The sequence below is a fragment of the Salvelinus namaycush genome, chromosome 19, assembly GCF_016432855.1.
Source record: "Salvelinus namaycush isolate Seneca chromosome 19, SaNama_1.0, whole genome shotgun sequence".
NCBI classification, from domain to species: domain Eukaryota; kingdom Metazoa; phylum Chordata; class Actinopteri; order Salmoniformes; family Salmonidae; genus Salvelinus; species Salvelinus namaycush.
This window is the reverse complement of record NC_052325.1, coordinates 34,747,658-34,819,746: the sequence shown is the minus strand read 5'-3', so window position 1 is coordinate 34,819,746 and position 72,089 is coordinate 34,747,658. Positions and strand designations below refer to the sequence as shown.

At 42.4% G+C, this 72,089-nt stretch overlaps 1 protein-coding gene across 1 annotated transcript; it reads right to left on the bottom strand.

Annotated features, from left to right (window-relative positions):
• Nucleotides 1–23,808: 23,808 nt before the first annotated feature.
• Nucleotides 23,809–50,544, bottom strand: LOC120063812 (rho GTPase-activating protein 6-like). Its single transcript, XM_039014122.1, has 10 exons — nt 50,394–50,544; nt 48,129–48,200; nt 46,686–46,954; nt 43,618–43,813; nt 43,371–43,426; nt 43,091–43,241; nt 40,471–40,619; nt 39,291–39,470; nt 36,046–36,143; nt 23,809–25,750 (listed from the first exon to the last, which is right to left on the bottom strand). The coding sequence occupies exons 1-10, from the start codon at nt 50,530–50,532 to the stop codon at nt 25,450–25,452; spliced, it is 1,611 nt and encodes a 536-aa protein (XP_038870050.1). The 5' UTR covers nt 50,533–50,544; the 3' UTR covers nt 23,809–25,449.
• Between the last annotated feature and the right edge of the window lie 21,545 nt (nt 50,545–72,089).

The window sequence follows — 72,089 nt, the reverse complement described above, 5'->3', positions numbered from 1 at the left end:
CACAATGCCACAGATGTCTCAAGTTTTGAGGGAACATGCAATTGGCATGCTGACTGCAGGAATGTCCACCAGAGCTGTTGTCAAAGAATTGAATGTTAAATTCTCTACCATAAGCCACCCCCAATGTGGTTTTAGAGAGTTTAGCACTGCGTCCAACCAGCCTCACAACTGCAGACCACGTGTAACCACACCAGCCCAGGATCTCCACATCCCACTTCTTCACCTGCAGGATCATCTGAGACCAGCCACCCGGACAGCTGATGAAACTGAGGACTATTTCTGTCTGTAATAAATCCCTTTTGTGGGGAAAAACGCATTCTGATTGGCTGGGCCTGGCTCCCCAGTGGGTGGGCTCCTGTCACGCCCTGACCTTAGAGAGCCGTTTTATTTCTCTATTTGGTTAGGTCAGGGTGTGATTTGGGGTGGGCATTCTATGTTGTCTATTTCTTTGTTTTTGGCCGAGTATGGATCCCAATCAGAGGCAGCTGTCTATCGTTGTCTCTGATTGGGAATCATACTTAGGCAGCCCTTTTTCCCACTTTCTGTTGTGGGATTGTGTCTTTGTTTGTTGCATGTCTTGCACGCCGAAGCTTTATGTTCGTTGTGTTGTTTATAATTTTTTTGGTGGAACATTTAATAAAGAAAATGTACGCCTACAACGCTGCACCTTGGTCTGGTCATTCTACCACTAACGACGGACGTAACAGCTCCCCAGCTCCAGAAAGAGTCTTGGTGGTTTTAAACTTCTTCAATTTAACCCTTGTGTTGTCTTCAGGGTAAGAAATGACCCGCCACTATGTTTAACAGCCGAGAAAACCCCCTAAATGAAATGTTTTCTACTTGAAATTTTATGACTTTGTCTTAGGGTCATTTTTGACCCGAAAGTTATAAAATAATTTACACACGCACACCTAATGAGAACTTGAGATTGTGTGCTACTTATTGCACTTGTCCAGCAGCTCCTGAAGAGGAAGATCACCATGGTTGGCACAGTTAGAAAGAACAAGACTAAGCTCCCCCTGCACTCCTCGCAACAAGGGGGAGAGACCCTTCTCATCAAAGTTTGATCATGAGTGATCATGAGGAAAGGAAGCCAGCCATCATCCTGGACTACAACCACAACAAAGGAGGCGTGGAACTCGAACTTACAGCTGCAGGAAGATGACTGCCCACTGGCCCCTGGTCATCTTCCATAACATCATTGACGTGTCCTCATACAATGCCTTCATGAAATCGAACAAGATCAACCCTACCTGGATGCCTGATAAGCAGAACAAGAGGAGGGCATTCCTGGAGCAGCTGGGAAAGGCACTTGTAACCCCACACATTCAAAGAAGGGAGCGCCTCCTCTGCACAGCAGCCTCTGCAGCGCTTGTGAAAGATGTTCAGGGGGCTGAATCTTGTCCTGATCAACCTGAGGCTGCAGCTGGGTCAGGCAAGAGGAGGAGATGCCAATTCTGCACCCCAAAGAAGGACTGTAAAACAAATACTATGTGCTGCAGATGTGAGAAATACATCTGCAAAGTCCATGCACACACACTTGCATATTGTCCTGCATGTGCTACTTAGAGTTGATTGATTTATGTTCTTCACGTTTTTGTTTTGTATCTATTATCTTATTATTATTTATTGTTGTTGTTTATACACCTTATGGGTAGGGGCAATGGTTCAACAAATGGGAGAAGACCAGTTTTTTGTAGTTGAATTCCTCATTGCACAGTATATAAGAATATATCACTATGTTGCCAAACAAATGTAATCTTTTATTGTTTCCCTTTAAAAAAATGCATTCAAAACTACTCTATGCACCTTTCTGCTGCTTTCTTAGGCTATACAAGTGCTATCTCTTGCAAAAAATGTATGTTTACACCTATGCAGTATCTTTAGCAATAATAATAATAATAAACCTCTACTTTAGTAAGGAAAACAATTATGACAGGTGTCTTGTGATAAAAATGAGTGGTGTCCCCTGATTAAATGCAGTCTTTCTTCATTGTGAAGAGGGAAAATCCAGATATTCACAAAGTTTGTGATGAATGACAGGTTGTTTCTTCATGCCAAATAGATTTGGGGTTTAACATTTAATTAAGCTGCTTTATTTTAGGGGTTTAGTGAAGGCAGGTCATTTTTGACCCTTAGGACAAGGGGAGTATACAGAATGTTAAGACTACACAAGGGTTAAGAATGATGGGGCCACTGTGTTCTTGGGGACCTTCAATGCTGCAGAAAGGTTTTGGTACTCTTCCCCATATCTGTGCCTCGACAGAATTCTGTCTCGGAGCTCAAACAATTCCTTCAACTTCATGGCTTTGTTTTTGCTCTAACATGCACAGTCAACTGCCGGACCTTATATAGACAGGTGTGTGTCTTTCCAAATTATGTAAAATCAACTGAATTTACCACAAGTGGACATCAGTCAAGTTGTAGAAACATCTCAAGGATGATCAATGTAAACAGGATGCGCCTGAGCTAAGTTTCGAGTCTCATAGCAAAGGGTCTGAATACTTAGGTAAATAAGGTGTTTCTGTTGTACATTTTTAATACATTTGCAAACATTTTGAAAAACCTGTTTTTGCTTTTATTCAGGTTTGATCAATTATATTCTTCATACTATAAAATAATATAAAATAATGCCATGGAATTCTAAGCAAAAGCGTGTCTTCTAAATGAACTAGTGTAGTCCACAGCCATATGGCATAACCAGATCAGGAGCTAACATAAGGACAACTCAGAGTATGCTATTCTGTTCTTCTGAAATAGATTACATTTTCTTCATATTGTGCTTCTTTAGACCTGTCTAAATAAATAATGGATTTATTAGACTTTTAAAAATGTAGATGTTCCAAAGGTCTGCATCAGTGGCTTGTGTGGAAGCCAGTAGATGCAATATGTGTTTATGTTAATTACCGGTCAATTACTGTGAGACTGACAATCCCCGGCTGACGTAATTTCGTGTCCGCCAAAGCCCTAACTGTAACTCAGTAAAATTGATAAAATTGTTGCATGTTGCATTGATATTTTTGTTCAGTGTGTTACGCACGCCTCTATGAAGAGGGAACGCAACACCCTGCTGCAAATCAACTCCCCGTGAAGCAAAAGAGGTATGAACTGTAGGTGCGAGAAAGGACGACAAAGGCAGAATTTACCGTTTACTAGGATTTATTTCCTACACGGTAATATGGGGAAAAGGGGCTGGACGGAACCAAAGGAAAGAAAGTAAATATCAAAGCTCCCCCTCTCCTATCTAACCTGCCTACCCACTTAACTTACCTAACTTAGCACCACCTGGTGCCCTAACCAAAATACAGGGGGTGGTCCGCCCAGGTCTTACCTAGTGTGCCTAGACATTGAATATACTACGGGTATATGTATGCCCGCGGGCCTCTTGCCTAAACACTCCCAAAGTGCCTTCTCCTTCCCCCCTGGGAACAAATGAAACAGAACAACAAACAATTTCAATAATCAAAACAGTGCGTCCTATAACACATAACAGACATAACCAATCAGCTCCCTCAGCAACAACTTACATAGTACATACTAAATCTCTTTGAGAAACAACCAACACTTTATCACAATCAAATTCTCCAGAAAAAATCTCTCTCTCTCTAATCTCTCCAAAATATTCAATCTTCTCTCCTCCTGAACAGAACACTGGCTTTTATATAGCTTCAGGAGTCTAATTGGATACAGCTGTATCTTGACGAGGGGGCGGGGTCAGCTCTCTAATCATCCATTAGCCATTGAGTCGACCAATCAGCTGGTTGGGGAGGCTTCCAGGAAGCCATCTCCTGAAACACACACACTCAAATACAACACAGAAACTGGGGAACGTAACACGCCCACCACAAAATTTGCAAACATAGTTTGTAATAACAAAACCCAACGCTTCCCCAGTTAGTAAACCCGTGATAGAGCGTCAGCAACCACATTCGCTGAGCCCTTCACATAGGCTATCTGTACATTATATCTAGTAAGAACTTGTTACCTGACCTGGTTTTCGGCAATGGACCTACACAATCAACTATCACTCTTTCAAACGGTTCCCCAACCACAGGAATCGGGCAGAGTGGTGCTCGAGGAACTGTTTGATTCGCTTTCCCAGTGAGTTGACATATGTGACATGTTTTACAAAATTGGACCACTTCAGACTTCAAACCTGGTCAAAAGAAATGTCGAAGGACTTGGTTATAGGTCTTTGTGATCCCCAAATGTCCAGACCACGCCTGGTCATGGGCGAGTGACAGCACCTGCTGTCGGAACGGTGTAGGAACAACCACTTGACACACTTCACTCCAGTCATTAACAGTGTCATGAGCTGCCCATTTACGCATCAAAACTCCTGCTTCCATAAAGTAGGCAGTCTCTCTAGTTTTAGCTTCCTCAATGGAAATTACCGAAGCAAAACACTTGCGAAGACTGGTGTCTCCTTTTTGACATTCAATCACCTTCTCAGGGGTGACAGACAAAAGAATGTCATGTAATTGGGGCGCGATTTCGCAGTCCCCTGCCTTAGTTTTTACTCCTGTAAAAACTGTCGGACTTGCAGAAGGAATACTCGATGCATTGTCTTCTACTTCAACATTCTCAAAAATGGAACTAGCCAAATCCACCACGTCGCCAAGCTTGCGAGATTGTGCCCTCGTTAACACACAAGCAGGAAAAACATGGGGAAATGCTTGAACCAATTTCTCATCTGTAGTTCTGATTTCTGGGTTGTCTACTACCTCTAACACAGGAGTAACGTTACCACCAGCAATATCATTCCCTAGTAGCAATGTGACTCCTTTTACTGGCAGTGTAGACACTACACCAACACGGAAACGTCCTGATACCAAGTCTGACACTAAGTGGACCCAGTGTAATGGTATGGTGTCTCTATGCCCTGTAATATAACATGTGAGCCACAATATGTTTCAGGAGACCAGGGTAAAGCATCAGTAATGATTACTGACTGTGCCGCCCCAGTGTCTCGTAAGATTTTAATGTGCTTTTGATCAGCTTGTTCTCCAGTTAAGGAAACACAACCGGTAGAGATAAACGGAGCATAAACAGGATCCGGTTTCTCAAATGCTGAATCAATACCTCGGACCAACGGACGAGCCAAAGACTTAACTAAACCCAAACTTTTTCTTTTTGGGGACGGTGACTGGGACTGTTTCGGTTTATTTTTCAAAACTGGGCAGTCCGCAATCACGTGACCCTTTTGGTGACAGTAAAAACATTCACGGATCTCATGAAAAGGCTTGTCAGAGGAAAAGCGACCTGAACGAGGCACTGATGACGTAATCAGTCTACCGTCAAAACGAGGTGCACCAAAGACAGTCTTGTGTGTCAAAGCGTACTCATCTGCCAACACTGCTGCCTGGGCCAATGTCACCACTTTCTGTTCATTTAAATGAACTACAATTCTATCAGGGAGGTTGCTTTTAAAATCCTCCAACAGCATCAACTCCCGAATATCAGCAAAGGTGTTAGCTTTGCTGGCTGAACACCATCGATTAAACAGAGACTCTTTGTCCCTAGCAAACTCAACAAAAGTACGGTGAGAGGGTTTCTTGTGGTTCCTGAAGCCCTGTCTATAAGCTTCAGGCACCAACTCATAAGCCCGCAACACGGTAGTTTTAACTGTTTCGTAGTGTAAACTGTCTTCCAGGGAGAGAGCAGCTACTACTTCCTGGGCTTTCCCAGACAATTTACATTGTAACAGGAGCGGCCAAACCTCGAGTGGCCAATGTAGCGCAGCGGCCACACGCTCAAACGCAGAGAAATAGGAATCAACTTCCGACTCTCGGAATGGAGGGACTAAAGCTATATTTTTACTCACATCGAAGTGGGCTTGATGATGAGCAGCTTGTGGAGTCGCACTGGAGCCAGCATCTAGCTCCAGTTGTCGGATCCTCACCTCCTTGTCGGCTTCTATTTTCCTAATTTCAAGATCAAAATGCATTTGTCTCTCCTTATCTTGTTGCTCCATTTTTAACCGGGCCAGCCTCACCTTCAGCCTAGCGGTCCCGTCTGAACGACCTGAAGCAGAAGATAAAGGATCGAATCGAGGCAATGCAAAGGGGGTACGAGCAACCCCTTCCTTCGCCCTGTCCTCCGACTTGGCATCGGAAGGTCTACCCGTCTCCTCTCCTTGCAATGAGAGAATTCTTTCTCTTATTAATCCCTCCCTGACTAGCACCAAAAGCTCAGCCTTTAGGACAAATCCATAATGGTCAGCTATAGCTATAAGGTCTACTTTCCGAAACCCCAACAAACAATCAATAGAGGGCGCTTCAATGAACTTGGAGATGGCTGAGGCAGCCATCTTGTACACAACAATATACTGAACACACAAACTAAACAAGTCATCCAAACTCACAACCTACCATCACACCTCAATCACTAACCACAGAGAGCTCAGTGCAGCAGGGTCCGGTGGGTTTAATGGGATCCCGGATGAGCCCCCATTATGTTACGCACGCCTCTATGAAGAGAGAATCTGAGAAACTGCAATGTTTCTAGTTATTTACTTTGAGATATTTTTCCCCCCTGGAATTTGTTAATCTTGAAATCCAAAAAAGTTACCGAAGGGGAACAAGCAAATTGTATACACTCAACTACTGTGATGATGCTTTCACTATGCAGTCTTACCTGTAACAACACAGATGTGTGGTCTGTAATATAAGTTGCAGTCAATACAATAAGTATTTCCCAACCCGACATCAATATTTTGTTGATGTCTCAAGAAACATTACAAAGCAAGTATAGTTATGGAGAACAAACAAGCACTGCTAAGCAATATTCCAGCTTCAATCTATTTTACAGTCACTTTTGAAAACCCACATAGTAATAAAAAATCTGTTTACAAGATCAGTCTTTTCAAATAGTTTGTCAACGAGACTGCTCTGGACTGCTCCAAATGTGATTATTTTACAGCCTAGTTCTAAAATGGATTATATATTTTTTCAATCTATAGACCATACCCCATAATGACAAAGCAAAAACTGTTTTTTAGAAGGGTCTGAATACTTATGTAAACGTCATATTTCCGGGTATTTTTTGTAATACAATTCGCAAATGCATTACAAAAAATACCCGGAAAAATCACATTTACATAAGTATTCAGATCCTTTACTCAGTACTTTGTTTAAGTGCCTTTGGCAGTGATTACAGCCTCAAGTCTTTTGGGTATGGCTCTACAAGCTTGTTACACCTGTATTTGGGGAGTTTCTCCCAAACTTCTCTGCAGATCCTCTCAAGCTCTGTCAGGTTGGAAGGGGAGCGTCACTGCAAAGATATTTTCAGCTCTCTCCAGAGATGTTTGATCGGGTTCAAGTCCGGGCTCTGGCTGGGCCACTCAAGGACCTTCAGAGACTTGTCCCGAAGCCACTCCAGCATTGTCTTGGCTGTGTGCTATGGGACATTGTTCTGTTGGAAGGTGAACCTTCGCCCCAGTCTGAGGACCTGAGCGCTCTGGAGCAGATTTTCATCAAGGATCTCTCTGTACTTTGCTCCATTCATCTTTCCCTCGATCCTGACTAGTCTCCCAGTCCATGCAGCTGAAAAACATCCCCACAGCATGATTCTGCCACCACCATGCTTCACCGTAGGGATGGTGCCATATTTCCTCCAGACGTGACGCTTGGCATTCAGGCAACAGAGTTCAATTGGTTTCATCAGACCAGAGAATCTTGTTGCTCATGGTCTGAGAGTCCTTTTGGTGCCTTTGGCAAACTCCAACCGAGCTGTCATATGCCTTTTATTGAGAAGTGGCTTCCATCTGGCCACTCTACCATAAAGGCCTGATTGGTTTCCGAATGCACTGTGTCTGTAGCTCTGAGAATTACTGCTCCTTGTTGAATTTGCACAATTCTCTGATTTTTAAGGAGTTGGATACTCTGTGTCTATATTGGGAAGTGGCTTTTGGTTACTATGATGAAGTAGAGTGCTAACACATTTTCTAAAACAACAATTGTTAAGAATCAGTTGGCCAGAATAAGGACATACTGAGGTTGACCCAAACTGATCTCCTGTCCCACCATGTCCAAAGCATCTGTATCCCCATTGTGTTTAAGTATAGTATGTCGACCCAAGAACAGATCATCTAAATAGGATCATCGAAAAATGACCTCTCTCCTAGAGGATACCAATATTTAAAATGTTTTTCAAGGCATTGTTCACACACATACGCTACATGCAGTGGTGTAAAGTACTTAAGTAAAAATACTTGAAAGTACTACCTAAGTAATTTTTTGGGGTATCTGCACTTTACTTTGCTATTTATATTTTTGGCAACTTTTACTTTTACTTCACTACATTCCTAAAGAAAATAATGTACTTTTTACAACATACATTTTCCCTGACAACCCAAAGTACTTATTACATTTTGAATGCTTAGCAGGACAGGAAAATGGTCCAAATCACATACTTATCAAGAGAACATCCCTGGTCATCTCTACTGCCTCTGGTCTGGCGGACTCACTAAGCACAAATGCATCTTTTGTAAATAATGTCTGAGTGTTGGAGTGTGCCCCTGGCTATCTGTAAATTTTTTAAACAAGAAAATGGTGCTTAATATTTGCTTAATATAAGGAATTTGAAATGATTTATTATTTTACATCTACTTTTGATACTTAAGTATATTTAAAACCAAATAATTTTTGACTTTTACTCAAGTTCTATTTTACTGTGTGACTTTCACTTTTACTTGAGTAACTTTCTATTAAGGTATCTATACTTTTACTCAAGTATGACAATCGGTACTTTTTCCACCACAAAAGTATGTGGACATAACTTTATATGAGTGGATTCGGCTATTTCAGCCACACCCTTTGCTGACAGGTGTATACAATCGAGCACACAGCCATGCAATCTCCATTGAGAAACATTGGCAGTAGAATGGCTTGTACTTAAGAGCTCAGTGACATTCAACGTTTCATAGGATGCCACCTTTCCAACAAGTCAGTTTGTCAATTTTCTGCCCTGCTAGAGCTGCCCCGGTCAACTATAAGTGCTGTTATTGTGAAGTGGAAACGTTTAGGAGCAACAATGGCTCTGCCGTGAAGTGGCAGGCCACAAATCTCACAGAACGGGAGTGCTGAAACGTGTAACGTGTAAAAATCGTCTGTCCTCGGTTGCAACACTCACTACCAAGATCCAAACTGCCTCTGGAGGAAACATCAGCCCTATTACTGTTTGTTGGGAGCTTCATGAAATGGATTTACAAGCAGCCTAAGATCACCATGTGCAATGCCAATCATCGGCTGGAGTGGTGTGAGGCTCACCACCATTGGACTCTGGAGCAGTGGAAGCTGGCAGTCCGATGGGCAAATCTTGTTTTGGCGGATGGCATGAGAATGCTACCTGCCCCATTGCATAGTGCCAATTGTAAAGTTTGGTGGAGGAGGAAAAATGGTCTGGGGCTGTTTTTCATGGTTCGGGCTAGGCCCCTTAGTTCCAGTGAAGGGAAGTCTTAATGCTACAGCATACAATTACATTTGAGATGATTATGTGCTTCCAACTTTGTGGCAACAGTTTGGGGAAAGCCCTTCCTGTTTCAGCATGACAATGCCACCTTGCACAAAGCAAGGTCCATAAAGAAATGGTTTGTCAAGATCCGTGTGGAAGAACTTGAATGGCCTGCACAGAGCCCTGAGCTCAACCCCACCAAACACCTTTGGGATGAATTGGAACACCGACTGCGAGCCAGGCATAATCGCCCAACATCATTGCCCGACCTTGTCTTGTGGCTGAATGGAAGCAAGCCCCTGCAGCAATGTTCCAACATCTAGTGGAAAGCCTTCCCAGAAGGGTGGAGGCTGTTATAGCAGCAAAGGAGAGGGACCTACTCATGATTTTGGAACGAGATGTTCGACGAGCACGTGTTCACATACTGTTGGCCATGTAGTGTATCTACAGTGCCTTCAGAAAGTATTCATACCCCGTGCCTTATTGCACATTTTGTTGTGTTACAGCCTGAATTTAAAATTGAAGATTTTTTTTCTCTCACCCATCTACACACAATACCCCACAATGACAAAGTGAAATCATGTTTTTAGACATTTTTGTGAAATGTATTGAAAATGAAATTCAGAAATATCTCAATTACATAAATATTCCCACCCCTGAATCAATACTTTGTAAGAAGCAGCTTTGGCGGCGATTACAGATGTGAGTCTTTTTGGGTAAGTCTCTAAGAGCTTTCCACATCTGGATTGTACAATATTATTCTTATTCTTTTTTAAATTCTTCAAACAACAAGCTGATTGTTGATGATTGCTAGACAGCCATTTTCAAGTTTTGGCATAAACTTTCAAGACGATTTAAGTAAAAACTGTAACTAGGCCACTCAGGAGCATTCAATGTCATCTTGGTAAGCAACTCCAGTGTAGATTTGGCCTTGTGTTTTAGGCTATTGTCCTGCTGAAAGGTTAATTCATCTCCCAGTGTCAAATCAAATCAAATGTATTTATATAGCCCTTCTTACATCAGCTGATGTCTCAAAGTGCTGTACAGAAACCCAGCCTAAAACCCCAAACAGCAAGCAATGCAGGTGTAGAAGCACAGTGGCTAGGAAAAACTCTCTAGAAAGTGTCTGTTGGAAAACAGACTGAACCAGGTTTCCCTCTAGGATTTTGTCTGTGCTTATGGATTCATTGCGATAATTTTTTCCTTAAAATCTCCCTAGTCCTTGCCGATGACAAGCATACCCATAACATAAATACACAAAGCGTGGTACTCAGTGATGTGTTGTGTTGTACTTGCCCCAAATATAACGCTTTGTATTCAGAACATTAATTTCTTAGCCAAATTTTTGGCAGTATTACTTAAGTGCCTTGTTACAAACAGGATGCATGTTTTGGAATATTTTAATTCTGTACAGGCTTCTTTCTTGACACTGTCATTTAGGTTAGTATTGTAGAGTAACTACAATGGTGTTGATCCATCCTCAGATTTCTCATATCACAACCATTAAACTCTAACTGTTTTAAAATCACCATTGGTCTCATGGTAAAATCCCTAAACAGTTTCCTTCCTCTTCGGCAACTGAGTTAAAAAAGACACCTGTATCTTTGTACTGACTGGGTGTATTGATACACCATCCAAAGTGCAATCAATAACTTCACCATGCTCAAAGGGATATTCAGCGTCTGATTATTTGTTTAATTTTAATTCTTCATATCTACCAATCGGTGCACTTCTTTGCAAGGCATTGACAAACCTCCCTGGTCTTTGAATCTGTGCTCACTACTCGATTGAGGGACCTTACAGATAATTGTATGTGTGAGCTACAGAGATTGGGTAGTCCAATTAAATCAGATCAAATTTTATTGGTCACATACACATGGTTAGCTGATGTTATTGCGAGTGTAGCGAAATCATGTTAACCACTGTTATTGAACACAGAATGAGTCCATGCAAATAATTATATGACTTGTTCCGCACATTTTTACTCCTGAACTTATTTAGGCTTGCCATAACAAAGGAGTTTAATACTTATTGATTTAAGATATTTCAGCATTTTATTAATTTCTCAAGTGTTCTACAAACAAAATTCCACTTTGACATTATGAGGCATTGGGTGTAAATCACTGACACAAAATCTCAATTTAATCAATTTTAAATTCACAACAAAATATTGAAAAGGTAAAGGTATGTGAATACTTTCTTAAGGCACTGTCTTTAAATGTCTTATTACACTGAAATAATATAGTGGGAATGAAATAAAGTGTGTTAGCTCAAATCCCAAAATACGCTCAATATATTTCCTTTTGGATCATCTCCTCACAGGTGTGATTACTACCTCTGAGGGTTTAGAGCTTGAGGTAGTCACCTCATACAAGTACTTGGGAGTGTGGCTAGACGGTACACTGTCTTTCTCTCAGCACATATCAAAGCTGCAGGCTAAAGCTAAGTCTAGACTTGGTTTCCTCTATCGTAATTGCTCCTATTTCACCCCAGCTGCCAGACTAACCATGATTCAGATGACCATCCTACCCATGCTAGATTACGGAGACGTAATTTATAGGTCGGCAGGTGAGGGTGCTCTCAAGCGGCTAGATGTTCTTCACCATTCGGCCATCAGATTTTCCACCAATGCTCCTTATAGGACACATCACTGCACTCTATACTCCTCTGTAAACTGGTCATCTCTGTATACCCATCGCAAGACCCACTGGTTGATGCTTATTTATGAAACCCTCCTAGGCCTCTCTCCCCCCTATCTGAGATATCTACTGCAGCCCTTATCCTCCACATACAACACCCGTTCTGCCAGTCATATTCTGTTGAAGGTCCCCAAAGTCGCTCGTCTTCTCAGTTCGCTGCAGCTAGCGACTGGAACAAGCTGCAACAAACACTCAAACTGGACAGTTTTTTCTCAATCTCTTCATTCAAAGACTCAATCATGGACACTTTTACTGACAGTTGTGGCTGCTTCGCGTGATGTATTGTTGTCTCTACCTTCTTGCCCTTTGTGCTGTTGTCTGTGCCCAATAATTCTGTACCATGTTTTGTGCTGCTACCATGTTGTGTTGCTACCATGTTGTCATGTTGTGTTGCTACCATGCTGTGTTGTCATGTGTTGCTGCCTTGCTATGTTGATGTCTTAGGGCTCTCTTTATGTACTAGCGTTGTGTTGTCTCTCTTGATGTGTGTTTTGTCCTATATTATTATTTTTAATTTATTTTTTTAACCCCCGTCCCTGCAGGAGGCATTTTGCCTTTTGGTAGGCCATCACTGTAAATAAGAATTTGTTCTTAAATGATTTGCCTAGTTAAATAAAGGTTAAATAAATAAAAAAAATGAACATGTTCTTTTGAATAACAGACATTCCTTCTGTTTTACATGGAGAGGTAGCTGAACAGAGGTCTAGAAGACTGAATATGAGGTTAAAACAAGCACCTCAAATGAAATGAAATACATTTTTATTTGTCACATGCACAGGATAGAACAGGTGTAGACCTTACCGTGAAATGCTTACTTACAAGCCCTTAACCAAGAAATAAGAAATAAACTAAAGTAAAAAATGAAATAAAAAGTAACACAATAAAATAACAATAATGAGGCTATATATAGGGGGTGCGGGGGGTACAGGTTAGTCGAGGTAATTTGTACATGCAGGTAATGTGCGGGGGGTACAGGTTAGTCGAGGTAATTTGTACATGCAGGTAGGGGTAAAGTGACTATGCATAGATAATAAACAGCGAGTAGCTGCAGTGTAAAAACAAAGGGGGGAGGGGGGTCAATGTAAATAGTCAGGGTGGCCATTTGATGAATTGTTCAGCAGTCTTATGGCTTGGTGGTAGAAGCTGTTAAGGAGCCTTTTGGATCTAGAGTTGGTGCTCAAGGTACCGCTTGCCGTGACCATTTTTTTGGGCCTTCCTCTGACACCACCTAGGATATAGGTCCTGGATGGCAGGAAGCTTGGCCCCAGTGATGTACTGGGCCGTACGCACTACCCTCTGTAGCGCCTTACGGTCGGACAGAGCTGCCAATTGAGAATGAAACAAAGCAGATCTGTCCAGTGGTCTGCCAGTCTTAGTGAGAGCAAGAATGTTTCACATTAAATTACTAACAGAAGGAAGGCTGAGAAGGAAGGCTGTAATTATATGTTCTGACTGAACACAGGATCAAGGAATACACTGAGCTAAATGTAGTAACGTATAAGTAGAAACATTACCAGACCAATGTTACTGTAGCATTTTCGTTTTATTTGTATGGGGACAAACACCTTGGCCAGGAAGAGCATGAGGAGGAGCAGATGGGTTGGTGCACCCACAGTGCTGGTGTCTCCGTTCTCACCAGGACCCTGGCAAAGACAAGGAGAAAACGTCTGTCAGGTTTGGCCAAGGTACTTTATGCAGATGACTTGATATGTGTCCTACTAATCTCAAGGATGACTTCAAATTAGTAATGTATGGTTTTTTTGGAGGGGGGAGTGCATTTGATTTAGGGCATTGCCTGTATATGCTATTTAAATAAGTTCACTTATCTCAGTGCTAATACCTGAATAAAATATAAAGTAAACCAGTTTCCTAGAATATATGTTGCCTTGCGCCTTTCAAATAAAAAGGTATTGCTCAGAATCAAAAGACTGACAACAAAGTGCACCCAATTACTTAAGCATGTCTTATCTTTAAAAGTAATGGTAATAATCTGAAGTCAAGTGAAAAAATGTGGGTCCTCTAAGAAGATTTTGAATTGGTCTAGGCTAAGAGGCTTAATGCAATCAGTGTTAATCCTTTAATCGGAAAGAACGTTTTCTCTAACATAAAGTGGTGTTCACTTCCTCAAATGGGTGTTTCTTATGACTGTTTAATTGGTAATGAGTGTTTTAGTAGAATACTAGTAGAAATAGCGAGTGATAGGCTCGATGCGTCAGAAGTTCTTCTAGTAGGGATAGCAGCTAATAATAGCAGTACTAAAGTAAAGCAGCATGAGACATTATGTTCGGGCTGTTCAATGTTTCCATTGATCACATTGTTAACAAAACATGTGACAGATCTACTGAGACTGGTTGTGGAGTGCAGACATATTCTCCTGCTCTTGAATAAGTTCTAATGGATGTTCTGTTGTTCCTGCATGTCCACCCACAGTCTCAGCTACAACCTTCCTTTGTCCTCTCTGCAGCTGCTGCTGCCAGTAAACAGGTAGGATGGACCCCCCTGTGAATGACTGAGACTCCTCTCCTCCCAGCCAGCGGATCAGCTTGCATTTGTCAGTTCAACCCTGATAAGAGGGGAAATCAAATATTTCAGATTTGTCAATTGGCTCTACAGTACATTGCACCCATCTCTTCAGAGCAATGTTGTTTCCTATGACGCTTTTCTATCCCAGACCTGGTCTGTTTCTTCTTAGAGAGGATGGATTTGCATGTGTGGTGGGGGTGGAGGAAGGCCTGTTTCACTCTGTACTGCAGATGGAAAGTGGAAGTGGAAGTAAACAGCAGTGTGGTTGGTTTGATTGTTTGGATTCCCTATAAAATGCATCCAGACATCCTGCTCTGTCTCTCTGGCCTGGTCAGAGAGTGTGACAAGCTCTTTGGTGGCCAGAGTGGAATAGCAAAGCCTTTAAACAGCTGTGAAGGCAGATATGGCCCACGTAGTTTAACCACATTTCTCAGTGCTGAGTAAATCCCCTGGCTTTGCCTAACAAGGAGTAGACTGCTTTTGACAACAGAAGCCAGATGTCCTATTTTGGCAATTGTTCCAACGAAGAGCAGTGTGACGACTGGACATTATATTCAGCAGCACATCTTTAACACACCCACTTGGAGATTTTGTTGAATAATGAACAAAGGCCTAGTGATACTTTACTTATACCAAGCTTAAAAAATGTATTACTCGCAACACTGCCTGCATCGAGAGACTGAACAGAGACTAGGGTTGCAAAGGTAGGGTATATTACTAACAATCTAACTACCAGAATTTTGTTATCTTTCAAGGATTTTATGTCATCTATCACAAGACATCTAGTGGCTCCTTTGGGTACTTTAGGTTATCACAGGTGTCTGTAATAGTCTCTGGACCTCTGTGACGCCTTATAAGATTATTTAAAAATAAAAGAATGACAAAGCTGTAAACTAAATATACACCATCAACTTAGTGAATACTATTGGTGTTTAAACCACCTAAGGTCGATGTCCGCTCCCCAGTGGGAATGTAATTAGCACAATATAAAAATCCACCAAAAAATCTGTCAGTTAAATCTAGAGATATCTGTTTTTTTTAATAATGGATCCGCCTATGTGGCACTTCCGAATCTGCTGTGAAAGGTGACAGAGCTAAAGCAGTGTTTGTTAGACAATGAGACAAACACTGAAAATCGGTCTTCTCACAAAATCATCTATAGCGTTCCGAACGGCTTACAGACTATTATGTTCCATGTAGTGAATCTGTTATTCTATGCGTTTGTATGGGCTAATAGCAGTAAGATCACTTTTTTTTGTACATCAAATAATATTTAAGGATTTTTTGCTGGATACTTCAACAGGTCTTAAAATTAAAAATCAAATAGCTAAATGATCCTTGTAATTGCCTTCTTAAAACAATTCCAAATAGCTTAGCAGAACACTCAATTCTCCAGCTTAGACAGGGCTTAGACTGTTTAGTGCCAAAAATAAGTGGATAAACACATGTAAAATAACAAATAACAAATGTTTCCTGATCTTTCTTATATCGCGCAGATATATGAGAGATACTTCAGAACAAACTTACTTTTGATATTTTTTGGGGACTATATGTTGTTCCATGTAATGAATATGGTATTCAATGCATTTGTAAGGGCTAATAGCAGTAAGATCAAAAAAACATTTTGATCAAATCATTTTTGTATTTACAGTACCAGTCAAAAGTTTGGATACACCTACTTATTCCAGGGTTTTTCTTTATTTTTAATATTTTCGACATTGTAGAATAATAGTTAAGACATCAAAACAATGAAATAACATATATGGAATCATGTAGTAACCAAAAACGTGCTAACCAAATCAAAATAGATGTTATATTAGAGATTCTTCAAAGTAGCCACCCTTTGCCTTGATGACAGCTTTGCACACTCTTGGCATTCTCTCAACCAGCTTCATGAGGTAGTCACCTGGAATGCATTTCAATTAACAGGCGTGCCTTGTTAAAAGTTTATATGTGGAATTTATTTCCTTCTTAATGCATTTGAGCCAATCAGTTGTGTTGTGACAAGGTAGTGGTGGTATACAGAAGATAGTCCTATTTGGTAAAAGACCAAGTCCATATTATGGCAAGAACAGCTCAAATAAGCAAACAAAATGACAGTCCATCATTACTTTTAAGACTTGATATTCAGTCAATCCGGAAAATGTCAAGAACTTTGAAAGTTTCTTCAAGTGCAGTTGCAAAAACCATCGAGCGCTATGATGAAACTGTCTCTCATGAAGACTGCCTGTAAGGGGGTGCAAGCTGGTGGCAGGGAAGTCAGGCACAGGAGATCGAACTTGGTAGAAACGGAGCAGTTTAATAAGTGCTCAAAAACTCAGAAAACCAAAATATACAAAATAATACAAGTGGGTACAAAACCCGTCGCACACCAGAACATAACTTGCACATAGCTTACAAACGAACAATCACCGACTAGACATGAGGGGGAACAGAGGGTTAAATTTACAATTTAATTGATGGGATTGGAACCAGGTGTGATACAAGACAAGAGAAGACAAAACCAAAGGAAAATGAAAAGAGGATCAGCGATGGCTAGAAAGTCGGTGACTTCGACCGCCGAACGCCGCCCGAACAAGGAGAGGGACCAACTTCGGCGGAAGTCGTGACACTGCCACAGGAAAGGAAGACCCAGAGTTACCTCTGCTGTAGAGGATAAGTTCATTAGAGCTACCAGCCTCAAAATTTGCAGCCCAAATAAATGCTTCACAGAGTTCAAGAAAAGACATATCTCAACATCAACTGTTCAGAGGAGACAGCATGAATCAGGCCTTCATGGTCAATTTGCTGCAAAGAAGCCACTACTAAAGGACACCAATAAGACTTGCTTGAGCCAAGAAACACGAGCAATGGACATTAGAATGATGGAAATCTGTCCATTGGTCTGATGAGTCCAAATTTGTGATTTTTGGTTCCAACCGCCGTGTCTTTGTGAGATGCAGAGAAGGTGAACAGATGATCTCTGCATGTGTGGTTCCCACTGTGAAGCATGGAAGGAGGTGTGATGGTGTTGGGGTGATTTTTTCGTGAAACTGTCTGTGATTTATTTAGAATTCAAGGCACACTTAACCAGCATGGCTACCACAGCATTCTGCAGCAATATGCCATCCCATCTGGTTTGCCCTTAGTGGGACTATCATTTGTTTTTCAACAGAACAATGACCAAACACACCCCCAGGCTGTGTAAGGGATATTTGACCAAGAAGGAGAGTGGTGGAGTGCTGCATCAGATGACCTGGCCCCCACAATCACCCGACCTCAACCAGATTGAGACGGTTTGGGATGAGTTGGACCGCAGTGAAGGAATAGCAGAAAAAAAAGGAAAAAACTCATTCCAGGTGAAGCTAGTTGAGAGAATGCCAAGTGTGTGCAAAGCTGTCATCAAGGTAAAGGGTGACTACTTTGAAGATTCTGAAATTACTACATGATTCCATATGTGTTATTTCATAGTTTTGATGTCCTCACTATTATTCTACAGTTTTGAAAATAGTACAAATAAAGAAAAACCCTTGAATGAATTGGTGTGTCCAAACTTTTGACTAGTACTGTATATTTTTTGATACTTCAAGTGGTCTTAAAATTCAAAATAAAATAGCTAAATTATCCAATTCCATTTAGCCTAGTAGAACCCCCTCCCCCGGCTTAGACTCGGCCCAGGCTCTGATGGGTTAATATGAGGGTTTCAGCATAAAATGTATTTTATATATATTTTTTACAAACTTTTATTTATTTACTATGTAAATATGCATTTGTTGTCAATGTTTTGGTCTCAAACTGGTGGCAGTTGTGGGGGAAAACAGTCAATAGTTGGAAGATTTGCAGCGTTAATTGAAAATAATATAATAATAATATAATAATAAAATAGATGCTTTTTTCATTAATTAGGCTATTTCCTCTTGAACCATATAGTTTAACTACTAGAAAGTCAATGACATTATGGACACAGATATAATAAATGAATCCTATATATTAATATAACGTGTACATTTTACAGTAATTTGTAACGTAACTCTAGTTCCTCCTCCTCCTCGGACGAGGAGAGGAGAGAGGGATCGGAAGACCAATTTGCAGCGAGGTATGATGACATAATGATCTTTATTAACAAGACGAAACTAAACACACGAAGAACACTTGATAATTTTACAAAACAACAAAACGACGTAGACAGACCTGAACGAGAGAACTTACATAAAACATGAAGAACGCACGAACAGGAACAGACTACAATTACTAATGACAACGAAACAGTCCCGTGTGGTGCGAACATACACTGACACGGAAAACAATCACCCACAAACAAACAGTGAGAACAACCTACCTTAATATGACTCTCAATCAGAGGAAACGTCAAACACCTGCCTCTAATTGAGAGCCATACCAGGCAACCCAAAACCAACATAGAAACAGAAAACATAGACTGCCCACCCAAAACTCACGCCCTGACCAATAAACACATACCAAACAACAGAAAACAGGTCAGGAACGTGACAGAACCCCCCCCTCAAGGTGCGAACTCCGGGCGCACCCCTACAACTCAAGGGGAGGGTCTGGGTGGGCATCTGTCCGCGGTGGCGGCTCCGGCGGTGGACGAGGACACCACTCCACCACTGTCTTTGTCCCCCTCCTTAGCGTCCTTTGAGTGGCGACCCTCGCCCCCGACCATGGTCCAGGAACCTTCACTAAGGCCCCTCCTACATAGAGGAGACAGCTCAGGACAGAGAGGTAGCTCAGGACAGAGAGGTAGCTCAGGACAGAGAGGTAGCTCAGGACAGAGAGGTAGCTCCGGACAGAGAGGTAGCTTAGGACAGAGGGACAACTCTGTACTAATGGCAGCTCCGGACTGGGTGGCAGCTCCGGACTGGGTGGCAGCTCCGGACTGAGTGGCAGCTCCGGACTGAGTGGCAGCTCCGGACTGAGTGGCAGCTCATGACTGAGTGGCAGCTCATGACTGAGTGGCAGCTCATGACTGTAGGGCAGCTCATGACTGGAGGGCAGCTCATGACTGGAGGGCAGCTCATGACTGGAGGGCAGCTCATGACTGGAGGGCAGCTCATGACTGGAGGGCAGCTCATGACTGAAGGGCAGCTCATGACTGAAGGGCAGCTCATGACTGTAGGGCAGCTCATGACTGTAGGGCAGCTCATGACTGGCTGGCGGTTCTGGCAGCTCCTGACTGGCTGGCGGATCTGGCAGCTCCTGACTGGCTGGCGGATCTGGCAGCTCCTGACTGGCTGGCGGATCTGGCGGCTCCTGACTGGCTGGCGGATCTGGCGGCTCCTGACTGGCTGGCGGATCTGGCGGCTCCTGACTGGCTGGCGGCTCTGGCGGCTCCTGACTGGCTGGCGGCTCCTGACTGGCTGGCGGCTCTGGCGGCTCCTGACTGGCTGGCGGCTCTGGCGGCTCCTGACTGGCTGGCGGCTCCTGACTGGCTGGCGGCTCTGGCGGCTCCTGACTGGCTGGCGGCTCTGGCGGCTCCTGACTGGCTGGCGGCTCTGGCGGCTCCTGACTAACGGACGGCTCTAGCGGCTCCTGACTGATGGACGGCTCTAATGGCTCGGGACAGACGGGCGGCTCTAATGGCTCGTGGCAGACGGATGGCTCAGAAGGCGCTGGGCAGACGGATGGCTCAGAAGGCGCTGGGCAGACGGATGGCTCAGAAGGCGCTGGGCAGACGGATGGCTCAGAAGGCGCTGGGCAGACGGATGGCTCAGAAGGCGCTGGGCAGACGGATGGCTCAGAAGGCGCTGGGCAGACGGATGGCTCAGACGGCGCTGGGCAGACGGATGGCTCAGACGGCGCTGGGCAGACGGATGGCTCAGACGGCGCTGGGCAGACAGATGGCTCAGACGGCGCTGGGCAGACAGATGGCTCAGACGGCGCTGGGCAGACAGATGGCTCAGATGGCACTGGGCAGACGGATGGCTCAGACGGAGCTGGGCAGACAGGCAGTGCAGAAGGCGTTGGGCAGACGGCCGACTCTGACCCGCTGAGGCGCACAGTAGGCCTGGTGCGTGGTACCGGAACTGGAGGTACCGGGCTGACGGCACACACCTCAGGGAGAGTGCGTGGAGGAGGAACAGTGCGTACAGGGCTCTGAGGACGCACATGAGGCTTGGTGCGTGGTGCAGGCACTGGTGGTACTGAGCTGGGGCGGGAAGGTGGCGCCGGATATACCGGACCGTGTAGGCGTACTGGCTCCCTTGAGCACTGAACCTGCCCAACCTTACCTGGTTGTATGCTCCCCGTCGCCTGACCAGTGCGGGGAGGTGGAATAACCCGCAGCGGGCTATGTAGGCGAACCGGGGACACCATGCGTAAGGCTGGTGCCATGTAAGCCGGACCAAGGAGACGTACTGGTGGCCAGATATGTAGAGCCGGCTTCATGGCACTTGGCTCAATGCTCAATCTAGCCCTACCAGTGCGGGGAGGTGGAATAACCCGCACCGGGCTATGCACACGTACAGGAGACACCGTGCGCTCTACTGCGTAACACGGTGTCTGCCCGTACTCCCGCTCTCCACGGTTAGCCTGGGAAGTGGGCGCAGGTCTCCTACCTGCCCTAGACCCACTACCTCTTAGCCCCCCCCCAAGAAATTTTTGGGTTGTACTTGCGGGCTTTTCGGGCTTCCGTGCTAGACGCGTCCCCTCATAACACCGGTTCCTCTCTCCGGTTTCCTCCGCTCTCCGAGCTGCCTCCAGCTGTTCCCATGGGCGGCGATTAACTCCAACTTTAGCCCATGGTCCTTTTCCTTCCATGATTTCCTCCCAAGACCAGAAATCCTGCTTCGTGCGCTGTCCGTTAACCCGCTGCTTGATCCGGGTTTGGTGGGTGATTCTGTAACGTAACTCTAGTTCCTCCTCCTCCTCGGACGAGGAGAGGAGAGAGGGATCGGAAGACCAATTTGCAGCGAGGTATGATGACATAATGATCTTTATTAACAAGACGAAACTAAACACACGAAGAACACTTGATAATTTTACAAAACAACAAAACGACGTAGACAGACCTGAACGAGAGAACTTACATAAAACATGAAGAACGCACGAACAGGAACAGACTACAATTACTAATGACAACGAAACAGTCCCGTGTGGTGCGAACATACACTGACACGGAAGACAATCACCCACAAACAAACAGTGAGAACAACCTACCTTAATATGACTCTCAATCAGAGGAAACGTCAAACACCTGCCTCTAATTGAGAGCCATACCAGGCAACCCAAAACCAACATAGAAACAGAAAACATAGACTGCCCACCCAAAACTCACGCCCTGACCAATAAACACATACCAAACAACAGAAAACAGGTCAGGAACGTGACATAATTTTACAGTATAAATTACCAAAGTTACAATAGATTGACATATAATTTTTGTTAATTACCAAAATTACTGGTAGCTTTGGTAAATTATAGATAACTTTGCAATCCTACAGTAGCTGAGAAACACGCTGTAAATAACCAAAACCTACAAAAAGGAAGATAAACAACCATTTATGGATATTCAGCAAAATAACACAGGTATTGCAACCATGGTGAAGATAGAATGTTATAATTTAGAAAAAGTTAAAATTTAGAAAAAAATCCTAAATTTCCCTATTATAATAACAAATTCAAAAGATATGCAATGCAGGAAAACACGGTCATCGAGAACAGGACATTCCGTTTGGTCATGGTTCCCTCTGGTGGCCGTTCAAAGAAATTATTTGATTCTAGGTCACAATAACATCAACAAACACTGTATTTTAATTTACAACATCTATATGCTCAAATATTTAGCGTAATCTCACAAAAATCATACTCCACCCGTAAGCAAACAGAGTTAAGTGGCGAAAGGACCATATAGGATTGGGCATGATAACTCACCCCACCCATAAAAAGATAAGCCAGTAATCAGGAAGCGAGTTTGCCTGTGTTCCAGTCTGGGGAGAGGAGAGGTGAACTCCCTATGGTTATGACTGGGACCCTCTGATCCACTTCCTGGTTTGTGAGAGGGGTTTCTCAGAGACCAGACAGCTCCGGCTCCGGCACTTCATTACAGTGTTGAAATTTGCCAGAATTAAATCTTTATGGAGTCTGCAGAGAAGCTGCAAAGAGAGACACCTTCCGCTCCAGTTCATTAGAGTGTGAACCACTCAAATTGTTCCTGACTTCCCTTTACACAGAATGGGCACATAAGAAGTAAGAGCGAGAATAAATCATTGTAGTAGTTGGAGCATACTGACAGAACTCTGTGAAGTAGAAATTAAAAGGCATTTTAAAGACAGTAAGAGGTTATAGCCACATAACCTTCTGCGTCATTTTTAGTTTCTATGTATAGTTTTACAGAGGATGATAACAAGATGATAAAATTACTAACATCACATCATGGAAGTCATAGGAAAATGAACATACAGTAAAACAATCAGGCGGAAGAAGGGTTCGAGTTGGCAATAATACTGTATTAAAGCAGCTTGATTAGATTAAAAACATGTTAATACTGATGTTGCACAAGGTACTAAAGCATGACTATTAGCATTAGCAACGTAATGTTAAGTCAAAGTGAACATGAACAAGTCTTACTAGCATGACTATTAGCATTAGCAACGTAATGTTAAGTCAAAGTGAACATGAACAAGTCTTACTAGCATGACTATTAGCATTAGCAACGTAATGTTAAGTCAAAGTGAACATGAACAAGTCTTACTAGCATGACTATTAGCATTAGCAACGTAATGTTAAGTCAAAGTGAACATGAACAAGTCTTACTAGCATGACTAGCCATCTCAGAGACAATACTGTAGTTGTTACTAAGGCATAACGTTTGGTCAGGACAAACAAACAATATTTCCCAGCAAATAACAACGAAAAAACTCAGTGAAAGTCATGACCATATTTATATCTTAGTACAGTACCTTCATTTCCCCTCAAAAGCTATAAAACAAATTATAGGGGAGAAGAATAAAACAAACAAACTTGGTACATTTCATGACAGTGGCATTCAAGCACAAACTGAGTGATGCTTTTCTCTTTTTCTGTACTCCGTATTGTGGAATTACATTCATAATGTTCTGTATCGTCCAGTTTCATTTTCCCTTCAAATAATCAAAACAGTTAGATGACAGTTACTGTTTTATTTGGATGCGTGAACAAGTCAATGAATTAATGACTATTACAATCAGTTGCAGAAGGCCACAAACATTAAAATGAGTTATAAAAAGCAAGTGACCTAAACAGTTAAGTTCAATATCACTATCAAAAAACACAAACAATCAATTTTCATTTGTTCGGCAATAGCTCCACCAAGATACAAATAACACAAAGACACTTACAGCATCGAACATAATTTGATGTCATGTTTCACTAAGAAAGTTGTATTTGATTTTGCTTATAACATATCTGCATTATATCTCACAGGGTGATATTACAATACAAAAACAAACATTACATGTAGGCTATTAGTACCAATACGTTTAGGATACATTCAGATTAATTCTCACATCATTGTTCTGAGTTGAAATAAAATTAAAAAACATAAAGGAAAGAAAATGTAGTATTTAGTTACTATGGGTAAACAATATTCAGATAGTCACATGTCAGTGATGCTAATTTGTGTCTCTGTTGAGGTACTGTCTTAGTGGCAAAATGTTGGAGTCAGACTTCTGAAATATGAAAACTGTAAGACACATCAAGAGTGAAATAACAACATTTACTCACAGACAATTGGCACATCTCAGTAAATTGAACCTACAATTTAGAGAAGGACAAAGTAGTTTGAGCGAGTGCGTATAAACATCACACCAGTGTCTCTGGTAGAGTGTATTGTCTGCTGATAGGAGCTGCCCTATCTGCCACATCTCCTTCTGCAACTCTGGGCTGCCTGACACCTTCCCTTCCAGAGGACCAGAGGAGGGGGTCGTAGGGGCCACAGTCTGGGGCCCAGGGCTGCTGCTGCCCTGGGGGGGGCAGTTGTGGATTCTGGGTGGGTCACACACCTAGGCTGGTGCGTGGAAGGGCAGAGGGAAGGTGTGGAGAAGTTCCTCTGAGCGGTCCAGAGTAGGAAGGGGGAGGCCTTCCATCCACCCTGCCGCCAGGCCTGCCTCTGAGGGAGGGACTGGCAGGCTGTCCCATTCCGCCCATTAGCGCAATGTCCTCTGGGCTGCAGCCCCCTGGTTGGCCCGGTGGTCGGTGAAGTAATAACAGGTCTGTACCCTCCAATCTCCGCCCTCTCTTCGTCAGAGGGCTACTGCTGCAGCAAGTCACTGGGGGGTGTGGCCTGCACTCAGGCATACCAATTGAGGTGTAAGATTATCTGACACGCTGTTTGCTGTTGTTACCTTGGTGACCGTCGAGTCCCTCCAATGAGCCACAAGAGCTGCATTCTGAAACGTCGCCATGGGAAACTGGGGGAAACCATGTACACATAATCAAAGTCTTATCTCCACCTAGTGAACATGTAATTTATTCTAGGTTGCAGGGTTTCAAAGAACAAAGAATGAGACATGCTATTCAAAGACAATGAACATACCAGTGATATGATGATCCATAAACCCTTTCCTTAGAGAGGAATGCCAGGCACCCCAGAAATGTTAGTCAGGTGTGTCTAATAGAAAAATCTGAAATATTCTTCATATTAAGCAGCAATATACAATACAGTGTATTAGTGGTATTTTCAGAGATGAAATGGCCAACAACTTGATCATTGGGCAGCTCCGCACCTCTCTGATTCAGAGGGGTTGGGTTAAATGTCGGAAGACACATTTCAGCTGAATGCATTCAGTTGTACAACTGACTAGGTATATCCCCCTTTCCCTTTCCTTTTCCCCTTTGCCTGTGGATGGTGAGTGGTACTGTAGCTGTCGCTGGGACAACCTTTGACGTGGCCCACCAGTGTGTACTGCTCGGAGACCTTGAAGAGCCTGTCAGAGAGGGGGCTGCTGTCCCCCTGGTCCTGGGAGAGCAAGCGCTCCGACAGCACTGGAGAGTTGATTTCATAGGGGGACACATCCGCACTGGAGGCCTTGTTGGAGTCACTGGAGCAGCGCCTCTCACTCAGAGAGAAGGGATCCTCAATCATCAGCAGGCCTGGACCACTATTGGAAAGAGGAGAGAGCCATTATGAAGAAGAATCTGCGCCCTAGTTACAAAGTATGCCATAATGTACAGATAAGTAGGGAACATTTGTAGTTCCACATAATAAAACAATTATAATTGATTAGTAAATCATGTATTCAATGTATTAATCATTACTCACACATTTGTACATGTTATTAACTTATTTAGTCAGACATTTATAAACAACTTTCAAAGTATTTAATAATGATTTATAAGATCATTCATAAGATGTTTAATATAGGCCTTTATAAAACAAATATTTGTGTGCGGTCTCATCTAAAGTGTGGGCTATTTATACTTTCAAAATACGTTATAAATGTTTGGAGTGACCAGTGTAATTTCTCACAAAAAGGAGCACATGGCATTGGTAGACATTCCAGCAGTACCTGATGCTCCTTAAGGTCTCAAATGGCATCTAGAACATACAGTATCAATGGATAAACAATAAGCACACAATACAGAGGATGTTTAAAACATTTTATTACAAAACAGTTACACTGTTGTAATAGGTTGATGTATAACTTCAGACACACTCTATGCTGAATACAAACTGTTTTTTTTGTCTGAAATGCTAACTTAAGCTTTCTCGTCAGTGACTTTTCTACCAAAATCAAAGTGTGGATTCCATTCACTCCTTAGAGCAGTGTAATCTTAGTTAACCCAAAACTAAAATCTTAATTTGGCATCATTTGATCAGCTGCATGACTAGGTTCTGGGTCCATACGTGTTAGAAATTGGGAGTTCCGAATTGCAAAGTCTCCAGTCTTGCAAAAGGAACAATACACACAAATCCCCAAAATAAAAATTAAGAAATATCAGAACAAGCAATGTCAGAATCTGGAATATAAATATACACTACCATTCAAAAGTTTGGGGTCACTTAGAAATGTCCTTGTTTAGGATTGAAAAGCACATGTTTTGTACATTAAAATAACATCAAATTGATCAGAAATACAGTGTAGACATTGTTAATGTTGTAAACGACTGGAAACATTGTGGCAGATTTTTTTTTTTTTTAAAGGAATATCTACATAGGCGTACAGAGGCCCATTATCAGCAACCATCACTCCTGTGTTCCAATGGCACATTGTGTTAGCTAATCCAAGTTTAGCATTTTGAAAGTGTCACGCCCTGACCTGAGATATCTCTGTTTTCTTTATATTTTGGTTAGGTCAGGGTGTGACGAGGGAGGGTACGTTAGTTTTTTTATTGTCTAGGGTTTTTTGTATGTCTAGGGTTTTTGTAGGTCTAGGTGATTTGTATGTCTATGGTGGCCTGATATGGTCCCCAATCAGAGGAAGCTGTTTATCGTTGTCTCTGATTGGGGATCATATTTAGGTAGCCATTTTCCCTTTGGTGTTTGTGGGTTCTTGTTCTATGTTTAGTTGCCTGTCTGCACTATTCATATTAGCTTCATGGTTCGTTTTGTTGTTTTGTTAGTTTATTCAGTGTTTATTCTTTTAATAAATATAGAATGTACGCATACAACGCTGCGCCTTGGTCCGATTCATACGACGAACGTGACAGAAGAACCCACCATAAAAGGACCAAGCAGCGTGTTCAGAAGGAGCAGACATCATGGACATGGGACGAGATTTTGGATGGTAAAGGATCCTGGACGTGGGAGGAAATATTGTCAGGAGAGGATCGCCTACCATGGAAGCAGGTGGAGATAGCGCAGGAGGAAAGGCGACGATACGAGGGGACACGGTTAGCACGGAAGCCCGAGAGGCAGCCTCAATAAAAAAGAAATTGGGGGGCACACGAGGAGATTGGCTGAGTCAGGTTGGAGACCTGAGCCAACTCCTCGTGCTTACCGTGGGGAGCGTGTAACTGGTCAGGCACCGTGTCATGCAGAGATGCGCACGGTGTCTCCAGTTCGCATTCATAGCCCGGTGCGCTCTATTCCAGCTCCTCGCATTTGCCGGGCTAGAATGGGTATCCAGCCAGGATGGATGGTGCCGGCTCAGCGCTCCTGGTCTCCAGTACACCTCCTTGGACCAGGATATCCTGCGTCGGCTCTGCATACTGTGTCTCCGGTGCGTCTGCACAGCCCAGTGCGTCCTGTGCTAGCGCCCCGCACTTGCCGGGCTCAAGTGAGCATCCAGCCAGGACGCATTGTGCCAGCTCTACGCTCCAGATCCCCAGTGCGCCTCCACAGTCCAGTACGTCCTGTGCCTCCTCTCCGCACTCGCCCTGAGGTGCGTGTCCCCAGCCCGGTACCACCAGTGCCGGCACCACGCATCAGATCTCCAGTGTGTCTCCACAGTCCAGTACGTCCTGTGCCTCTTCCCCGCACTCGCCCTGAGGTATGTGTCCTCAGCCCGGTACCACCAGTTCCGGCACCACGCATCAGGCTTCCAGTGCGCTTCCACAGTCCAGTGCGCTTCCGGCGACGGTCCCCAGTCCGGAGCTTCCGGCGACGGTCCCCAGTCCGGAGCTTCCGGCGACGGTCCCCAGTCCGGAGCTTCCGGCGACGGTCCCCAGTCCGGAGCTTCCGGCGACGGTCCCCAGTCCGGGGCCTCCGGCGACGGTCCCCAGTCCGGGGCCTCCGGCGACGGTCCCCAGTCCGGGGCCTCCGGCGACGGTCCCCAGTCCGGGGCCTCCGGCGACGGTCCCCAGTCCGGGGCCTCCGGCGACGGTCCCCAGTCCGGGGCCTCCGGCGACGGTCCCCAGTCCGGGGCCTCCGGCGATGATCCGCAGTCCTGATTCTCCGGCGATGATCCGCGGTCCGGTTACACAAAGGCAGAGGGATCAGCGTAAAGAGAGGGGGGGCTGCGTCCAGAACCGGAGCCGCCACTGAGGGTAGATGCCCACCCGGACCCTCCCCTATAGGTTCAGGTTTGCGTCCGGGAGTCCGCACCTTTGGGGGGGGGGGTACTGTCACGCCCTGACCTGAGATATCTTTGTTTTCTTTATATTTTGGTTAGGTCAGGGTGTGACTAGGGTTGGTACGTTAGTTTTTGTATTGTCTAGGGTTTTTTGTATGTCTAGGGTTTTTGTAGGTCTAGGTGATTTGTATGTCTATGGTGGCCTGATATGGTTCCCAATCAGAGGCAGCTGTTTATTGTTGTCTCTGATTGGGGATCATATTTAGGTAGCCATTTTCCCTTTGGTGTTCGTGGGTTCTTGTTCTATGTTCAGTTTCCTGTCTGCACTATTCATATTAGCCTCACGGTTCGTTTTGCTGTTTTGTTAGTTTGTTCAGTGTTTATTCTTTTAATAAATATAGAATGTACGCATACAACGCTGCGCCTTGGTCCGATTCATACGACAAACGTGACAGAAAGGCTAATTGATCATTAGAAAACCCAGCATCCCGGAGTTGCCTTTTCACTGTTGATGTTGAGAGTGGTGTTTTGCGGGTACTATTTAATGAAGCTGCCAGTTGAGAACTTGTGTGGCGTCTCTTTCTCAAACTAGACACTCTAATTGTCCTCTTGCTCAGTTGTGCACCGGGGCCTCCCACTCCTCTTTCTATTCTGGTTAGTGCCAGTTTGCGCTGTTCTGTGAAGGGAGTAGTACACAGCGTTGTATGAGATCTTCAGTTTCTTGGCAATTTCTCACATGGAATAGCCTTAATTTCTCAGAACAAGAATAGACTGACTAGTTTCAAAAGAAAGTTCTTTGTTTCTGGCCATTTTGAGCCTGTAATCGAACCCACAAATGATGATGCTCCAGATACTCAACTAGTCTATAGAAGGCCAGTTGTATTGCTACTTTAATCAGCACAACAGTTTCCAGCTGTGCTAACATAATTGCAAAAGGGTTTTCTAATGATCAATTAGCCTTTCAAAATGATAAACTTGGATTAGCTAACACAACGTGCCATTGGAACACAGGAGTGATGGTTGCTGATAATGGGCCTCTGTACGCCTATGTAGATATTCCATAAAAAATCTGTTGTTTCCATCTACAATAGTCATTTACAACATTAACAATGTCTACATTGTATTTATGATCAATTTGATGTTATTTTAATAGACAAAAATGTTGCTTTTCTTTCAAAAACAAGGACATTTCTAAGTGACCCCAAACTTTTGAACGGTAGTGTATATACATGTATATGTATAAAATGCTATTTATAGAAAATATGGATAGTATATGAATATCAAAGGTGTAGTTATACAGGATGAGTCTTGACTAGAATACAGTATATACGTATCAATTCTAGTCTTGAAGTGATGGTTATTATATCAATATTTGCACATTTTCCAACACCATTTCTTGCATTATAATTTGTTTTACCCCAATTTTGTGATATCCAATTGGTAGTTACAGTCTTGTCTCATCACTGCAACTCCTGTACGGACTCGGGAGAGGTGAAGGTCGAGAGCCATGCGTCCTCCGAAACACAATCCTCCGAAACACAACCCTGCCAAGCCGCACTGCTTCTTGACACACTGCTTGCTTAACCCGGAAGCCAGCCGCACCAAAGTGTCAGAGGAGACACCGCACAACTGGTGACTGAAGCCCGCCCGGAGGAGTCACTACAGCAAAATGGGACAAGGTAATCCCGGCCGGCCAAACCCTCCCCTAACCCAGACGACGCTGGGCCAATTGTGTGCCGACTCATGGGTCTCCCGATCACAGCCGGCTGTGACACAGCCTGGGATCGAACCCGGGGCTGTAGTGACGCCTCAAGCACTGCGATGCAGTGCCTTAGACCGCTGCGCCACTCAAGAGGCCTCGCTTAATATATTTTACCGACAGAAAAAAATCCCACAATGTAGAACAGACAAATTACCTGTCGCCATTTATAAAATTGTACTGAAACTTCCTTTTTACATTCCTGTGGATGAAAACATGGCTAATCTGAGCAACTGGGTGAAGACTAGGAGTCCCTCTACTATGAGTCACACTCACTGAAATACCACAACCTAACACAAATTCGGTGCCCTAGGATGCATAACGGCTTTCCCTAGCATTCTAGTACAACACAAACTTAGCACGTCATATCCTCCTTTCTATCTTCCCTGTAACAAAGACAACAATTTATTATTCCTCCAGTAAATTGAAGTTCACCTAGGCTCAACTAGACTGTGAGGGTGTGATTGTCCCTCAACCTTGTCTTCAGCCTCAGCAGCATGATGTCCAATCTCTCCAGCCACTGGCTGTCATTGATACCATGGGGACAGCTTCTATTGACTGTCTGGTGCACAGGTGACATGCCTACAGTGTCTGAGAATTGACAGTCCACCAGTGTCCTACAGACAGAGGGAGAGAGAGAGAGAGAGATTATTATAAAACAAATCCCAATTAAATTTGATTTGTCACATGCCTCATTAACAACAGCTGTAGACTAACAGTGAAATGCTTACTTATGGGTTCTTTTACAGAATTAAAGATAAAGGTCCTAAGCTTGGCGATGAGCTTGGAGGGGACTATGGTGTTGAATGTTGAGCTGTAGTCAATGAACAGCATTCTTACATAGGTATTCCTTTTGTCCAGGTAGGTGAGGGCAGTGTGGAGTGCAATAGAGATTGTGTCATCTGTGGATCTGTTGAGGCGGTATGCATATTGGAGTGGGTCCAATTGGACAATTTGTCTGTGTCTCTATTTATTTTTGAGCAAAAGTCGCCTATTACCGGTTAACGGAAACCCTGGTACATATGTATGGTCACTGTGGGGATGACATTGTCAACGCACTTATTAACGAAGCTGGTGACTGATGTGGTAAACTCCTTATTGTTATCTGACGAATCACGGAAAATATTCCAGTCTGTGCTAGCAAAACAGTCCTATAGCTTAGCATAAAAACTCTACTGGTAAATAGTATGTTATGCATCTTAGCATACAGTACTCTAACACAGGTGAGCAAAAACTAGAGATTTCCGTAACATTAGAGATCGGTCTTGACGATGAATAGAAGAACCAGGAAGATTTATATCTAGAGTTGAAGTGGGAAGTTTGCATACACATTAGCCAAATACATTTAAGCTCAGTTTTTCACAATTCCTGACATTTAATCCTAATAAAAATGCTCTGTCTTAGGTCAGTTAGGATCACCACTTTATTTTAAGAATGTGAAATGTCAGAATAATAGTGTGAATTATTTATTTCAGCTTTAATATTTTTCATCACATTCCCAGTGGGTCAGAAGTTAACATACACTCAATTAGTATTTGGTAGCATTGCCTTTAAATTGTTTAACTTGGGTCAAATGTTTCCGGTAGCCTTCCACAAGCTTCCCACAATAAGTTGGGTGAATTTTGGCCCATTCCTCCTGACAGAGCTGGTGTAACTGAGTCAGGTTTGTAGGTCTCCTTGCTCGCACACACTTTTTCAGTTCTTCCCACAAATTTTCTACAGGATTGAGGTCAGGGCTTTGTGATGGCCACTCCAATACCTTGACTTTGTTGTCCTTAAGCCATTTTGCCACAACTTTGGGAGTATGATTGGGGGTCAATGTCCATTTGGAAGACCCATTTGCGACCAAGGTTTAACCTCCTGACTGATGTCTTGAGATGTTGCTTCAATATATCCACATAATTTTCCTCCCTCATGATGCCATCTATTTTGTGAAGTGCACCAGTCCCTCCTGCAGCAAAGCAACCCCACAACATGATGCTGTCACCCCCGTGCTTCACGGTTGGGATGGTGTTCTTCGGCTTGCAAGCCTCCCCCTTTTTCCTCCAAACATAACGATGGTCAAACAGAACTTTTCGCACCAAAGTACGTTCATCTCTAGGAGACAGAATGCATCTCCTGCCTGAGCGGTATGACGGCTGTGTGGTCCCATGGTGTTTATATGTGTGTACGACTTGCCAAAACTATAGTTTGTTAACAAGAAATGTGTGGAGTGGTGGAGTTGTAATGACTCCAACCTCAGTGTATGTAAACTTCCGACTTGAACTGTATGTCCGCATTCAATCACGACTCTGAGAAACAATGAATATTATAGTTTTTTAGGTCCCGTTAATAGGATAGTCTCGAATGGAGCTAATCCAGTTTGTTCTTGCAGGTTCGCCAACAGACCAGAGGGCAATGGCGGTCTATTTGGTTGCTGATGTTGTTTCGTCAGGATGCCAGCTTGCCTGTCTCTCTTTCGCAGCCACTTCTTCTTTCGAGTCCAGGGGATTAGGGCCTGGTCCGGAGTAAGCAGAATGTCCAGAGCTGCCGACTTGTTAAAGTAGACATTTTCGTCCAAATCAACGTCAGTGATCGCAGTTCTGATGTCCAGAAGATGGTTTCAGTCATAGGAAATTATGGCACTACGTACATTAATTAAAAGTTACCAGCTAGACCAGGATGAATACCAGTCATAGATATTAGCTAACTATAATCATAAGGGTTAGGCTTCAGGCTTAGGTTACATTAATTCTTGCTTACTATTTTTAGGAATCATATCACATATAAACAGACACCTAATGAGATATCTAGCTATGTAGCTAGTTATCTAGCTAGCTAGCTAATAATTATATGGTTATCATACATTTTACTAGTAAAATAACAATCCTGCAGCAGCCGTCTCTTGGCTGTGGTAGACACAAACTGAATCAGACACTAGCCAGTTCATTTGAGCTCTTAGCTAATACCAATGACAAATGGTCTTTAAGCATTTTATTTTGTACAGTTACTGTATAAAATAAAATTTAAATAAAAAAGACAAGACAAGAGATGAGCTAAATCATGTAGGCTAGCTAGCTAGGTTGTCTCGTTTTTGGCTGACTGACTACTCGGCTTGTATCAGAAGTTCATTTCACAGATTAATTTCATCAATCGGAAAACATACTTGAAAATGTACAGATTATAATTACCCACATAAAAACAAATTGTAAACAGTTTCTTACCTTACTATTGTTATCCTGATCTCAATGACAAAGTTGTGAGAACTTTTAGGTCCAGTAGAGGCGAAGCGCCTCCCGGTGGCAGCATTCATTCACTTTCAGTCCCGCACTAAAACTCACAATTTGCTCAAGCCTGCCAATGGCACACTGGCGTCAGTCATTAATAGGGGCAATTCAAGAGCTCTACACATACCTCTAATAAACTTTTTTTTAAATAAAAATCCCCAAAATAGAGATGTTTCTATGTTAAATGCACATGTTTAGTATTAGTGGATGAAATACATTTCTTTGCTTAGCTTTACTTCCTAAAGTGTTTCCATTCCCCTTTAAGGGTTGCCCTATTGCCCGGGGCAAGTGAACTGAGCAGACGGCCAAGTTGAGCCGGCTCTAAAGTTGCTCCAAGTGTTTGTTTTTTTACTGAAAACAACAAAGTTGTAAGGAATTCCAATAGGTGTAGTCTAAAACGTCTCTTTGGGGTTCATTCCCATTGTTCAAGTGAAATATTATATGGCAATTATGGAGTTGGGCAAGTTGAGCATGCTCTGTGGCTGTCCCATTATGCAGGGTATTTTTAAACTGAAATCAACCAAACTGAAAATAATTTGAGATGGGGTGTCTCAAAACAAGTTCATAGTTTTACCTGCTACACTGGAAGTGTAACTTTTGGTCTGGGCGAGCTGAGCGCGAGCCACTTTATCCTTTTACTCCAGACTGAGATACTCTATATAGCGGTAACTGTACAGGCCACGCTAGCTTTACCCTCATGTGGGTGCTAAAAAGCTAGCAGGCATGCTAAGTAGTGCTACGTATCAACAGCCAATGTAAACCAATCCAGTAGGGATTGGAAGCTACAGTATGTTTGTCAACCAATCTAGTAGGGGTTGGAAACTACAGTATGTTGAGCTTCGATTGGTTCCTCGCACCACGATATCGCAGAAGATTTGCATTAAGTTAAGCTTTGCCCAACTTTAGTGCGGCCCTGTTCAGCTCCCTCGCCCATGCTCGCATCGCCCAACGGTCCCACCCACACTGCTCTCCCCTGCTTTCCTTCTATTGAAAATGAATAGGAACCCATTGTTTCACCACGCACAGCCTTCTCTAGTGTATATGCCTGAGTTGCGTGTCGAAATCTTGAAAATAGAACCAGAGCGTAATTTCACACTCGAGCAGCAGAAGCCCAGATTTTGTGGAAATTAATATGAGCGTCTCACGCTTGGCAAAAGTAACATGTCCGATGTAGCAGACCATTTATTTCTGATAAGAGAAAATGTGAATGTGATCAAATTTGGTTTAAATTCAAACTCCGGTCGGCTAGGCTACCGATGCCTTTTTTAATCCAAAATTATTGACTGGAATTATTCAAATCAACAAATAGTGATGACATACTGTAGGCTAGACTGTGTTAATACACCTGTAGCTTTTTAATTACAGATGTATGTGCCTGCACAGGGATGCAACATAAGGTGGGAAAATAAAATGTGAAAATAGCTGTTTACACGCAGAAGGTGGTAAATGGTCGGTCTCTTAATTAAACAACGGGGAGGAAGTAAAAAAAATAGTTAGACTATAAATACATAGTGTTACCACTTTGTTTTCACTAGCCAGATGGGACAGGACTATAGACATTAAAATAAGTAGATAGTGATAGCGCTGACATCATTCACGTATTCCTATGGAAAACTCCCGATGGCGCATGAAGCTGGAAGAATTTGAAGCTCGCCATATTGCTGAATGGGGCTGAATGGCAACAAGAATCATGGGGAAAGACGCCGTAACTAGCAATGGATCATGGTCGATGTAGTCGTTTTTATGCTGCCTGAGAGAGTCAACTGGGAGCGTCCTCGCAGCCTGCTGGCCCGTGTTTGGTCTGTTTCAGCACGTGGTCCTGTGTGACGACAACTGTCAGAATGGATCACTATTTCATTAGATATCTCAATTTGTTTAGTGAAATTCAAAAGAATTCACAGTGGGGATCGAACTTGATCATAATAAACCAATTTTAGAGCCAAAACGGCTGTTGAAATGTTTTTCTGACGATTGCAATTTACATAGGCTTTCTAGGGTAGACCGGGGCTTTTGGCACGCTAGGTTATTACACAATAGCTGACCAGCAGAGCTCATGACGTCGCGCACTGGTTTCTATAGACATGTGCTGTGCCCTACCTGCAATTTTCCTGAATCGGATTGGTCAAGACACACACTCACACTCACACACAAACACAGCACTCTGTTCAGAAGGCCATAGTGCGAGAATTGATGAAGAGGCAAGGCAAGTCAGTCTAAAAAACTGTTGGTCTACTTTGTCTCTGTTTTCAACACTTTTTGTCCCCCCAAAATATTAAAACAAATCAAAAGTGGTAGGGCACTGCCCCGTCACCCCCCAAATTGAAAAGTGCAGGGGCAAATGCCTGCTCGCCACACGTTTGCTGGTGGCCCTGCAGCAGCAAGTCCATATCTAAGCACACAGAAGGCCACACACTCACGAGTACTGAGAAGCCTTCCTCCGCAGTAGGTAATCCACCACATCAGGATCCGTCTCCAGCAGACTCATTAGAACCTCATTCTGCAGGTCAGGAGGCACCTGGGAGGGCCAGAAATACAACATCTTTAACTGGACGTCTGAATTTAACTGAGTTGGTACATCCATCTCATTCTGTGTTAGCTTAAACTGGATATGTACAGTAACTCCCTCAAGAAATCATCAGCTGCTCAGATGTAGGCCAACTTTTGAGCCAGATATTGACACAATAATGTACAGTGCATTCGGAAAGTACTCAGACCCCTTGACTTTTTCCACAATTGTTACGTTTCAGCCTTATTCTAAAATTGATTTTTTTTTAAAGATTCCTCATCAGTCTACACACAATACCCCATAATGACAAAGTGAAAACAGGTCTGTAGAAATGTTTGCAATTGTATAAAGAATAAAAAAACAGAAATACCTAATTTACATAAGTATTCAGACCCTTTGCTATGAGACTCGAAACTGAGCTCAGATGCATCATGTTTCCATTGATCATCCTTGAGATGTATCTACAACTTGATTGTAGAAAATTTCAATTGATTGGACATGATTTGGAAAGGCACACACCTGTCTATATGAGGTCCCATGGTTGACAGTGCATGTCAGAGCAAAACCAAGTCATCAGATCGAAGGAATTGTCCGTAGAGCTCAGAGAAAGGATTGTGTCGAGACACAGATCTAGGGAAAGGTACCAAAATATTTCTGCATCATTGAAGGTCCCCAAAAACACAGTGGCCTCCATCATTCTTAAATGGAAGAAGTTTGGAAGCACCAAGACTCTTCATAGAGCTGGCCACCCGGCCAAACTGAGCAATCGGGGGAGAAATGCCTTGGTCATGGAGGTGACCAAGAACCCGATGGTCACTCTGACAGAGCTCTAGAGTTCCTCTGTGGAGATGGGAGAACCTTCCAGAAGGACAACCATCGCTGCAGCACTCCACCAATCAGGCTGTTATGGTAGAGTGGCCAGACGGAAGCCACTCCTCAGTAAAAGGCATGAAATCCCACTTTGAGTTTGCCAAACGGCATCTAAAGACTCTCAGACCACGAGAAACAAGATTCTCTGGTCTGATGAAACCAAGATTGAACACTTTGGCCTGAATGCCAAGCGTCACGTCTAGAGGAAACCTGGCACCATCCCTACGGTGAAGCATGGTGGTGGCAGCATCCTAGATGAAAATCTGCTCTAGGGCGCTCAGGACCTCAGACTGGGGTGAAGGTGCACCTTCCAACAGGATGTCTTTAAGCATACAGGCAAGACAATGCAGTAGTGGCTTCGGGACAAGTCTCTGAATGTCTTTGAGTGGCCCAATCAGTGCCCGGACTTGAACCCGATCAAACATATCTGGAGAGACTTGAAAATGGCTATGCAGCGATGCTCCCCATCCAACGTGACAGAGCTTGAGAGGATCTGCAGAAGAGAATGGGAGAAACTCCCCAAATACATGTGTGCCAAGCTTGTAGCGTCATACCCAAGAAGACTCGAGGCTGTAATCGCTGCCAAAGGTGCTACAACAAAGTACTGACTAAATGGTCTGAATACTTAAGTAAATGTGATATTTCAGTTTTGTATTAATTAGCAAATATTTCTAAAAACCTGTTTTTGCTTTGTCATTATGGGGTATTGTGTGTAGATTGATGAGGGGGGAAAAAAATGTTATCCATTTTAGAATAAGGCTGCAACGTAACAAAATGTGGATAAGTCAAGGGGTATGAAATCTTTCCGAATGCATGGTAAATATGTACTCTGAAACACTAAATTACAAGAACTGATGCAAGAATGTCTCCTACGGACGATGTGTCAAGAGACTGATAATATCGCTCAAGATTTACAGCGGTTCATGTACAGTTTAAAGCTACTGTACCATATGTTAACGCATGCTCATTTTATATTATAGCTTAGATTAAACAATGGCCAAGGGAATGTTGTATAAGGGCTAACATGGTTTTGTGTTGGAAGGTCCTACAGACTAAGGTTAAGAAAAATAGAGCTAGGTTAAACTTATAAATGCATCATGAGCTAAATACAACTGTTGTACCCTATCAGAAACTAAAATATAAACTTATTTTACTCCAATGTTTTTAAACATTGTACATTTAAACAAATACTATTTATTGCCTCAAAATATACAAAAACTATAATTTGTATATCTTGGATGGTCAATCCTTGCTCTGTTTATGAATTTAAGAGTGTTTACATTTCTCCAGGTCCATCCCTCAGATTTTGCGGATTGCCTCTTTAAGAAAAATAGAGCTTGGTCCGAAAAGAGACTGTAATAATATTCCGTCAGAGTCTATACCTGTCTATCTAAGTAACATAATAAAAAAATCCCCATCAAAATCTGTCAGTTTAAACTAGAGATATCAGCTTTTTGCATGGGCTGCGTCTCAATCCACCGCATCCACCCATGTCGGCCTTCTGCATCTGCGGTGGAAGCTGGCTGAGCTACAACGGTGTTTGTCAGACCATGAGACATCCCTGAAATTGGTCTTCTCACGAAAATGTCTATAGCGTCCGAACGGTTTGGCCTACAAACTAATATGACCACTCAATGGAATGATGAGACTCTCACGAACATGATGGTGTTATGCTCTATGACCCCCACAAGTGTGATGGGACCCGTCTGAAGGTAACCTATACAAATTAATGGATTTATGGAGGTAGTTTTGAGATACAAATAAAAACATTTCCTGAGCTTTCTTATATCTTCTAGATAGGACAGACACGTCAAAACTTTATGATTTATTTTTTGACATTTAGGCATGTGTTATTCAATGCGTTTCTATGAGTAGGAAAGGCTAAATTCAATATTTTATCAAATAATGTTTTAATTAAAAAAATAATCCATGTTCCAAAAAGTGTTTGTTTATCCTTTTCTTAGACATTACAAGGACACGTACAGGAGTGAAAAACAATGGCACGAGTTCATTAGCCTCTCTGTACTGGGGCTTGGTTTAACGAGGCTTAAGTCTTCTCGAAAATGTATAAATGTCATGTTTACATTTCATTAGATGGAGCCACTCTATTAAGCTTGAGAATTCCCCTAAACACAATTCTTCCTGGAATGGGGACCAGTGACTAAGAGAGTTAAATTGTTTGTCAGCTGTGTCAATTTTTTATTCTGTCCTCTATCTACTGTGATAAAAGCTTTTTTTCCGTCCATTGGCACCATGTTCTAGTGTTTTCCATAAGTGATAGCTTACCATGAAGAGGGTCTCGTATGTGTTGATCATCCTCTGTACCACGCCTATGATGGCTGTACTCTCCTCGGCACGGGCAAAACTCTGCACAGCAAACTCCTTGTCCAAGCTCTTTTGCATGTGTAGAAGGTTCGGCCCAAAGACGGTGGCCAGGTTGAGCGATGTCATCTTGTTCCCTGTGATCTGAAGTGGACAATGCTGGATTTGACACTAAAACACTAAAAAGATGAGCATGGACACGCACGCACGCACACACGCACACACACACACACACCTTTCTGGGAAGCTCTCCTAACTGTGCTGGCATACCTAAGCTCCTTCTGCTCGGGAGGATTAAAGCTGTTATGCATCGTCACGAAATACCCAGTGATAACAGGATGAAGAAGTTTAAATTTATTTTATTCTGGCGGTCTGACCAGCAGCCCCTCAGCCTCAAAACTCACAGGCCTTGGTGCGTGATTGCAAGGAATTTTCCTCTGACCTTTTGCGATTACAGGAAACATTTCAGGATTATACTGAAAGTTACATTGATGGACGTAAATTTGAAAGATTATTTAAGGTGACGATGAATAAAAAAACTCAGATGACTTTTAAGTCTTTAAGTTGAATGAAGAATAACCACAGTTTTATAAGTGATGATTGTGGTAGCAAAGGAACACAATTCATGCACATGGCTGACTTGAAGGCTTCTCCTGTCTCACCCAAATGTGTACACATAATCACAAACTGAAAGGAGTGTGGGAATGAATTTGCACTTAACCTGCCCTGTCAACATGAATAAAGCCATGTCTGTCAATCCGAATCAGAATGTCAATGGATCCTCAACATTTACTCCACTCTGCTCTAGTTTCGGATGGCAGAAGTACTACTACTGCATGTTAATTAACCATGTATTCCGTGCTGTAATGTAAAATGCTGCCAGTATTTCAAAAGATGACTATGACCTTGTCATGGATATCAAATACCCAACATTGGATGTACTACTACAACATTCATCCATGAAAGTTTATTCCAGACGAAGGCAGAAAAGTACAGTAAATTTGAGCCATTTTATTAGACTACTGATATCCCAACCAGCGTTCCTGTCCTGTCCTGCCCTCCTGTCCTGCCCTGTCTTGCCCTGTTCTGTCCTCCTGTCCTGCCCTGTCCTGCTCTGTCATATCCTGCTCGTACCTGCCCTTACCTCCAGCCCGTCCCTGTCCTGGCTGTCCTTGGCATGGGCGGCCACCGTGGCCAGGAACTCCAGGAGGCGTTGCAGGGTGTCACTGTTGCAGGGTGGGAGCAGGTACATCAGCAGCTGCATGGTGATCTCCTGGTCTGAATGGTCCAGTACTGCAGAGGAGGACACGATAAACCTCATCACAATTCACTCTCATTCTTACAGCTACAGAACAATTTGAACTCGCTTAACGATAGAGATGTGTAGGAATTAGCTGAGCAAAATATTAGCTTTTTTATTAACAAACTTAAGTATTGTAGGAGTTACTGTACACCCTTCCCACATGGAGTTGATGAATGCTATGAGAAGTGTTGTGCTGAGAGTGTGGCAAAGCATTTGAGTTATACACTGTAGTGGATGTAGTGTACATGAATGTGGGATATGGGGCCAGCGTGGGCTGTTCAAGTTTTAACCTATTTAATCCCATCAGTCACAATAGTGACCATAAAGAACGTTTTCAGTTATAAGGCTCTAAAAATGTTACTGAATGATGTATCAATGCATTTATAGCAAATATTGACATGATAAAGGGTCTCAATGAAATATGTGCAGTGTCACATGTTTAGTGTAAATTGTCACATGACCAAGGCTGTTTACTTCCTGGTTGCACCATGAGAAGAGGATGGCTGCATCAAAGCTCCCAAACAAAAGGTTAGTAAAGTATGTTAACATAAAGATAGGACAAAGATTTTTGGTACACATCTTTAAGGTGTCTAGTATTTATATATGCATTTGCAATTACTCAACTTTGTTCAGTGTGGTCATAGAATGTGTAAACATGTTGACGGCAACAATAGTGACCGGCGGGATAACACAGGGCATCTAGGTATACACATACTTATACACAGACATAGTTCTTGTTCTACCTAACTTCCTACTCTGTTCTTTCTTTTAGTTTCACTTTGAGTCAAGTTCTGGATATGTTGGATCTAGGTGACTGCCCAGACAAGGCATGCAACATTGCAGTTATCCCTCAAAATGAGGAAGATGCTGTCCTCAGTGATTGTGAAAGCGATGGGTCAGATATGGACTATGAGGGGGAGACAGGCCATTTGCCAGCCAGGCTGTTGAATGCATATGCTTAACCTATGAAAACAGATCATGACAGGAACAATGTTATCAGTGATGATGACCTACCCCCACCCTCCCCCCACACACACCCCTCCACTATTGATAATGAAGAGCCAGGGGCCTCTATCCGCAGGGGGTCCAGACAGAAGAGCCAAGGGCCTCTACAAGCCACAGGGGCAGGCCAGAAGAGCCAAGGGCAAAGCTGCAGGTGGTCAACAATAAAGATGGAGTGTTCAAACAATCGAAGAGGCCTGCCTCCGCTGTGATTCCAAAACACATATTATTCAGCCCAAATGCTGCAGAATGTGTAAAACAAAGCTCCCCCAACCCAATGGATGTTTTCCTACTAATGTATCCACCCAGCCTAAGAGAGATCACCATTGAAATGTCCAACCTCTACTCCACCCAGACCAAGGACAAGCAACTGTATCTGAGTATGGATGAGCTCCTTACATTCTATGGGATCCTTGTCACATCTGGGTACAGCTCTGTTCCTAGAAGACACATGTACTGGTCACTTGACAGTGATGTACACAATGAAAGCATTGCAGAAGCAATGCGGAGAAATCGCTTTGATGAAATAATGGCCTCAGTTCATGTGGTTGACAACACAAAGATCACTGACGCCACATTTTTTAAGGTTAGGCTCATCTTCTCTGAGCTCAATCAGTCACACAAAGTCATGCCATTTCAGGAATGGCTGTCAGTGGATGAGAGCATAATCCGATACTATTGCTGGCATGGATGTAAGCAATTCATAAGTGGGCCGGGATATATAAGAATGTTGATGACTGCATAGGAGAAATATGTTAATTCAGAATACATCACAATATCTCACCTACTTTTCCATGAAAATTTCAAAAAAATAATGATTGATTATTTCAAAGGGTTACTAATGATTTAGATATTTTCTTGTCTGGGAAAATGTGGGATTAAATGGGTTAATGTCATGTGCACAAGCACAGTGAAATGCCTTTCTTGCAAGCTCCAAACCCAACAATGCAGTAATCAATATCAATGTAGCACTAAAAATAACATAAGGTAGAACAAAAACACACAATAAATAACATAAGAAATAGGAGTAACAGGAGAAAATAAGAAGCTATATACAGGGTCAGTTCCAATACCACATTTACAATATGCAGGGACACTGGAGTGATAGAGGGAGATATATATATAGGGGTAAGATGATTAGGCATCAGGATATGATAAACAGAGTGGCAGCAGTGTAAATTATGTATGTGATTGTGTGTGTGTGTGTGTGTGCGTGTAGAGTCAGTATAAATGTGTGTTCATGTTATGTGTGTGTTAGAGTGTCAGTGTGCTTGAGTGTGCATAGAGACAGTGCAAAATTATAAATAAAATACAAGGTTCACACATGGTGTTGATGAAGGCTATGTGAAGTGTGGCGGTGAGATTGTGTGTTATGTGTGGTATGAGGTTTGTAGTGTGGGTTTAGCAACATGTGAGTATGTGATGTGTAGCCAGGCAAGGTTGTGTGTGTGTTCCTCACACATGGTGTTGATGAAGGCGGTGTAGAGCTCCCTGGTCAGTAGGGGATCAGACATGTCCCTCAGGAACTCCTTGAGCAGCGCGGCCACATCATGGACACTGTGCTCCTCATCCAGTTGGATCTCCACACCCTGGTCACATTCCTCTCTCAGCTGAAGACAACAACACGACGCAACACAACATCCACCACAGTTTAACACTAGAAACATACTACGAATATCATAGTGTGTTTAATGCACACTCATCTACTTGTCAATCAGCATTTTCCAGTGAAACCTTACCTGCCGTACCCTCTTCTTTGAGCTCCCTACACGGAAAATGCCAATAGTCTGTAGACCTAAATTAAATGGCAAAATAGAGGACAAATTTGCTGTAACAACAGGGAAAGGGTGTAGATAAATCCAGTCACGATTAAATCCTCTGCAAATCATATCGTCTTCAGTGAATGATTTACATGAACGTCTGAGTTGCCTGACTTAACTCTGAATTGGGGCACAATATGCGTAAGAACGACTGCAGTATATGTACCATGTTTCTCCAGGTGCAGGCAGCAGCTCTCCACTACCCTGGGCACCTGTCGAAAGATGTGGTTGAGGCTGAGATTCTTGTCCCTCTGCTTCTTCTTGTTGCTGGATGTCTCGGCTGGCAGGGACAGCTGCAGGGCCTCCAGCAGACGAGACTGGTTGTCATCCAGGTCAGTGATGCAATCCACAGACATTCCTCCCTTGCCAGACACACACAGACACAGGGTTGAGTGAGTCAGGGGTTGGAACCGGTTCAGGGAACAGAGACGAAAACCGTAAAATAACAAACATTTTCGACGAACAGAACCACAACAGAGAACGAAAGGGATCTATACTGTTCCGGAACCGAACCATTATATTAAAAGCATAGGAACTGGTTAATAACGTTCTTTAACGTTCTGGGCATTGTTTTCCAGTCCCACAAAAAATGCTACAAAGCGCCTATGTAAAGCCCTCACTGTCACTCAGAAACTTATTCTAGTGTCTGCCTGCCTGCCAGCTGAAAATCTTTGCCACTTGCCAGTATCTGTCATTTTGTCTTTGATTGACATGCTTCAGCTATATTTCAGGATGACATTTTAAATGCTTCAGCTATATTTCAGGATGACATTTAGAACTTTAAAAATGTCATCCTGAAAATATAACTGAAGCATGTCAATCAAAGACAAAATGACAGATGCTGTGTGTTGGCTATCTGCCCCTCTCCCTCCCTCTGAAGCATGCATAGTCTTCTGAAGTTACAGGCCTGATTCAGAAATTAGGGAGAGAGATTTTTAATTAGAGAACAATTATGAACTTTTTCAATGCTAGTTAAGGATACTATAATTATCACGTTTCACATTGAATGTATTAACTACAAAAGATAAGATGTGATTTTATTTTCATTTTGGTGCTGCTCTGCACACAAAAGCTTGTCAGCTAGCTTTGGTCTAGCTCTCAATGTCTAGGCGGCATTATGTGTAATATAATGGAATGGAGAGTCATGATCAAGGGCTAGCTCTGGTCCAACGTTAGTTAGGCCATCTCTCTGAAGTTCAACAACATTTAAAGTTCCTTCAGAAAAGCTGCTCCTTCGAAGGCATAATTCTGTGGGCCTAAAAGATTTTAACCGGTTCAGAACTTTATTTTGCTGGCCGGAACAGTGGAATGGAACAAAACATTTTTGGGGGTTCTGTTCAGAACAAAACAATTGGACAATAATTTTGGTTAAAACCCTTGGAGTGAGAACAGTACCGACATATGGAGAGGTGATGGATAGCATACGGCGGCTAGCATAGCATCAAGTACATGGCATAGAAAGCTGGATTATATACAGTGGAAAGCATAGTGAAGTGAAGTGGGAGAATGGCCAACAGTATTTCTACCTTTGCCCCTCAAGTTGTAAGCCTCATAAATTCCAATTCAATTCTTGAATTTAAGTAGTAAACTGGATACAGAATTGCTTTTCAAATTTTATTAAAGTAAATAGAATTGAATTCAGTGGTATTCAAATGCCTCTTCTATTCTGTATTAGGTGTATTATATACAAATATACACTCAGTGTACAAAACATTAGGACTACCTGCTTTTTCCATGACATAGACTGACCAGGTGAATCCAGGTTAAAGCTATGATCCCTTATTGATGTCACCTGTTAAATCCACTTCAATCCGTGTAGATGAAGTAGAGGAGACAAGTTAAAGAAGGATTTTTAAGCCTTGAGACAATTGAGACATGGATTGTGTATGTGTGCCATTCAGAGGGTGAATGCAAGACAAAATATTTATGTTCCTTTGAACGGGGTATGGTAGTAGGTGCCAGGCATACCGGTTTCAGTGTGGCAAGAACTATAACGCTGCTGGGTTTTTCACTCTCAACAGTTTCCCGTGTGTATAAAGAATGGTCCACCACCCAAATACATCCAGCCAACTTGACACAACTGTGGGAAGCATTGGAGTCAACATGGGCCAGCATCCCTGTAGAACGCAATTAATTGAGGTTGTTCTGAGGGCAAAAGGTGGTTCAACTCAATATTAGGAAGGTGTTCCTAATGTTTTGTAAATAAAACATCAAACATTTCATTAAATACATGCATATCAAATATTGTTGAAACATTTTTTTTTTTACATGAAATAAAAAGTTGTTATAAGTTGTGGTTATTATATTTCATTAATCACATAAATTTAGTTCAATATGTGGAAAACACCAAATTTCCCAGAATGTATTAGTTTAACCCTGAAGTTGACCCTGAAGCCTTCAAAAAGAAGCAAAAACAAATTAAATGGTTGGTGGAAATATAATAGGCTATTCTAAGCACTAAGATTAAAAGAGTATATGAACATTGTTTTCAGAGAAAAGTTATATATTCTTTGGTGTCTGAAAGTGTGACCTGTCATGTTCAAGGAAACTCTCATGTTCTATGACTGAGTGGAATTTCTTTGAATTGCACTGCATTAAATTGTACTTCCTGTCAATCAAACAAAAATTCAGATTCTACATCATGTCACGTGTGGCCAAATCAATTCGAATTTCAACTCATGGGTTGAATGAGACTGAATTCCAAAATTCTGAATTGAGCCCACCCCTGCTAGCCAGCTATCTAAACTTGTACTAATCCTGGCCGAATTACTAACCAGGGACGCAGGAACCCTGACCTCCAGGGGGCTTACATAAATGTTGTTTGTCACTCACTCACTCTCACTCATATATTGTATTATGGTAGTCATGGAAAATAAGTCATGGAAAATGTGTACAATTTCAGGAAATTAGCTGTAAAACTGCACATTCTCCGCCCTATGGCAAAATGAGTAGAATTGCAGAAAATGTGCTTTAAACTGCAACATTTTCTCTATGCCCCATTGCAAAATGTATAGAAATGCAGAAAATGTACTTTAAAAACAAACACATTTTTCTGTCGCCATCAACAGTGGCCCACTAAAATGTTTTGCCAGCAAGGTAGGTGGGCCCCTCAACCAAATCTTGCTTAGGGCCCCCAAAAGGCTAGGGCAGAACCTGCATATCTGGGTGTGTAACAGAATACATTCAGGCTTCTGATATGGGTTTGTGAGAACAGCCCACACATGTAAAACCTACCCTCCTGTGTGTGCGTGGTGGTGCCTCAGGCGTGTTGGGCAAAGGGGACTCATTGGGCGTTTCGGAGTTGGAGCTGAGGGAGGAGTTGCTGCTGGACAGCTCCTTGTCCTTAGTGCTTCTCCGGGAGGTGAGGTGCAAAAGAGAGGACACCAGGTCAATGGCGTCACGGTGCTCCTCTCGCTGGGTCTGGAGCTCCTGACGCTGCTTCTGGGCACGGTCGTTAGAGATCACCTTCGACAGCGTTATACCGAATGCCTGGGGCATAGACTCTGTGGTGCAAGGGAGGGACAGAAAAACAAAAGTTAATCTTCATCATTAGCTTCAATTCAATCATAAATCCATACACTTGCTTCACAGTATTTTATTTTATTTAACCCTTACTTTACCAGGTAAGTTGACTGAGAACACATTGTCATTTACAGCAACGACCTGGGGAATAGTTACAGGGGAGAAGAGGGGGGATGAATGAGCCATTTGGAAGGGGAAAACAAAGCAACATCTACCTTATGGGGATTATGAAGTAACATCTACTGTAACTGTACTTGTCAAAAAGCCTGCATGACTATAAACCATGCCTGCTTTTTTGCCTTCTTTAAATGTCCCATAGGAACTCTAATTGAAGAAAAAAAAATGACACTATAGGTTCTTGGGGAAATGTAGTGTTTAATCTAAACAATATCCCCACTATGTATCCACTATCCTGTCAGGGGACACATAGATAGGGATTCTTCTCTTTAAACACGGAGAGAAAAGGAAAAGAGAGTGAGAGTTGGATAGGGTTGGCCATGCCCGAGGATAGGCTGTGATGACTGAGCCACCTCTCAAGATTGTTTTTGTTATTTCCTTGACCGCGCAGCCGACAGAGAGAACTCACATTCCTGTGAATGAACATTGTTGCAGGGGGCAGGGCAGCAGTCGACAGTGCAATTATTGAAGAAGCCCCTTCTACTGTATATTTTCCCTGAGAGCTCGGCAGGTAGAAACAGCTGAGAATGCCTGCTCCAGTGAACTCCAGTGAAATGGATCAGAGAGTGAGTTTTCCACTGTCAACGGCTGGCCAGGCCAAAGTGTGAGAAAACAGATCCCAGCTGGACAACAACAACCCACTGGGAACAGAAGTCAGTTGAATGTCTAGTTTGGATTCACATTTGTGAAATCACATAATGTGAACATGACATTTACATAATGTGAATTCAATGTGAAATCAACAAAACATGTCACTGTCATTGGATTTAGGTTAAGAGTTGGGTGAAAAAGAGATACAATTCCTTTACGTCGATGACTTTTTGCAAATCCAATCAGTTTTCCATATTGAAATTACGTGGAAACAATGTTGATTCAACCAGTTTTTTTACCAGTGGGAAAGGTATACAGGACTCAGTGACTATCCCACAGCCTTGAACTAAAAGGAGCCATGTTAATCTTCACTGGGTCGGAAAGTACCTTTTTCCTTACTCTTCTCTTTGGCCAATGAATCCAACTTCCTCCTGAGTGACTTCTTATGCTTTTGACCATCTAAGAAAAGAAAGAACACAGATGTTACGCAAGACTTCCTAACATTCTACCAGATATTACCATACTTGTAACATGTCACTTCGTGACTCAATATTACATTTCCATATACCAATGTATCTCATCACAATCTGAAAGAGGCTTCAAAATCCCCTTAAACAGACAACCCTAGCATAAATCATGTCATATTTAAAATGTGGTATGTGAATCCTAATTAATAGTCTTCTCTCAATAGCACTATGGAGGTCATACGTGACTTTCCACACAAAAACATGCCTGCCTTTACTGTCTTACCTAACTCTATCCATATGTAGACAGGGTGATTTTAAAGTCTGCTACTTTTCAAATTACATTTAATGTGTTTTTCCAACAGTTTATATTTGTTGCTATGGTTGCAAAGCTACTGGTAATTTGCCAAAGTTAACAGAAACTTCAGTAATTCTGGTAATTAACAGAAAATCTATCGTATCTTTGGTAATTTATGTAAAAATATAGTGTTCATTTGTTATATCTGTGTCCATATTGTCCATGAGTTTCTAGTAGATAGATCATAGGTTCAAGAGAAAATAGCCAAATGAATGTAAAAATAATCTTATGGTATTATTTTCAATTAACTCTTCCAACTATTGTATTTTTTTCACAACTGCCATCAGTTTGACAACAAAACATAAACCACAAATACATACTGACATAGTAAAATAGATTTAAGTTTGTAAAAATAAAGAAGGAAAAAAAAGTTTATTTCGTGCTGAAACTTTTATTAAACACCAATGGTTTACATTTTTCATTCTATTTTTTTATTTCATAATCATGTGATAAACCACATGTGATAAGGCCACACAGAGGATTATTACAGACCCCTGGGATCATCTCAACTATTCAAATGAGCCACTAGATATATTGTGATATATTACATACAGTGTTAGGATCTTCATTTGAGCCAGTTTGCTACAGAAGGAAAATAATCCTGCAGCAACACCTCACAGCACAACGCCTCTCCCCCATGTGACCTACTTGTTGTGTGTATGTACGGACATGTATATGTAACTGATAGATGCACACACACACTACATGTTAATATTTAAAAATCTATGTAAATTGTAAATTATTTTGTCTGTTATATCTTTTACGTTATGTGTCAGACCCCAGTAAGACTAGCCGTCACCATTGGCGTCAGCTAATGGGGAGCCTAATAAATCAAATCAAATTATAAGTAATGGACATTTTTTGTAGGGTTGATATATTTTTCTTTAGGGACAATCAAGTCTGGCATTTTATAGTGGAAATGACAAACTTTAGAAGCCTTTTTAACCCTTGGCCTACAATTTCCGTGCCCCCGTGGAAATCTAATTAACATAATACAAAAATCCACATAAAAATCTGTCTGCTTAAACTAGAGATATCTGGTTCTTTGCATGGGCTGCGTCTCAATCCACCACATCCGCTGACATCGCCCTGCCGCCTCTGCGGTGAAAGGTGGCAGAGCTAGAGCGGTGTTTGTCAGACCATGAGACATCCTGAAAATCGGTCTTCTCACAAAAACATCTGTAGCGTCCGAACGGTTTGGCCTACACACTAATATGACCCCTCTGTGGAAAGCTGAGACTCTCACGAACACCAGTTTAAACGTTGAATACACTACAGGTTTGCATTTCCTGCTCAGCAACAAAAGAGTGATCAAATTGAGATCGTATATCTGTAAAATCCTTGAAAGATACCAAAATTGTGGTAGATTACTGGTAAACTTTGAAAGTTTCCAGTAATCTACCCTCCCTTTGCAACCCTATCTGTGAGAGGGCCCGGCTGACAAGAAACAGACCAGGAGTTGAACACATACAACCTCACACCACGGCAAGACTGTTGAAAAATATATACTTCTAGCTACATACAGTACTTTCAAATTACCTTCTTCTATACAAAAAGTAATTGAATACACAGAATAAATTGGGTAAAAAATGGTTTTACAAATTTCTGTCTTATACCAACACTAAACATGCAGGATTAACTAGAAATTATACATTACATTCTGTTTTGGTGTTAGTGTCTGTTGAGTAATATTTAGACATGTTGTAACAAGAACTTCTCGCCAAGGGCCTGGCAACAAATAGCTTTGCTCACTGTATGGGAGTCTGAAGGGAGGAATCAGGAGATAGTGGCTGACTGTTAGATGGCTTCCAGGCCTGAGTAGTAGAGTACCTTTAGGGATGGTGATCTGGCAACCCAGGTCGTAGTCCTGGAGCAACCTGCTGAAGGCCACTTCCTGCAGGCGGACTCTCTCCAACTCTGAGAGGCTCTGGAGGGGCACCGGCTTCAGGCGCACGCTCAGCCCTGACATGCTGTTCCATGTGAAGTCATCCTGTTGTGAGGAGACAAGACACATGTCAGAGAGGGAAAGAGAGAGAGACACGCACACGCACACCCCAGAGATATCTGTCACTGTGGAGGGTATTTTTTTAGTCATGCTCTTTGAAAAAAGTAAAGCACTTGTACACCAACAGACACTTCTGCCTCACCTGACAGCTGAATGCCTCAAGCCCAACAATCCTCTGACACTTTCCATTACTAAAGATGAGATCCTCCAAAGTGTCAACAAGACAGTTGGATTTAGGCTAGTATATGTCAAGTGAATAGAAGGGGGTGGTGGATGGAGGAGTGTCCAGCTCTAGCTCTGTTTCTATTGTACTACATTCTGTATACGTAACATACAAACTCTTCTTTCATTCTACTCTGGAAGCGTAAGTATAAACTAGAGCTTGTGTTCATATGAATGATCTACTCTCCTGGACGACCGATGGCTCTTCTTTCCCCAAAAATAGATTTTTTGGAAGAGAATGTAAAAACAGAATCTTGCTAACCACTCTAAAAGCAGAAGGGTTCGATGATGATTTGGTGTTCCTAATCTATCAAAACAGACTCTTGTCAATTCCACAAACAGAACAAGCCATCACAAGTGAGACACAAGAACAAAAATAGAATTTAAAACATTATCTACAATAGTGTTGTCACGATACCAGAATTTTGGCTTCGATACTGGTATCAGGTTTAGTATCACGATACTCGATACAATCACGATTCTCGATACCATGGCAAAAAAAATGCATATTAGCCAAAGTCACAGAATGGCATTGTACAGCTATTTTATTGTACTTATTAACAACATTTGCATAGAAGTAGCAATATCTTATTTTATAAAAGTGTGCATTGTCTCCTTAAACCCAGTAATGACGGCATTCATGACAAGGCACACGCCCACACCAAAGGCAGTACAAAGAAAGGCAGAAACTGCTTCTCCAATAAAAATCACGAATCATACTTGCAGGTGATGTCATGGCAACGTTGGCTAGATAAGCCACTGACCTATAATTAAGCAATAAGGCCCAAGGAGGTGTGGTATATGGCTAATATACCACGGCTACGGGCTGTTATTAAGCGCAACGCGGAGTGCCTGGACACAGCCCTTAGCCGTGGGAAAATTGGCCATATATCACAAAACCCTGAGGTGCCTTATTGCTATTATAAACTAGTTACCAACGTAATTAGAGCAGTACAAATAAATGTTTTGTCATACCCATGGTATACGGTCTGATACAGCCAATCAGCATTCAGGGCTCGAACCACCCAGTTCATAATAAAGTTAAGCCTCCTGTAGAAACACTTCATCGGGTCTAATGGTTGTCTCGCGCCAACTGCGCATGTGCAGGCTGTCAAATCAAAAGCCCTCCTTTGATATAAAGTTGTTGTTGACAAAAATGAAAACGTGTCAGTTTATCACTTTCACGAGGTTGGTGTAACGGTCGTCATAGTCGTTCTCCTCCTCAGACGAGGAGGAGCATGGATCGGACCAACACGCAGAGTGGGTAGTGCTCATAATAATTTAATAAATCGAAACTGAACACTAACATGAAACAAAATAACAAAATGAATACAACCGACAACAGTCCCGTGTGGCACGAATACAAACACGGAAACAAACACCCACAACACACACGTGAAACCCAGGCTGCCTAAGTATGATTCTCAATCAGGGACAACGATTGACAGCTGCCTCTGATTGAGAATCATACCCGGCCGAACACAAACATCCCAACATAGAAAATCACACATAGACAAACCCACCCAACTCACGCCCTGACCAACTAAATAAATACAAGACAAAAGAAAACAGGTCAGGAACGTGACATAACCCCCCCCTTAAGGTGCGAACTCCGGGCGCACCAGCATAAACTCTAGGGGAGGGTCTGGGTGGGCGTCTGTCCACGGTGGCGGCTCTGGCGCTGGTCGTGGTCCCCACCCCACCATAGTCAAACCCCGCTTCCGTGGCCTCTTCCCAATGGCCACCCTCCATATAAACCCCATTGGATTAAGGGGCAGCTCCGGACTGAGGGGCAGCTCCGGACTGAGGGGCAGCTCCGGACTGAGGGGCAGCTCCAGACTGAGGGGCAGCTCCAGACTGAGGGGCAGCACCGGACTGAGGGGCAGCACCGGACTGAGGGGCGGATCCTGGCTGGCTGGCTCTGGCGGATCCTGGCTGGCTGGCTCTGGCGGATCCTGGCTGGCTGGCTCTGGCGGATCCTGGCTGGCTGGCTCTGGCGGATCCTGGCTGGCTGGCTCTGGCGGATCCTGGCTGGCTGGCTCTGGCGGATCCTGGCTGGCTGGCTCTGGCGGATCCTGGCTGGCTGGCCCTGGCGGATCCTGGCTGGCTGGCTCTGGCGGATCCTGGCTGGCTGGCTCTGGCGGATCCTGGCTGGCTGGCTCTGGCGGATCCTGGCTGGCTGGCTCTGGCGGATCCTGGCTGGCTGGCTCTGGCAGCTCCTGGCTGGCTGGCTCTGGCAGCTCCTGGCTGGCCCAACGCATCTGGCCTCCAGTGCGTCTCCTCGGGCCGGCGTACATGGCACCAGCCTTACAAATGGTGTCCCCGGTTCGCCAGCATAGCCCAGTGCGGGTTTTTCCACCTCGCCGCACTGGCAGGGCGCTGTCCGTCTGTCCCGAGCCGTCAGAGCTGCCCGTCTGTACTGAGTCTTCAAAGCCGCCCGTCTGTACTGAGCCTTCAAAGCCGCCCGTCTGTACTGAGCCTTCAAAGCCGCCCGTCTGTCCTGAGCCTTCAGAGCCGTCTGCCAGACAGGAGCCGCTAGAGCCTTCCGCCAGACAGGAGCCGCTAGAGCCTTCCAGCCAGGACCAGCCAGAGCCGTCCAGCCAGGACCAGCCAGAGCCGTCCAGCCAGGACCCACCCAACTCACGCCCTGACCAACTAAATAAATACAAGACAAAAGAAAACAGGTCAGGAACGTGACAGTTGGAGTAATAACATGTTCAACTATACTGAACAAAAATATAAACACAACATGTAAACTGTTGGTCCCATGTTTCATGAGTTTAAATAAAATGTCCCAGAAATGTTCCATATGCACAAAAAGCTTATTTCTCTCCAATGTTACGCACAAATTAGTTTACATCCCTATTAGTGAGCATTTCTCCTTTGCCATGTTAATCCTTCCACCTGACAGGTGTGGCATATCAAGAAGCTGATTAAACAGCATGATCATTACACAGGTGCACCTTGTGCTGGGGACAATAAAAGGCCACTCTGAAATGTGCAGTTTTGTCACACAACACAACGTAAAATGTAAAAGGTTTTGAGGGAGTGTGCAATTGGCATGCTGACTGCAGGAATGTCCACCAGAGCTGTTTCCAGAGATTTTAATGTTAATTTCTCTACCATAAGCCACTTCCAATGTTGTTTTAGAGAATGTGGCAGTACGTCCAACCGGCCTCACAACCGCAGACCACGTGTAACCAAGCCAGCCCAGGACCCCAGGACCCGGACAGCTGAAAACACTGGGTTTGCACAATCAAAGAATTTTTGCACAAACTGTCAGAAACCGTCTCAGGGATGCTCATCTGCGTGCACATCGTCCTCACCAGGGTCTTGATCTGATTGCAGTTTGGCATCGTAGCCGACTTCAGTGGGCAAATGCTCACCTTCGATGGCCCCTGGCAAGCTGGGGAAGTGTTCTCTTCACAGATTAATCCCAGTTTCAACTCTACCGGGCAGATGGTTGACAGCGTGTATGGCGTTGTGTGGGTGAGCGGTTTGCTAATGTTAATGTTCTGCTCCACATGGTGGTGGTGAACAAAATTGCATTTTATCGATGGCAATTTGAATGCACAGTGATACTGTAACGACATACTAAGGTCCATTGTCGTGCCATTCATCCACTGCCATCACCTCATGTTACAGCATGATAATGCAAGGGCCCGTGTCGCAAAGATCTGTACGCAATTCCTGGAATCAATTCCTGGAAAATGTACCAGTTCTTCCATGGCCTGCATACTCACCAGACATGTCACCCATTGAGCATGTTTGGGATGCTCTTGGTCCACGTGTATGACAGCCTGTTCCAGTTCCCGCCAATATCCAGCAACTTAGCATAGCCATTTAAGAGGAGTGGGACAACATTCCACAGGCCACAATCAACAGCCTGATCAACTCAGGCTGTTGATTGTAAAATCGTAGAAATAGTAGAAATAGTTTCATGCACATTGGCTCGAATCTGTGTTGTGCTTTCAGATTTCGATGAAATTAACAACTAAGGAAGAATTTGTCACTTATCTCATTGACTTCTCAAACCCCAAACCCTGGCCTAGTCTGTTTTGTCTGTTTCGCAAGTGTTCCCGGAAGTCTTGTGATGTTGCTCCTCTGGGTTTAGAAACTCTGTGCCCACACAGTCAGTTGAGTTCGGTGAGGAAGAGATGTGACAGATGAAGGGTGAAAACATCTTTGGATGTGATGTAGAGAGAATTATGTGATGGAGAGAAATGTCTTCACAAAGCTATAAAATCTAAATCAAATCATATTTTATTTGTCACATGCGCCAAATACAACTGGTGTATACTTTACCATGAAATGCTTGCTTACGAGCTCTTCCCAACAATGCAGAGTTTAAAAATAATAATAAAATATAATAGTAACACAAGAGAAATAAAATACACAAGAATGGAACGACAGTATACTCTATACAAGGAGTACTAGAACCTAATGCTCACATGTGGAATTGCATTTTCAGATGTGATCAACATTCACATGTGAAAATCAAATTTGCAGTTTTACATATAAAAAAAATTGTTACATGTAGTTTCACGGTATCACAAGTTGGAATTTTTCATCGCCATGTTGTTACATTTATTTTTTAATGTGCTCAAATGTTTTCTCGTGTAGTTTCATGTTCTCACATGTTGCTTTTACATGTTGAAACGTTATCACATTAACTCCACATGTGAAATTCATGTGGTTTTTCCATAAGGGCTACCTCAGCGAGCACATTGCGAAGGTTCCTCCCTTCGTAAGGTGTTGGATCATTGAGTAATTTTCCCCAGTCCTAACCTATAACAGTCAGACAGGGGACTGACACTGTGTACGTCCTTCCCTCATCAACAAACAAAAGACTGTCTCTGTTGCGATTCTCTCCATGTTCTGTCCACTGGAGCCAAGATCTCTGCTGTAGCCAGAGAATGTGTTTAATCTCCCTGCCCTGCATGCCAACCAATAAAGGCCAAACACACACACACACACACGGCTGATGCCCTCCACAGCTGGGAGGCATTAACACCCAGTAATACATCACAGCACTTTATCACACACTTGCACAATGTGGGATTGATCACAGTGTAAATGGGACGGTAAATCTGACCAAACAATCCGATTAACCAACATTACAGTTTCCTGTGTGGATAGACATGAAAAATACTGTGCAGATTGTCAACAGTTTTGCTGAAACTGGACGAGAGGTGCGAAAAGAAGGTCACATTTTTAACTATTCTATTATTTGTCAAAATCAAAGTAAAAATTGGGGAATAGGTCAAAGTCTACAAAGCTGCCTAATACTGCTTATAAGTTCCTACTAATTGATGTCCCTATTGAATTGATTGTGATAATAGTTGAGGTATGAGCAGGTGTCATTCCAGGGTGGGATACAGTGAGATTCTAAAGTAGAGCAGTCTGTAACCCTTTCCAAGATATATTTTGAAATGGCTGGTTGGTAACTTCGCAACCACATTGTTTGCTTTCACCCCTGCAGTTTTATGTATCTTTACAGTACTTGTCCAACTCATTCCACTGATGGCCGAGTATATGCAGGTTTTCGTTCCCCCTTGTTGATTAATTAAGATCACTAATTAGTAAGGAACTCCCCTCACCTGGTTGTATAGATCTTCGTTGAAAGGAAAAAACTAAAAACTAAAGACACTCTGCCCTCCGTGGAATGAGTTTGACAGGCTGCAGCATCTGGCCACAAAATAACATTACAGGGTATTTGTTTACAACCGACTCTAATTAAGATGAGAAGGTAAGTGGACTAGGTTTTAATGAGAAGTTATCACCATTACCTGATACCGTACAATACGTTTAAAAAAGTTACATACACTGAGAAACCACACACCAAATTCTCCAGTGTTAAATCAACACTGACAGTTTGAAATTAACAATGAAAGTGTGGACCTGTATAGACACTGGAACAGTGTTAAATTAACACACTGCTTGGTGTAAAGCCTTATTTTCCAGGGTGCCTTGCCTTTCAAGTGAATTGTAGAGTTACCACCCATGACTGTATTTGTTAGTGAGTGTTTATTTTTATTGATTATTTTCTTATTTTTTCTTATTGAATATTTAAAACATACAATCTACTTGCAGTGAAGCCACTCAACAATTACATCACATTAGTATTCTAACAGACTCCCATCCAGAGCGACCCACAGAAGCAACCAGGGTCAACGCCCTGCTCAAGAGCACGTCGACAGATCTCCCACAAGGTCAAAAACGGGGACCCGAATCGGCGACCCATCAGCCACCGGCCCAAGCTCCCAACCGCCAGGCTACTTAGCCCTCCAAGATCCCCTCCACAGTTCCCCAAGAGCTGCGCTTCAACCACCCGAGACCCCCCCACAATACCCTCCTCCCCCCAAGAAAAATATAATAATTCCATTCCCCAACCCCAAGACCCCCGTCCTCCCCAATGCACCAACAACCATCAAAATGAACAAAAGAGGAAAAAGAGAATAGAACAATGCAAAAAACAAGACATGAAGGACAACAGAAATCATAACAGAGAGGCCAACTGAATATGTTTGAGTGCATGTATGGCACTATTTACATGTGTGTATGTGTGTGTGTCCGAGAATGTGCACGTGTGCATTTGAATGAGAGTGTGTGTATATGCATGTGTACAAAGCCTACGCGGCATCAGCCTCAGGCAAACAAGAATTAGCTGTAACAACACTGGTGTCATTCAAATGTACTTTTTGTTATGTTTTATTTTTACTTTATTTCTTTTATCTTTGACCATCATTCTATCCTCCGCCCAGCAACTCCACTCCCACTTGTCTCCAATTCCACATCCCAACCCTCAGCCCATCCCACCTATCTCTGCTGGCCACCCTCTTCGGATTTCTACGCACCATATACAGTATCTTTCAACTATGCTGTGATGTTTAACATAAATTTTGAATCTATCTAATCGAATAGAATCCACAGATTGCGAGTTGAAGATAAATACTTTTACTAAGAGTATTAGTATATTAGTAATTGACTGACCCGGTCTCTCCAGATCTCCCAACAATACTATTTCTAGAGTAAATTTCAGATCAATGTTATGCATTTTCAGCCATTCCTGAACCTGAGACCAGAAACTGGCTACCTGAGGGCAATACCCCAAAAAATGGTCTATTGATTCTGTATCCTCACAACAAAACCTGCAGAGCTGCGATGATTGTATGCCCTAAATATTCAACATTTTGTTGGTGGCAAGAATAACTTTAGCGAAAAGCACAAAGTCTTGAATCTTGCGTTATTTTATATATCAACTCATACACCCTGTACCATGGAATCGGAACATCGAAAATCTCTTCCCAACTATTTTGCAATCTGTATGGCACAGCTGTCAACATCCTGGTCCTCAAATGAAACTGGTATACTTTCCTATTTATGCTATTTTTATTCCTCTGACAGTTTTTATCCTTTATATTGGGCAGACAGACCAGTTCCCTACCTCCTTCTGTTGCCACCTGCCTCGTCCATTTTTGGGGTAATGCTGTAATCAATTGGTTGTAGTCTTGGATTGAGCAGACCTTCCCATACAATTCTGATAACTCCATGAAAGACATACGTCTACCATTTCAATTTACAATATCATTTAAAAACATAATACCCTTTTCAAACATATTTTTCATAAATACAGGTCTTATCAACCAGCACATTTGAGGTCAGCCATACTATTTGTTGTAATATTTGTTCTATCTTTTCAGGGGGCTAAAATTGAAATTGTAGCCAGCTCTGCAATGCTTGTTTGAAAAAGAGAGATACTTTGAAAAAAAGTTTCAAAGTTCAATTAATTGAAAATGAGACATGGCAATCTGCACAAAGGCAAAAAGGCAATTTTTAAACAATGGATGAGCTTTTTATAGTAATCTACTTGAGAACCATTTAGGGTTCAAGTAAACCTTTTGGATAAATGAAGCTTTAAGAGAGAGGTTTAGTGCTTTTATATTTAATCATCTCAACCCACCCATTATATAGATAGGCACGCTTTATCTTGTCTGGTTTAGCATCCCAGATAAAGCAAAATAAGTAAGTGTGTAAACTGAGATATGGCTAAGGAGTTAATCAGTGCAATTTTTTCATAAATAGACAGGTATTTACCTCTCCATGGTTGCAGGATCTTGTCTATTTGCTATTGAAATTCATTGTGGAGAGCTCTTTGATATCTTTTGTGATATGAATACCAAGTATGTCTACTTCACAGTCAGCCCATTTTATAGGTAAACTGCAGGGTAATGTAAAAGTTGTATTTTTTAAAGATCCAATACGTAATGTTATACACTTATCATAATTAGGTTTTAGTCCAGAGTCCAGAAAAGTTATCTAGATCTAGCTTGCGGACTTAATATAAAACTTGAGTCATCGGCATACATGGACACAAAAAATGCAGAAGGTTGGATATCCCCTCTCTGCTGGATTTCAATAGAAATTACACATCACTTTGCAAACCAGTATATATATATATATATATATTTTTTTTTTAAATAAATTTTATCCCATTTTCTCCCCAATTTTCGTGGTATCCAATCGCTAGTAATTACTATCTTGTCTCATCATCGCTACAACTCCCGTACGGGCTCGGGAGAGACGAAGGTCGAAAGCCATGCGTCCTCCGAAGCACAACCCAACCAAGCCGCACTGCTTCTTAACACAGTGCGCCTCCAACCCGGAAGCCAGCCGCACCAATGTGTCGGAGGAAACACCGTGTACCTGGCCCCCTTGGTTAGCGCGCACTGCGCCCGGCCCGCCACAGGAGTCGCTGGAGCGCGATGAGACAAGGATATCCCTACCGGCCAAACCCTCCCTAACCCGGACGACGCTATGCCAATTGTGCGTCGCCCCACGGACCTCCCGGTCGCGGCCGGCTGCGACAGAGCCTGGGCGCGAACCCAGAGACTCTGGTGGCGCAGTTAGCACTGCGATGCAGTGCCCTAGACCACTGCGCCACCCGGAAGGCCCTCAAACCAGTATATTTTGACAGGTTCAGTGAATAACCCAACATGTTGGGTTGTTCAGATTACCCAAGAGTGCGTTAATTTAACCATCAGTTGTGTTTTCATTCACTTTCATGATGGGTTGACCAAGCAGCTGGGTCTTCGTTAATGTAATCCATAGGTTATTTTCAGGAGGCATGGCTGATTATCATGTTAAGTATGTACACTGCAATGTTACATTTGGCTTCAATATTGCACAAAACATACAAAAATATTAACATTATTATTTACATAATGCAACAAAGGGTTACTATCCCACTGGGGATATCGCACTGGGATTTGCAGAGGTGTTTGCATAGAACTCATACACTTCTGTGAGCATAATTAAAGCTACAAAAGTGTAATTTGTCAAGCTTAAAGTGTGACAACAATTCAACAGAACAGATTAACTGGAATTACATTTACTCTCATGGGTGACCAAAAATGACTTCCTGAAAGCCACGCTCCTACCAAGCCAAGCCTCCAGTCTGATGATCTGACCCACTGAGTCATATCTCAATGAATGTATTTACACAGGCATTCTGATATTTTTTTCTACTAATTGTTCTTTTGACCATTCACCTCAGATCTTTTCATCAAATCTTCTTCTTGTTCATGTGATTTTGCAGCAGACTAGACGCTTTGTTGTGTATTGGGACCTTTCACAGTTTGGAAAGTGCATTGCACGTTTGTTCACAAAAAAAAAAGGAAATTCCACCGCCATCTAACCCTATATCCCCAGCACTCCCCACCACCCTTTCCCACTACTTTGGCCCCAACAGGTTCTACAACAGGCCGTCCACCTGGGAGGGTGGAACCCCTTCTCTCAAAACCCCCTGCTGTTTTTCTGCACTAATATCTCTGATACCCCAAAACATATCTGCTGCTACTACCAATTCAATCTTCTGGGATTTCCTTTCCACCTGTGCGGTACAATTAATGATCATAGTAATAAACGCCAAGAAGCCAACCTTACTAAAGCACAAACCATTTGGGTCAATCTGCACTGGCCTACTACTCACAGGGATCCTCCTCATCCTCTACTTTCTTCACTGCCTCAGCATGACACTTTCTGCACTGCCCCCAATCTAGACAATTCAATCTGTCTCACTCGGATAGGACATTTCTGATCCCCAGCAACATGGCTACTCCCACAATTGAAACACACCACTTCTCCCCCCCGAAACCACACACCCTCCGGCACACCTTAGAATCTCCCTCCTACATACTGCTGCAACTTGACCATAAACTTGGCACTTAGTGGGGTTGGAAAACCAACGCTCTCACGGTAGGACTGAAACTGGATGAATGCAACAAGCATGTCTCTGTCACTAACAAATTCAGTCTTTGGTGATAACTCTACAATTCACTTGAAAGGCAAGGCACTCTGGGAAATATGAAAATAAACCTTTACACTGAGCAGTGTTAATTCAACACTGTTCAGTGTCTATACGGGTCCACACTTTGTGTTAATTTAAAACTGGGGAATATGCTGAGTATAAAACTGAGGGAACATGCAGATATGTGTAGACATTTATCATACACTGTAATTGTGTATAATACAAAGTCGTATCTTATTCAGAATAGTTTTAATGACAGCTCGCATCTGCTCAATCTGTTCAGACATTCCTATAGAGTGAGTACTGTACATGGGAGGGGAGGCTTTCTAACTAATTTCTCCCCTATCAGATCTCTGTACAAGCTAGGTTCCCACAGTCCTTCTCAAACACAGAGGGGCACGGTCCTCATATTGAAAACTATACCGACATGGTGGACTGGACTAAGACATAACCCCAGCGCTCATAAACCATCTCTTGTAGAAATGTTTAGTGTAAAAAAAGTATTTTAAATTTAATGTTTACTATGACCATGTGTGTGTGTGTTGACTTGCTGCAAAAGAAAGCTACCCGGATATTATGGGTGAGTGCAGAGATATGAGGGCATGCGGTGGAGTAGATCTTCATGGGCTATACTCAGCCTTGTCTTAGGGGAGTATAGCCTAAGATATCTGTTGATATCCCTCTAGTGGTGTGGGGGCTGTGCTTGGCAAAGTGGGTGGGGTTATATCTTGCCTGGTTGGCCCTGTCCGGGGGTATTGTCGGACGGGGCCACAGTGTCTCCTGGCCCACGCTTGTCTCAGCCTCCAGTATCTATGCTGCAATAGTCTATGTGCCGGGGGGCTAGGGTCTGTTATATCTGGTGTAATTCATCTGTCTTATCTGGTGTCCTGTGTGAATTTAAGTATGCTCCCTCTAATTATCTCCCCCTCTCCCTTCCCGGAGGACCTGAGCCCTATGATCATGCCTCAGGACTACTTGGCCTGATGACTCCTGGCTGTCCCCAGTCCACCTGGTCGTTTCAACTGTTCTGCCTGCGGCTAGGGAATCCTGATGTGTTCACCAGACGTGCTACCTTGTCCTGGACCTGCTGTTTCCGACTCTCTCTACCGCACCTGCTGTCTCAACCAAGCCAACTGACATTTACTCCAGACGTACTGACCTGTTACACCCTCTACAACCAGTGTAATTATTATTTGACTCTGCTGGTCATCTATGAACATTTTGAAGAACAATCTGGCCTTAAATGACCATGTATTCTTATAATCTCTACCCAGCACAGCCCGAAGAGGACTGGCCACCCCTCAGAGCCTGGTTCCTCTCTAGGTTTCTTCCTAGGTTCCTGCCTTTCTAGGGAGTTTTTTGTGACATCTGCTGATGTAAAAATTGCTTTATAAATACATTTGATTAAATTGATATATTGATATATTTTAAAACAGTATATTCAGTAAACAGATCATATAATTTTCAGCAATGTATTATAAAAAGTTACATGTCTAATATAATTTCAAGCATTATGATGTTAGGAAAACACACCACAGTGGGAAAAAAAATCATTCTATGAAATGGATCATCCTGAAAAGTTTGGCTTGAAAAACATAATATGAAAATGTCACTCTTAGTGTGCATTCATTCTCGCACACTAAAAGGAGCACCTGGTCTTTGAAAATATTGAATGTGTCATTAAATGTGGATGTCGCTGTCACACTATCCCGAGGTCAAAATCTCATCTTAAACATGGTATGTGAAAATATTAGGCAACTCTGTCTGGTGTTTAAAAAAAAATTGAATTACAGGTGAGAGGTGCTACCCTGCTGCCAAAGCACTAATCAGAGGATGGCAGAACATTACCCAAGCTGACACATAGACATATGAGACACATAGCCATACACCTCCACATGTGGGAGCAGGGAAACTTAGTCTTGTTACTAACCGCTTTGATAGTTAATCATTTCAATTCAATTAGAGGAAATAGTACTTTATTGTAAACTGTAATACTGTAGCCTATATGAAAGAGTTCACACAAGGCACATGTCTTTCAGTGGTTACCTCCCAATGCAATTAAAAAAAATATTTAAAAAATTGTTATAACAAGAGATGCTTACTCTTTCACTTACAGTTTTGATAGTTAAAGTCTAAAAGATCCCAGAAATGTTCCATATGCACAAAAACCTTATTTCTCACAAATTTTGTCCACAATTTTGTTTATACCCCTGTTAGTGAGCATTTCTCTTTTGCCAAGATAATTCATCCACTTGACAGGTCTGGCATATCAAGAAGCTGATTAAACAGCATGATCATTACACAGGTGTACCTTTTGCTGGGGACAATAAAAGGTCACTCTAAAATGTACAGTTTTGTCACACAACACAATGCCACAAATGTCAAGTTTTGAGGGAGCGTGCAATTGGCATGCTAACTGCAGGAATGTTCTCCACAGCTGTTGCCAGAGAATTGAATGTCCATTTCTCTACCATAAGCCGCTTCAACATCATTTTAGAGAATTTGGCAGTACGTCCAACCGGCCTCACAACTGCAGACCACGTGTAACCACGCCAGCCTAGGACCTTCACATCAGATTTCTTCACTTGCAGGAACGTCTGAGACCAGCCACCTGATGAAACTGTGGGTTTCCACACCCAAATCATTTCTGCACAAACTTTCAGAAACCATCTCAGGAAAGCTCATTTGCGCGATCGTAGTCTTCACCAGGGTCTTGACCTGACTGCAGTTCGGTGTCGTAATTAACTTCAATGGGCAAATGCTCAACTTTGATGACCACTGGCATGCTGGAGAAGTGTGCCCTTCACGGATGAATCCCGGTTTTAACTGTACCGGGTAGATGGCAGACAGCGTTTATGGCATCGTATGGCAAGTCGTTTCCTGATGTCAACATGGTGAGCAGAGTGCCCCATGGTGGTGGTGGGGTTATGGTATGGGCAGGCATAAGCTACGAACAATGAACACAACTGCATTTTATCAATGGCAATTTGAATACGCAGAGATACCGTAACGCAATCCTGAGGCCCATTGTCGTGCCATTCATCCTCCACCATCACCTCATGTTTCAGCATGATAACGCACGGCCCCATGTCGCAAGTATCTGTACACAATTCCTGGAAGCTGAAAATGTCCCAGTTCTTCCATGGCCTGTATAATCACCAGACATTTCACCCATTTAGCATGTTTGGGATGCTCTGGATCGACCTGTACGATAGCATGTTTCAGTTCCCGCCAATATCCAGCAACTTCGCACAGCCATTGAAGAGGAGTGGGACAACATTCCACAGGCTACAATCAACAGCCTGATCAACTCTATGCGAAGGAGATGTGTCGCGCTGCATGAGGCAAATGGTGTTCACACCAGATACTGACAGTTTTTTTGATCTAGGCCCCTACTTTTTTTAAGGTATCTGTGACCAACAGATGCATATCTGTATTCCCAGTCATGTGAAATCCATAGATTAGGGCCTCATTTATTTAAATTGACTGATTATCTTATATGAACTGTAACTCAGTAAAGTCTTTGAAATTGTTACATGTTGCGTTTATATTTTTGTTATAGTATAGATTGGGGCACATGTGCGTCAATAGACTTTATAACCTAAAATAGTATGAATTTGCATTCAGTTAGATAAAATATAACTTTATTGTATACTGTAATACTGTAGCCTAAATGAAAGCGTTTACACAAGGCACATGTCATTCAGTGGTTCCTTACCAATGTGATGAAACATTTTTAAAGAGAAAACATAAGATATCATTCAGTGGATTACAATGAGCAAGGTAAACACAAAATAGTGAGATTGAGCACCCAGAATACATCCATCAACCACATTTGAACTAGATCCGATAGGTGATGAATATTCCTCTCTGTTCAGGAAGCCTTCAATGGAGCATTTTACGAGTTGTGTTCTCCACAAAAACTTCAAACTGGGACTAGACTAATTTTAGGAACAAATACCTAAAACAAATGCAGGTGCACATTTTCCAAAACCTCTACAAGCACAGCATTACCGAAAAAAGTGGAAGAGAGCCAGTCATCTCTCCGATCTGAACCATTCAGGATTCTGCATGCTGATCAATATTCATGACTGCATGCCGAGGTGAAGTTGGGGTTGTTGATTATTCATTGACTTTCTGATGTCTGGGAAGTTCACAACCTGCACACACAGCAACCATTTATTGTATCTAGAATGAGGGGAAAGACACCCATAATTGGTTATTCGTAGTTTGTAAATAGATTACAAATGACCATTAGTAAGGGCAGTTTCAGTTGCACCTATCGTAACTACATTGACATTTATTTTGGGAAAATTAAAAAAAAACAATACCTTAGGACGTTCTATAGACATTGTCAACAAAAACAAAATAGCCTTCAATGACTACTATTATTGCACTTCACAACAAATGTTTTTTGAATAATGATGTGAAACACAACGTGTATGACTTGATTTCAGAAGTTGATTCTAGGACATTTTATCATACTTCATACGGTACTTCCTGCTTTTAAGCACAATATCATATATTATATACAGTACATATTACCTCAACTACCTGGTACCCTGCACATTGACTCAGTATCGGTACCTCCTGTAGCCTCATTATTGTTATTTTATTGCTCCTTTTTTGTCTTTAGTTAATTTTTTTACTTTAGTTTATTTAGTAAATTATTTCTTAACTCTTATTTTTCTTAAAACTCCATTGTTGGTCAAGGGCTTGTAAGTAAGCATTTCAAAGTTGAATTCGGCGCATGTGACAAATACAATTTGATTTGATTTAAATTGTACAGTATTATACTGTGTCATACACAGTACTTGCTTTGAAATCGTATTTATATTGCAGTAAGTGTACTGTAATATGAAATACATTTTACTTGTCACCGAGCTGCCTGTAAGCTACTGTCAAATTCATACTAACCCCTTCACAGTGTGGCTATTGCCTACCTGTTTATTCCTGAGCAGTAATGGATTTTATGAGATTTCACTTTAAAGCTACACTGTAAAACGGGCATGTAGCCTACCATTAAAGGGTGGACCACCAATAAAACAAACAATGGATCGATGGGATCCCATGCCATTTTATTTGTGATGATTTCAAGGACATAACACTGAAGTAATGACATTCCATGTGAGCAACTTTACTTTTTAACATGATTTGCAGGCACCTACCATTGCAGTTAATTATTCCAAAATTCAGTTATTCTCAACAACTTATTTAAACCACCATTTTCTACACAAAATCAGAATGTTATCAATGTCTTGGCTGAACATAGCCAACACAAAGTGTGGCGAATTCAACAAATAGGCTACTACAACGCTGATGCTGCTTAGAAGATAAGGACCGCACAATACTCACAAGGTAGGAGATGTGCCTGTCGAAGGGTAGGAGGTCCCCCATGATCAGAATACAGAGAGCAGCCCGCAACACAGAGCAAAGTTTGTGGAGTTAAATTTCAGAAGAGTTTGCTTCGTTTGCCCTTAGTTTTACTTTTAGATACATTTTTGTTTAACTCTCAATTGCGTGTCTCCTGTGGTGAAGCTGAGGTCCTTGAATAATGAATCATAAGGAAGCCTGATGATGATTATGGGGGCAGCTAGAGGAGCTCTGTCTCTCTCTTTTTATCTCGCTCTCTCGCTCTGAAAGTTTAACAACTCAGCGGTTAATGAGGCAGTAATAAACACTTTCAAAATTCACAGAAAATAGTCATACATTTATGTTTAAATGCATCTGAAGCATGCCATTGTTCACCATATATATTTTCTAATCAAAATGGATCAAATTGTCCCACTGTGATAAAAAAATATTTATACTAGAGACCATACCTCAACATCATTCAATCATTTATTTAAATTCCACTATCAATGTGTTGTCATTGAAATCTATTCGCGTAAATAATTGTCAACGCAGATATTTGGTAAGAGGAAGTTTTGATGGGAGGAATTTGGCTGTCCTGCAATAAAACATGCTGTTGCAGTATGAGCACAACTGTGTCCCAGACCAGATGTGAGGCACATGCAGATAAATGTACACACCAGGTGTGATGTAGTATCCTACAGTAGCCTATATAGGTAGCCTAAACAAATGATGTGCTATGCAAAGGAAACCGCTTTGACCCTGCTAAACATGTATTACACTTTGCAATATGCTGTAGTTGTATTAACTTGGTTCTCATGCATAAAAAATGTATTCAATCTAAATGAAATCCAGTCAACATCTTACAAAATTGTTCCATTAGCCAATGAGGCATATTCCCAAAGGGTAAACAAAGGTCTCTATTGCCTGAGAATGTGGAGTAACTATTCCTTATGGAGAAGATGAACGGACATGTTTGTTATTACTTTGACATGCTGACATCTTCGGCAGCTTTTACTAAAACAAAAATGGCTATGGCCAACATATATCACTGTATTTTTCACATTTTTGACGGTATGACGGTATTTGACGGTGTTTATGTTTTTTAATAATAAAAGTTCAACATTTGCTTTATGAGTAGTGCGTGTGTTACGGCTCTCGTTTGTAGAAGGAGACCAAGGCGCAGCCTGGTAGGCGTACATCGTCTTCTTATTGATGACACCAAACAAAATAACAAAGTCACAAAACGAAGCGCACAGTTCTGTAAGTCAAAGAAACTAAACAGAAAACAAGATCCCACAAAACCCAAAAGGAAAATGACAACTTATATATGATCCCCAATCAGAGACAACGATAAACAGCTGCCTCTGATTGGGAACCACACTCGGCCGAAAACAAAGAAACAGAAAACATAGACTTTCCCACCCGAGTCACACCCTGACCTAACCAAACATAGAGAATAATAAGGATCTCTAAGATCAGGGCGTGACAGCGTGACCCTTGGGTGGCAACACATACACTCTAAGTGATGTCAATGGGTCTCTCTCTATTCTGATTCTTTTATACTGTTCAATTAAACTTCAACCAAAAATTATTTTCTGCGTTTTCATAACTTCATGCACTTCCTGCAGTCATTTGACATAATTTCCACACTGCCACGTAGAGCTGCATGATATGGGCAACAAAATCTAGGCCTTATTTTTAACCAAATATTTGCTTTTGCGATTTGACTTAAGATTTAGATCAAAACACTTGGGTGAAATGTTGGAATCATGGAAAAATAAGGATTATTCTAATTCTATAGTTAGAAGATAATAGTGGGCACTTTGAATACAGTGTTGTTTGACATGGCAACAAATGAAAATTCCAGGGAGGAGTTATTGTGACGGGTTGGAACCAAAGTATTTATCAGTGTTTCCTAGGGGACCCTATAATCTTTGGCTACATTAAATGTTCTCTTAGCTACTTCACGTAGCTAACATATTCATATTTGCCTATTCCTCTTTGATTTAGAAGATACTGTTGCATAAACAACATAGTGATTTAGGCCAAGACCATCACTGCTATCAGGCTGTATAGCTAGCAAAATTTGCTTTGACTCAGTACATTTATTAGATAGCTAGTTAACCAGCTAACTAGCGATTACCATTAATAAGGACATTATCTCAAAAGAGAAAAATTACCTCATGTGTGCTACCTATAACCCCCCAATAGAATCCCCATATTTTAATGATGACAGCTTCTTCATCCTGGAGGGAGAGATCAACAATTTCCAGGCTCAGGGACATGTACTGGTCTGTGGCGACTTAAATTCCAGAACTGGAAAAGAACCCGACACCCTCAGCAAACAGGGGGACAAACACCTACCTGGAGGTGACAGCATTCCCTCCCCCATATGCCCCCCTAGACACAACTACGAAAACATAACCAACAAAAAGGGGTCACAACTCCTGCAGCTCTGTCAGATGCTGGGTATGTACATAGTCAATGGTAGGCTTCGAGGGGACTCCTATGGTAGGTACACATATATAGCTCATCTCTTGGCAGTAGTAGTGTAGACTACTTTGTCACTGACCTCAACCCAGAGTCTCTTAGAGCGTTCACAGTCAGTCCACTGACACCGCTATCAGATCACAGCAAAATCACACTCTACTTGAACAGAGCTATGCTCAATCAAAGGAAATGAATAATATTAATAAATGCTATAGATGGAAGGAAAATAGTGTGGAAATCTACCAAAAGGCAACAACAAATTCATTCCCTTCTAGACAATTTCCATGACAAAATGTTTCACTGTAATAGTGAAGGTGTAAACTTGGCAGTAGAAAACCTAAAACTATATTTGACCTCTCAGCTTCCCTTTCAAATCTAAAAATGTCAAGCAGACAACCTATGAAAATGAACAACAAAGACAAATGGTTTGATGAAGAATGCAAAAACCTAAGAAAGAAATTGAGAAACCTATCCAACCAAAAACAGAGAGACCCAGAAAACCTGAGCCTATGCCTTCACTATGGTGAATCACTCAAACAATACAGAAATACACTATGAGTCAACAGCAACCTTGGGAAAATCCTCTGCATTATCATTAACAGCAGACTCGTACATTTCCTCAGCGATAACAATGTACTGAGCAAATGTCAAATTGTCTTTTTACCAAATTACCGTACAACAGATCACGTAATCACCTTGCACACCCTAATTGAGAGAGAAACAAACCAAAACAAAGGCAAAGTCTTCTCATGCTTTGTTGATTTAAAAAAAAGCTTGAGACTCAATTTGACACGAGGGTCTGCTATACAAATGGATGGAAAGTGGTTTTGGGGGAAAAACATACAACATTATAAAATCCATGTACACAAACAACAAGTGTGCAGTTAAAATTGGCAAAAAACACATTTCTTTCCACAGGGCCAGGGGGTGGGAGAGGGATGCAGCTTAAGCCCCACCCTCTTCAACTTTTATATCAACAAATTGGCGAGGGTACAAGAACAGTCTGCAGCACTCTGCCTCACCCTACTAGAATCTGAAGTCAAATGTCTACTGTTTGCTGATGATCTACTACTTCTGTCCCTAACCAAGTAGGGCCTACAGCAGCACAGATATCTTCTGTACAGATTCTGTCAGACCTGGGCCCTGACAGTAAATCTCAGTAAGACAAAAATAATGGTGTTCCAAAAAAGGTCCAGTTGCCAGGACCACAAATACAAATTCCATCTAGACACCATTGCCCTAGAGCACACAAAAAACTACACATACCTCGGCATAAACATCAGCACCACAGGTAACTTCCTCAAAGCTGTGAATGTTCTGAGAGACAAGGCAAGAAGGGCCTTCTATGCAATCAAAAGGAACATATCAATTAGGATCTGGCAAAAAGTACTTGAATCAGTTATAGAACCCATTGCCCTTTATGGTTGTGAGGTCTGGGGTCCACTGACCAGCGAATCATTCACAAAATGGGACAAACACCATATTGAGACTCTGCATGCAGATTCTGCAAAAATATCCTCAGTGTACAACATAAAACACCAAATAATGCATGCAGAGCAGAATTAGGCGGATACCCGCTAATTATCAAAATCCAGAAAACAGCCATTGAATTCTACAACCACCTAAAAGGAAGCGATTCCCAAACCTTCCATAACAAAGCCATCACCTACAGAGAAATTAACCTGGAGAAGAGATCCCTATGCAAGCTGGTCATGGGACTTTGTTCAAAAACACAAACAGACCCCACAGAGCCCCAAGACAGCATCACAATTAGACCAAACCAAATCACGAGAAAACAAAAAGATAATTACTTGACACATTGAAAAGAATTTACAAAAAAACAGAGCAAACTAGAATGCTATTTGGCCCTAAACAGAGTACACAGTGGTAGAATACCTGACCACTGTGACTGACCCAAAATTAAGGAAATCTTTGACTATGTACAGACTCAGTGAGCATAGCCTTGCTATTGAGAAAGGCCGCCCAGCCCTAAAAACAACAAACTGCAGTATGATGTAAGGTAGAGGATAAACCTTGACACACACTGTTTTTGCACAACAAATCTAAGCTATAACCCTCAACTTTCGACCGCATTCTTGGGATTAAGCTCTAGTTTTAAGTCATGAGGACACAATACTTCTCCAAGGTAGATAAAACATTTTAGTGTTTTCCGTTGAATATTAGCTTGTTTTACTCTTGTATTTGCCATTGTTTTTCTAGAACATTATTAGAATTTCATCAAGTGAATTTCTTTATTACACAATGTCTTATGTCATTAGAATTAACCCATTATCAAGCCCAAATAACATTTGGCTCAGGAGTTCAAAATTACTTTTTATCTATGATCTGACTGGAAAGAGACTTGTTTAAATCAAACAAATTTAGGGCCTCCCGAGTGGCACAGCGGGACTACACCGCCGTGCTTGAGGCATCACTACAGACCCGGGTTTGATCCCAGGCTGTATCACAGCCGGCCGTGACTGTGAGACCCATGAGGCGGTGCATAATTGGCCCAGCATCGTACGGGTTAGGGGAGGGTTTGGCTGGCTGGGATTTCCTTGTCCCATTGTGCTCTAGAAACTCCTTGTGGTTGGCAGGGAATCTGCAAGCTGACTTCGGTTGCCAGCTGGACAGTGTTTCCTCCGACACATTGGTGCAGCTAGCTTCCGGGTTACGCGAGCATTGTGTCAAATAGCAGTGCGGCTTGGCAGGGTGGTGTTTCGGAGGATGCATGGCTCTCGACTTTCACCTCTCCTGAGTTCATAGGGGAGTTGCAGCAATGGGACAAGACTTTAACTACCAATTGGATATCATGAAAAACAGGGGGTAAAAGTACAACAACAACAAAAAAGCTTACAAATTTATCTAACTGGAAAACTATCTAACTGCATTTTAGGTAGGCCTATTTACATGGACTTTTAATCAATCATGAGATATATTTTCTATGCAACTCAGTAGCTTTGAGTTGCATAGGAAAGATATCAAATGTTATATTGTTTAGAAAAGAGATGCGTGTCAGCTAAGCTAATAGCTGCTAAATTCTTTATGATGACAGCCAAGTTTATTTATGTTTGACAAGCGAAAACTCCGCACTCCCAGAATGCTATAAGATGCAAATAAACAAATAAACAAATAAAGTCAAAGT

Bases quoted from the DNA above. Each gene is read 5' to 3' on its own strand.
- LOC120063812 (XM_039014122.1), bottom strand. From the start codon at position 50,532: ATGTCAGGGCTGAGCGTGCGCCTGAAGCCGGTGCCCCTCCAGAGCCTC. The intron at 48,201-50,393 runs GTACTCTACTAC...TTCTTTTCTTAG, and splicing joins CCAGATCACCATCCCTAAAG to ATGGTCAAAAGCATAAGAAG. The intron at 36,144-39,290 runs GTAAGCTATCAC...TGGCCCTCCCAG, and splicing joins CATACGAGACCCTCTTCATG to GTGCCTCCTGACCTGCAGAA.